This window comes from Hibiscus syriacus, unplaced genomic scaffold, assembly GCF_006381635.1.
Source record: "Hibiscus syriacus cultivar Baekdansim isolate YM2019G1 unplaced genomic scaffold, ASM638163v2 tig00006396_pilon, whole genome shotgun sequence".
Taxonomy (NCBI): Eukaryota; Viridiplantae; Streptophyta; class Magnoliopsida; order Malvales; family Malvaceae; genus Hibiscus; species Hibiscus syriacus.
In genome coordinates this window covers 15,113-87,201 of record NW_024062095.1, presented here as the reverse complement: position 1 = coordinate 87,201, position 72,089 = coordinate 15,113, and the positions used below count along the sequence as shown (strand labels likewise).

Sequence of the window (72,089 nt, the reverse complement as noted above, 5' to 3'; positions counted from 1 at the left end):
ATAAGTAATGGTACACGGATTTGTTCCAACAATGAGATTGGTTTCTTATGTTTGGTATCTTTAGTGTTCTTTGACTGTTCATGTTAATGTTTTCTTTTTTGTAGGTATGATTGGCTGACAAAAACGCCTCTTCGAGCAGGGTACTTTATATGGGCAATGACTGCTTATGGTTTAGGTATGAAAAATTGTTAAGTCTCAAACTTGAATAAAAATTCTTTTGGTTCCGATTCAAAGGTGAAGAAAATGATATTGAACCGATTTACTCTGCTCCAAAAAATGTAGTAGGAATATACATCTTTTAGCAGTTTGTTTCATTGCCCATCTTGCAACATAATGACCATTGACTCATTACTTTTATTTGTTTAAAATAATTGCACAGGTCTTCTGGTCACATATGTGGCCTTGAACATGATGGATGGACACGGCCAACCTGCTTTGCTATACATTGTTCCTTTCACACTCGGTAAGTAGCAATGATATTGAAAGTGGCACAGTTGCAGTAACATATATTGCCGTCCTCATAAACCCCCGGTGAAATGTTATCTTTCACTTTATTTCTCTTACCAATCATCTCTTGTTCGGATTCAGGTACCTTTATTACATTGGGGAAGAAGAGGGGTGATCTCAAAACTCTCTGGACACGAGGAGAACCGGAAAGGCCTTGTCCGCATGTCCAACTTCAGCCCTTAGAAGAAAAAGACTAATGGTCCTGAACAATAAGTACCTCAAATGTGTGCCAGTACCAGTTGATAAACTTTTTCACCCTTCTAGGTTGTAGAGAAGCATGTAATATTTGCAGTATAGTTATTACAACACGTTTAGAAATTAACCAGTAACAAACTAGTTTGAAGCTAGTTCACGGCTAATTTCATAGAAGCTTTACCTTGTATCGTGCTGACGTATCGGTTCCACGAACCTCTTTTCAACATGATCGTTATAATATCGAGTTTTTCTGCACTTACCTACACATCATCCTAATGCTGTGTTCTGCCATCCCAGAGATAATACCCCATTCATATATATAATAGAGAAAATAACCTCAGTGATCAAAAATATTTTATAATATACGATTTTAACCAATTTTTTTTAGATTTGTTAAAATGACCAACTAAATCGCAATGCGATCGATAATTCGCAACGCGTTCTCCGGTATCGTAAATCAGTTTTCAGATTCGCAACGCGATTCTAACTATTGCATTGCGATTTTCCAAATTCGCGTTGTGATTTTTCGACTATCGCAATGCGAATATGTAAATCGCAATGCTATTATGACTATCGCAACGCGATTTTGACTGTCGCAACATTGAATTTCAAATTCGCAACAGGTTGTAGTTTCGCAACACAAATGTTTTGGGTATATAACTACGCAGCAGAAGCAACTCATAACCTAAATTTCTAAATCGCAACTCATTCCATCTCCATCTATCACTCTCTCCGGCGACATCCGTTCTTATATCCAACGACATTCTTCCCCATCCGGCAACAGATTTTAGTTTCGCAGCTCGTTTGTTTAGTAAATTAATTTACAATAATGAAATCATCTAATGTTGATCATGTTTGGATAAATTTGTGTTTTGGAGGGTCATGGGAGAATGTTCATGGTGTTTTACAATATACGTATTTACCTATGAATCTTCAACTAAAACTGTCATTAAAAAAATTAACTTATGAAACTCTAATGTTACGTGTTGCAAATAAATTGAATTTAGAGCCCTTAAGTTGATTTAGGCTATCTTATCAGAGAAAATGTAAAGTTTATTTGTTAACCGACAATGAATATGTTGAACGATTCATTGCTTACATTAGTGTTTCGCAAGATGATGTTACATTGTATGTTGTTGAACCTAGAAGTAGTGAAGTTGGGTCAGTAGCGGGTAGTAATCAACTAAGTTTTTCAACCACAGTTTATGGTGCTCAAAATTTAATGGTTCCACCACAATTTCATCATCAAGCAAATTTTGTTTCACCACATTTCCAATACCAAACACAATCTCAAAACCCACAACCTTTCCCTAATCCAAATCCCAATCAACTTTCAGCACCAAATTCCGGTTTTCGTATTAACCAGTTAGACGATGATGAGCCAACAGAAAAAATTGTGAGTACTAGTCGGTATTCAAAATTTGATCTTGGTCAATACCCGGACTTTGATATTGGTCAATACTCGGATTTTGATGATGTTTCAGAAGAAGAAACAGACCCTGCATGTAATGATTTTGATATTGATTAATACCCGAATTTTGATGATGAAACAGCCGCTGCCTAGGAAGATGTTGTTGATGATAATGAGGAGGAAGTTACGACTGTGAATGAACATGTTGAACATCCATTATGTAATTCATATAACCCTGAAGAAGAAGAAGAAGAAAAAGAAATCCCCAAAGAAAAGTCCCCGAAGAAAATGCCACGAGAGTATAACTGGAATATGCCAGAATTACTTCAGATACCGGAAGAAGAGTTGGTAAAAATAGCAGTTGATTGTTACACAAAAATTATTCGTATCAAGTAAGATGATTGTTTTGATACAAAGGAAGACTTGAATATAGCTTTGTATACGAAATGTGTGGAAGATGCCTATCAACTAAAAGTTAACAAATCAAGCAAAGATCGTTTCGAAACAAGGTGTATGATTGAAAAAAACTATACTTGGCGTATGATTGCAAAGAGGATAAAAGATTGCGAAATATTTCAAGTTAGGACTTTTATTGATAAACATACATGTTCAAGAACCCAAGTTTTTCCTCACCATAGACAGGCAAACAAAAAGGTATTTGGTGGTTTTCTGGCTGAGTTAATGTTTTTGAATGGCAGGGTATATCGGGGACATAAAATTATGACTGACATGAATGCTCGGTTCAAGATTAGTATCTCATATTCTCAAGCTTGGAGAGCCAAATGTTATGCCTTAGAATTGTTGAGGGGGTCGCCAGAAGCATCGTTTGCCCAACTGCCGGCTTATTGTCACAATTTAAAGTTGAAAAATCCTAGGTCGGTAACTCATATCAAAACAAATAGAGATGGACGCTTTGAGTTGTTGTTTATCGCCATTGGTGCTGCGGTTAGTAAATCAATATAATTTTGTTGACTCATTTTTGTTAGTTACATGCATTTCACATTTAAATGATTATATTTCTTGTGTATATGATTTTGTAGATTCGTTCGTTTATTACTTGCATGCGCCCAGTTATTATAGTTGACGGAGCACATTTAAAAGGTCGATACCTTGGAGTAAACTTATTAGCAGTAGCTATGGATGCTAACAATGAGATACTGCCAATAGCTTACGGGGTTGGCAAATCTGAAACCTCTGATTCATGGACATGGTTTATAGGGCATCTTAGGAATTGCATAGGTCCTATTAGCAATCTGACAATCATATCCGATAGGGCAAACTCAATTGACAACGCTGTTAGAAGGTGTTTCCCAGATTTTTTCATGGACTTTGTGGTGTTCATTTATATAGAAATCTAAAATCAAGGTCTGCTGGTATAAAAAATCACAAATGGACATACTGGGAGGCTGTAAAAGCTTATCGGGAAGTGGATTTTAATAAGCATATAAATTGTTTAAGACATGTTTTGCCTCAGTGTGCTCAAACACTAGAAGATGTCGGGTTTGAAAGATGGTCAAGAGTACATCAACTTGGAGCAAGATATGGTTTCATGACGTCTAATAGTGCAGAATCAATCAACGCTCTAAGTCGTCATTCCCGGAAATTACCCATTACTATGTTAATGGAGTTTTTTCGAGCCTCTATTCAACAGTGGTACTACAAGAAAAGAAACCATGCATGTATTATTTCTTTAAATTCGCAACTTATCATATATTTTACTAAGTATTATTTATTTAAAATTATAAGAACATTGGAACTTCGTGTTACACCATGGACTGAAAAAAATATAACGAAACGTGTTGTGAAGTCAACGTCATGAAGAGTTGAACCATGTTCAAACACTTTGTTTGAAGTACTGGATAATAACTTAAATGGGCTTGTCGATCTAAATGCAAAGACGTGTAGTTGTATGAAATGACAAATATCTGGTAATCCATGTGGGCATGTTATAAAAGTTGCTCTTCATCTAAACCAAGATGATTCAAGCGCATACGATGTGGATTGCTACACTACAGAATTATATCGACAAACTTATGCCGAGATTATCTACCATATTCCACATCCTTCTGAGTGGGACATACCAGATGACTTACAAACAGTTTTGCCAACAGCCATGGATAAAAGGCTACCTGGCCGACCAAAAAGTCATGATCGTATATCGTCTAAGGGTGAAGAGAAGAAGAGATCAACATGTAGTCGGTGCAAGGAAAGTGGTCATACAAGGTTGACATGTGGATCACCAATGCCATCACAATCATCTTTTCCTCTACCAAAATATGGATCCTCATCAAAATCCAAAGCTCATATGGTGTCAAGAAAAAGGCAATCAAAATCGCAATCAAAATCAAAATCCCAATCACAACCGGTTTCACCTTTTGGGACTATTAACTTAGGTGATTTTTAAATGCAAACGTTGTATTATGTGTAAACTTTTAACATTTTCAGTTAGGCATGTATTAGTAACTTGAGTTTGAACATTGCTATGATCTGTTCAGTTGTTATCACTTATTACACATTCATTTGAATATCGCAACGCGAATTTGACTATTATGTGTATTTTATGTGTAAACTTTTAACATTTTCAGTTAGGCATGTATTAGTAACTTGAGTTTGAACATTGCTATGATATGTTCAGTTGTTATCACTTATTACACATTCATTTGAATATCACAACGCGAATTTGACTATCGCAACGCGAATTTGATTATCGCAACTCAAAAATCGCAACGCGAATTTGACTATCGCAACACGAATATGACTATCGCAACGCAAAAATCGCAACTCAAATTTGTCTATCGCAACGCGAATTTGACTATCGCAACGGCTATTTGACTATCGCAACGAGAAAATTGCAATACGAATTTGACTATCGCAACGCGAATTTGAGTATCGCAACGCGAATTTGATTATCGCAACGGGTATTTGACTATCACAACGAGAAAATCGTAAAGCGTATTAGACTATCGCAACGCGAATTGACTTTCGCGTTGCGATTTTGTCTTTCGCATTGCGATTTTGAGTTTAGCGTTGCGAAAGTGTACCTCCAACAGGTCTTTTGCCTTCAATATGATGCAGATTGAAATCAACAAATCAACTTTTACATTTCAATCAATTAAACAAGCACAAATAATAATTATTTACACATCAATATTAAACAAATCAACTTTTACAAATCAGTTTTTATAAATCAATTAAACAAGCAAAAAATGATAATAATTCTTATTTTCCTCATCAATTAAACAAATCAGACTTTTAAGAATCAATTAAACAATAAAAAAAAGTGTACCCCGTACAGTTGTTTATGCACCCATACATCAATTTCACGCAGCTCACTTCAGAATTAACCTGCAGAAACCAAACATTTTCTCAAATAACACTTTCTACACATCTAAAACCAACAAACAACAAATTATTATTGAATTCTAGGTACTTAACAACACTTGCATTTGACTTACAAATTGTTTATGGACACTTTCATAACGCGGATGCAGGTAGGCAACGTCTCGAATATATCGCTCTAACCATAAAATGCCGAAACCAAAAGCCTACTGCACCTCTATCTCTATCGGTGGAAGGTAGAAACTGTGTACTTCATGTCGTCAAACGCTCCAAGCACATGCATACGAGAGGACCACAATCCCCTCTGGCTTCCGGCGTTTGTTGTGGCGCAGTCTCGTCTCTGATAACTGTAACATTGAACTTCTTTGGCTTCTTGTTTCCAGAATAAGTCCAATAATTAATCGCATCCAAGAATTTAGCCAAATGAGAGCTCCATCCCTTAATAATATCTCTCAAATCAGACAATGATATGTAATTTATCATGATGTCATATACTATTGTCTTCAGGGATGGGAGCTGAAGCTCGACGAGAAGCAAATGAGTACGTTCCAAAACAGGGATAAACATATGCAATCAAAGTAATAATTCAAATTGCGCACTTATTTATGAACATCTTTAAAATATTTTAAAAAATAAATACTAACCTTATCGACCTCCCACCATGCAGGATAAAGTTTAGCTTGTCCATTAGCCAACACATATAATTCCTGTCGTTGATTCTTCAAGTGAACTACGTGAAAAGACGTCGGCATAATTGTATATCGCGTATTTTTTTATTTTTATTTTTCTTCAAAGCCCTTACTATTAGAAGACGTGACACTCATGCATCAATATGCTGTTTTACAAAAAAAAGACATATATTAGTGAATTACATAAATTTAAAAAAAAATTAATCAAAATGAAATATAAGAAGAAATATAAGACTTACCCCCCATCGAAATAGCCATTGTCTTCAACCCCTAATAACATACCCTACCAAGACCGTTCAATCAACAAATGCATATCATCGTTGAGTTTGTATATGTAAGCGTAACACCCTTGGCTCCGCTCATGTAGATAAAAATCAACTGCGGTCTTAGCCCAAAGGGTATTATCCAGAATTGTTTCCGGTAGTTGTTTCCTCTCCACTTCATCTGCCGAAATGGTACTGGACGGTAACTTATACGAAAACCAACAGTCATCCATCATGTCCGGCACGTGAGGGGGTTTCTCAATAATTCGATATATTATGCCGTGTGAATCGGGCTCTAGAATGTTGGGAGAGACCTCTTCAACGATGACAGTGGCCTCTTGAACGGTGGAATGGGACTCTTGAGGGATGATAGGGGCCTCTTGAACGATAGGGGAGGCCTCTTGAACGATGACAGATGAATCAGGCTTTTTCTTACGGATTCTTTGCGCTATTAGGATGAACGGAGACTTAATGGCACGTGCACGCCGTCTGATGCGTGAACTCCGTCTTGCAAGAAAAACCCGACGTAGAGCATCCACCTTAATGGGCCGCTAAAAATAAATTAATACATAAATAAGTAAATAAACATACATGATATTAAACAGTGAAAACAAAGACAAATATATTTCAAACTTGCACGGTATTCACCCAAGTCATTATTCTATCATTGTTCACAAAATGCATTAGATAACATTCCAAAAGTAATCACTTATTTAAACATTTAAAAGGACAACATATAGGTTAGTGCAGGTTCAATGACAACATAAAGAGTAGTAGTTTATTCTTGAAACTTAAATTTTCAACACTGTGAAGTTAGTATTTGTCTTTGTATTTTGGTTGAAGTAATACAATTCATTCAAGTTTCAATTTGCAGAAGAATAATAGAATCTGAAACTTAAAATCGCAACACGAATGACTATCGCAACGCGAAAATGACTATCGCAACGAGAGAATCGCAATGCGATTTTTATTTCGTATTGCGATTCTTTCGTTGCGATTGTCAAATTCTCGTTGCGATAGTCATTTTCGCGTTGCGAAAGTAAACTATTCTTCTTCTACAAATTGAAACTTGAATTGATTGCATTACTTTAACCAAAAGACAACCAAAAACAAATACTAACTTCACAGGGTTAAAGAATCAACAGTTTAGCAGTATTGACAGCAACCAAATGAATTTACTAAGCAATCTAAGTGAAATGGTTAATCTAAGTGAAATTACGAGTAAATTTATCATCAAGTTAAATATAAAAAATATTAAACTTACCTCGTTGCGTAGAGTATGAACCTCATTCTACAACGATGCTACCATCTCACGTAGAGCGGCTACCTCACCACGTAAAGTAGACACCTCAACACGCCATGCACCATTGTCATCGCGTAAAGTACCGACCTCCTCACGCAAGGCATTGACCTCATCACGTAACTCCCCTAACTCATCCCGTGGAGGTGGAGAACAGAGAGATAAACGTCGTGGCATCTTTGCCGGTCGCCTATCATGAGGTGATGGTGGAGAAGAGGCTCGATGATGTGACAGAATAGGTGATGGCTCTCGTTGTGGAGGTGTATAGTCGGGTCGATCAGGTGATGGCTCTGGGTGAGGTTATAGCTCTCGAAGTGGAGGCTGCTTATCATCCGTGCCATCAAAAAAACGCTTACTAGCTTGCCACCAATCAGTGGCAAGCTCAGCTTCTGTGGATGTCAGCCTCTGTAATGGAGTGTTGGACTCCTAACAATATAAAAGCTCAAACAAAGTTAAATGTGTACTAGTAATAACTTGTTTATAAACATATGGTAGTATTTGTGTTAACTTACATTATTTATTATCGTATACGGTAGTAAATCTTCCCATTGCTGCAAGGTCCGTTTCCTCTTCCAGGAAATAGCCCTAGGAATATCATTAGAAGTTTTTAATGCATATGTCTGTATGGCGGGAAAGGCCTCAAATATCCAAATCTACAAACAATATAATAACAAACATTAGTAATTGTTAAATAATAATTAATTATAATTTTAAAAACATTATATAAAAATTCTTACCTTAAAGGCCCAAATAAAGCCTGACAAAGTGTATTTGAAACCATCGCCACGCAACTTTTTCGATCATCAAAGGCAGACGACAACTTATTCCATGTAGCTTTCCATAGATACGAACCCCACGGAAACAGGTTCCATGCATTTAGGTCCTCTACCAATTTAATTAGATCATTAGGAATAGGTTGTCTGGCCTCTCTGCCTAAAAAAGTCGCCATGCAAAAGTATTAGAAGGCATACTCGGACAACATCGGCGTCATCCATCCGAGTAAAACCATCTTTCTTATTCAATAATCTCGTCAAGTATTCCACGTGTAAATTCGGCTTCTCCATTGACAGCTCAGGAAAAACCCGGGATAACCATGATAGGCGGGTAATATGTCTAGTGTACCGATCTACATCATCGTGTCCGAAGCGTAGACCGGTGATTAAGCAAAACTCCTCCCGCCCAAAACACGTATACGCCGGTGGAAAATCAAACCATATCTCTTCATCACGACGTTGTATAGTCTCTGGTAGATCGCTAGTCATGGTTTGAAGAAACAGATGGGTCAACATAGCATCTCCACCCGGATGTTGTACTTTCAGCCATGGCCCGAAGCAAGTATCCTCAAATATTTTTCTTTGTGCAGGTGAAAGCTTCGACGCAATTGTTTTGGCCAGGCTTAATTTATTTCTTAAGGTCAATTGAGCCGAATAAAAGTTCTAAAAAAACAATAAACATACAAAGTTAGATATACCAAAAACTACACTGTGAAGATATACCAAGAACAATAAACATAAAGAGTAGTAGTTTATTCTTCAAACTTAAATTTGCAACACTGTGAATTTAGTATTTGTCTTTGTTTTTTGTTGAAGTAATGCAATTCATTCAAGTTTCAATTTGCAGAAGAAGAATAGTTTCTGAAACTTAAAATCGCAACACGAAAATGACTATCGCAACGCGAATTTGACTATCGCAACGCGAAACTAAAATCGCATTGCGATTCTGTCGTTGCGATTTTCATTTCGCGTTGCGATTCTCGGTTTCAAATACTAAAATTGAAACTTGAATGGATTGCATTACTTCAACCAAAAGACAAAACAAAGACAAATACTAAATTCACAGAGTTTAAAGACTAAACAGTTTAGCAGTATTGGCAGCAATCGAATGAATTTAATAAACAATCTAAATGAAATGGTTAATCTATTATTGAAATTAACAGTAAACTTATCATCAATTTCAATATGAAAAACCTAATAATAATGCAAAAATTTCAAAATAAAAATAATTTAAAAAACTAACACTCGGTGGTTGATTTGGTTGATTTTCCATTTCTGACTGTGAATGATTGTGAGGGTGGCTCTGAGAGATGGAGATAGACGGATTTCGCCGGAGACGGGGACTGATTTCGTCGGAGATGGGGACGGATGTTACCTTAGAGAATGAGAGATGGAGATGGGACCGAGTTGTGATTTAGGGTTTTAAGTTATGAGTTACGATTACGGGATATACTGTGGACGGTTTAATGTTCCGATATATTAATATTCGTGTTCGGATTTTGAAAAAAAATACGCGTTGCAATAATAATGGTGCTTTGAAAATTGCATTGCGATAGTCAGCATCGCGTTGCGACAGTCAGAATCGCGTTGCGATAGTCAGAATCTCGTTGCGACAGTCAGAATCGCGTTGCGATTTACATATTCGCATTGCGATAGTCGGAAAATCGCAACGCGAATTTGGAAAATCGAAATGCGATAGTCAGAATCGCGTTGCGAATCTGGAAACTGATTTGCGATACCGGAGATCGCGTTGCGAATTATCGATCACATTGCGATTTAGTTGGTTATTTTAACAAATCTAAAAAAGATTAGTTAAAATTATATATTATAAGGTATTTTTGGACACTGAAATTATTTTCTCTATATAATATTTATGTGCACATGTATACCGTTTAAACAGGCACCCACATGAAAATTCCTAGAGCAAGGGTGGTTTCCCAGTAATCAATTGTGGCTTACGTCAGTCATATTACTTGAATTCTCGAGAGAAGTGAGCGCATGGCAGACTCCGAAGCCACTAAGTTCGCAGCCAAAGTTGGTGTTGAGGAGTATATTCTCTGGTTTTAACTTGCCATGGCCCATGAACTAACCTTAGCCTAAGTGTACTCTTTTAAAGTGAGATTAAAATTTGAGAAAAAGAAAACAATTACTTCTACTGTGATTTGATTGCAAGTTTCGGGCAACAACTCGACCAATTGGTACAAATTCTTAGCCAAGTCCAATCGCTATGTGAAATATTTATTTTTAGAGTAAATTATACACATTACTATATGTAGATTTCAATTTGATCATTAATCTGTTAATTTTATAAATTAAATAATTTAATTATTTAAATGGTGTCAATAAAATTATCTGCTCTGGACATTTTATAGAGTAACTCATGTGGTAATTAACAATATTTGTATAATTATACATTTATGTCTCATTACTTACACATTCTATTAATTTGATAATAATTTTAAATTAATTTAATCTTTAATTAGATTACGACACATATCATCGATGACATGCCTTGAATATCACTTTACAACATGATAAGTAGAATTGGGTTACATCATGACAACGAATTTAGGCCTGTAAACGAACCGAACGCACACGAACGGAGGTATGTTCATGTTCGTTCATTTAATAAATAAACGAGCACGAAGATAAACGAACAATTTTTTTTGTTCATGTTCGTTCATTTAAATGATAAGCGAACATAAGCGAACGTAAACGAACACAAACGAATGAACATAATAAATGAACATAAAAGAACAACACAAACACAAAAAACAAACTTATTCGAACACAACAAATGAATGTAAAAAAAGTAAACAACAAGAATAACAACTTAAAATTCTTTAATATAACCTACAACTTTAGAGTTAATTTGTTCGAATACGACAAAAACATACATAAATCATAAATAAACTATATGAACATAATAAAGTCTTAAAGTTAATTTGTTCAACAAAACAATATTCTTAAAATCCAAACAACTTCAATAATCTTCGTAACATATTCAACTTGCCCTCTGTTCGAACATAAATGAATGAACATAAATGGACGAACATAAACGAACGAACATAAACGAACGTATAATCGAACGTTCACGAACGTAAATGAACGAACAAGCCATTTGTTCGTGTTCGTTCATTTAATTAAACGAACGCAAAAATCTTGTTCATGTTTGTTCATTTAATAAATAAAAGAACATAAACGAACTTCCCGCCACACGGTTCATGAACTGTTTGCTAAACGTTCAGTTCATTTACATGCCTAAACGAACTATTTAAATCAATCTCATTAATCGTATTGTATTTAATTTGTTAATCTTCATGTAACATCTTAGAATGAGATACATTCAAAATATTTGAAACATTATACTAGGAAAAAAAAGGAGAAATCTACTTTACTCTCATAGTCTCATTGTCCTTAATCTTTTATTCTCTTTTATTTTCGTATTCTCTTGATTTATTATTACAATAATCATATTCAACGATTATTTATCTTATACTAAAAAGGAGAAATCTATTTTTATATATTAATAATATTTAATTCCACGGCTACATTATTTAATTTCACCAAAATCAATTTTATTGCCCTTCCAAATACAATGGTGGTAAAATATGTAAACGCTGTTATAATATTATTTTAATATATTTTTTAGGTTATTTAGATATTTTTTCTGTCTATATATTTATTATATCACAAACATATTTTTTTAAGAGATGTACTCACGAAATAATATATCCATTTACAAATTCAATTGGAGTCTTATACTTTTTAGATGATTACAATCACATAATTAGATTTTTAAGAGTCCCATGTGATTAAGTAAAAATTAAACCTAAGATATAATAATTAGTTCTATTTAACTTGTTGATCGACGAGTAGTTATAATGATCATGCATAGCATCGTTAGCTAAGGACATTATAAATACTCTTTAATCACTATTGAGAAAGAACTCTCTATCCATGGCGGAACTCGATATTATTTGTTGGGGGTCATTTTAAAAAATGTATACATTAGTTAAAATTTTTTACAACCTTCAACTGAAACGAAATTAAAAGTTGTCCTCAACTCAAAAAAACAATAACCAATAGAAAAAAGGACAAAAATTTTGTATCTTAAAATCAAAAATAATAAAAGAGAATATATTTTCATTCATTTAAAAATAAAACAAAAATAAAAAATGAATGTTAACTCTTTTTAATAAATGATAACTAAAATTTAAAGTAGTATACATATTTATTTATAACTACATTTAATAACTTATTATATACACTTTTTAAGGACAAACTTAAGAATTTAATATACATTAATATATATAAAAAATATGTTGATCTAAAAGGATGAGACATCAGATCTCTTAAAAAGGTCAGGGTTCAAATTTTGGCATTTACGAATAGATCAAATTGAGTTGAGAGGATTGCTTTCACCTCTGAAGTACTTGATCCGAATTAATCGATAGATACCAATGATTACTCTCTATATACACACTAAAAAGATAACAAAAATTAAACTTTAGGTATGATTTTAAAAAAATGAAAAATTTAAATACTGAGATATATATATCAAAACTGATAATTTAAGTACTAAATGTGTAATTTACCCAAAAAAAACCAGGGGATCATAGTTTCGCCTCTGTCTCTATCTTACACAGCTTTTTAGATATACACTATTTTTCTTTTCTACTATATATTTTTCTTCATTCTCTTAAAGAGAATCACTGATTACTTGTAGTCCATGCATGGACTACAACTCTCTATTAAATTAATAGGAGTGAACAGTCAATATTCGACACAATCTATTTATTTTCATTAATAAAATTAAATAATATTAAACACTTGATATATTTTATCATACATTTTTATATATTATATTAATAATGATACAAATTTAATTAAACTTAATAATATATGTAAATATAATTATAATTGATTATATGAAAAAGAAAAGAAAAAGGAAACATTTGTCTATCGTTAATTCTACTATTATGTGGTGCATTTGGTTCATGCTATTTAAACCCAAAGTTTGAAAATATGCCAATGCCACGACCAGTTAAAATTCACTTACTCAACACTTTAAAACAATTAATTTACTATTATAGCCCCCCCTTCTATCTCCTCATCATCCCGGGGAAGGTAGATACGAATAACAAACGATTCGAGGACAAAATGGGATATCGAACACAAAAACAATTAAAAAAATATTGTTTTTTCTTCTTTCTAAAATTTAAATTTGAGTAGATCGCATAGCCCCCCGATTTCTCACTCTTTTTAATTGTTTGATAGCAAAGAAAGAAAACAGAAGGCCAATTGCCAAAAGCTAAAATAAAAATTCGTAATCACATCGACCATCGAAAGCTAAAAATAAATAAGAAGAAGAAATAGTCAAAGCCCCCCACACCCTTCCCTCCTTCGAATTCCTCTCTCTATTCCCTCTTTTTATTGTTTCCCTTTCCTTTCTCTCTCTAGATTTCACCACCTTTTCTGCTTTGAAACCCCTATTTTTTTAACCAGAGGTAGGCTTCATTTCTTTGCGTGCAATATAAATCTTCCTTGTACGCTTCTTGTTCCTCGTTTAATCTTTTGTCTCATTTACATTATTTTACGAATTTGCCATGAAAACCCTAGTTTCAACAATCTGCGAAAAGATAGATAGGGCCAATCTTTTTTCAGCTCGCATAAACCCTAGTTCTCGTATCGTGCTATTCGAGTTTGTGTTTCCCGTAGTCTTAGACTGAACATTTGGCTTCTAATTTTAGATTTTTAGCAAGTAAAGAACGTTTCTTGCGTTTAGTTCAATGTTGGGGGTCTGCTTGATGCAGTAGATTTGGTTCACTGCTGAATCAAAACTGGAAGATTTTAGTTATTTTTTGTATGATTTGATGGTAAACTGGATTGAGTCACCTGGGGAAGGAAGCATTTTGAATGTTAACACGTATTGGTTGTTCCTCTTGGTTTATTTAATAGATCAAAGCCTTTTGGTTGCTTAATGCTGTTGTTTTGCTATGCGGCTTTCGAGTTTGCCTTACTGGTCAGCATTTCAAGCTGCTGGAGTTGATTTATTTTACCTTAAGTTTAAAATTTAAATGATTATTGGAACATGCTAAGAGTTTTCAAGCTTTGATTGGAATTATGTTTGTGTGACTTAAAGATAATTCTTATATTGTCTAAACTAATGGTGTGAAATATGGTTGTGAATTTATTGGATCTGTTCTTCGTAGAACAAAGCTATCAAGTTTAAACATATGATGTTTAGGTTTTTGCGGCTAAATTGTTTTATTCACGTGAGTAAGATCTAGAAATTACTATTTCCTTAGTTATCAATTGTCATGGTCTGTGGTTCAACTTATGTACTACTTGTTAATTGGTCACTGAGTTACACTGTTAGGTCATTTTTTTAAGCATTCAACGGAAGAAATGTTCACAACTATATCACTCAGAATCTCTGAAATTTGAATTATACATCCCATTTTATTTCTTTTTTCCTTTTTGAGGGTCGGTGCTCTGGTGTTTTTTTATTTTTATAATTTCCCGATGTTGCTTCTTACCATTGGCACTCTGACTTAAGTTTGACCGAGGGTGTTATTTTTTTTTAAATTATTCATGCTTAGTTTCAAAAAACTGCTTTAGTGATTAAAATTGTGATTTCTTTCATCGATAGGTGCTTTGCTTTTCTTTGTCTCTCTCTATAAACACAAATGAAATTTCCTTCTAGATGTGATGCTCTTTCAATTTCATGGCAGGTCAGAGTGATGTGTGCGTCTCGTGTTTGAGGTGGCACACTCATTGAATCTAGTCTTTCTCAATTTTATTTTCAATGCCACTTTACTTACGCCTTCTATGGTGGTTCTGATTTCCATTTCCTTTTTTCTCTTGTTTACACGCTGCCATTTTACTTTGACATTTTTTTATTAGGATTTGATGCTGGAAGGAGTATGCCGCTGATAGTTGGGAGAAATGAAAAGATATCATGCTGCCGGCTGCACTAGTGCAGTTAATAACAGTATAGGAGGAGCTACAGCTAGGGATACTTCCCGGGCTGACTCATCTTCACTACCATCCAACATCTCATTGAATTCTAGGTATAAAAGTACCTTGTTGTTTTATGTTCTGTTCACAAATACTTGTTTTCTTGAATTGAATTCATTTTCTGATTCCAAAATTCGTGTCTGATTATATTTTTGGGATTTTTTCTTTGTATGAATTTAAGTACACATTTTTCCTCCCCATTTTCCTTATTTTATGTTTTAGTTTTGTAGGCGGCATTCTCAGTTAGCTCCCTACAAGTTGAAGTGTGACAAGGAATCTCTGAATTCCAGGTGATTTATGCAATGGAACTGAATTGTTGTGTTAATTGTATTTATGCAGATTGATTTTGTAATTCCTCAGAATAAGGTTATATGTTGCTTATAATTGCTTTGTAAATGTGTATTGCAAAACCGATACAGTTGATTGTCCCACTGATATGGTTCTTAAGTCATCTTTCTAGGTTTTATGTTACTTTTTATTGCTTTATATTATGGGTTGGAATCTGACTAAGTTTATGGTCCCATTGGTTTGATTCTTACACTATGCTTGGGTAAATAATTATAAAGGGAAAAAATAAAAGTTAAGGAAAGAAAGGAAGGTTAAGTAAAGGAGATGATACTTGTGTATTTTGTATGAATAGTTAAAGTTAATAAGGAAAATGAAAGGAACTCTCACAACCTTTGTTTGGTTAAACAACAGAATGGAAAGAAAATTGTTCATCATAATGGCTTTTTTCAATTATATTTTTTTTATAAAATCAATTATGTAGGAGATTAAAAAGATAGAAAAAGTATATAATATCTTAAAAGAATTTACTTTACTTTCCACATCTTTTCCCCCTAATTGGGATTAATAAAAATGAAGGGTTTCAAGGGGAAGTAAGGGATATTCAACTCCTTTCACTTTCCCCTGCTTAATAAAAAAAATTATCCAAACAAGAGAAAACTGCTTACTTTCATTTACTTTGTTTTAGCCCAATTCAAAGATAGGGTTAAAGTTCTCTTCTTAAGTTATTGGACATCTTGCGTACTACTAATTTGTATCTGTTTTCAGACTCGCCCCCCCTTTTTTTTTTTTTTGATAGGAATAGGAGGACTCCTTAGGAACCTCCCTCATAGTTTACATTTGATGTAAACTAATTGAGGGAGGAAAAGAGCACCTCAATATATTGATAAACCAGAATTACATAAGATACACAATACATGGATATAAGGAGACTATTGATGGACTGGAGGTATAGTTTTATGATTGATTAGCATTCACTACCTTTTATTTTTTTGCTGCAACAACTGTGTGGATTTTGTTATGCATGCAAGTGTTGTAAACTATGTTTACTTTACCAATCCATATGAATTGCGGTCACATATCTTTATATATGTACACTTTGAACTTAGTGCCGTGGTAAATGGGGTAAAGTGGCTAATTTTGGTTGCTTCGAAAATAATGGTTGGGTTTGGATCATTCAGTCTAGGAGGAATTTATGCGACTAGGAATTGAATCATTGGGTTGCTTTAATGTCTTTACTTGATAATATAGTTTTGTCCGATTCAGTGGTTGACTTTCTTGCATGGTCAGGGAAGGGTGATGGTTTGTTCTCGGCTAAGTCTTGTAGGCTGACTCTATCATGTAGATCTGGAGGTAATTTCGATTGGAACAAGTGGGTGTGGTCAGGTTTGGCTCCTCCTAGAGTCGAAACCTTTCTTTGGCAGATCTCTCATAAAAAACTGGCAGTTAGAGTGGAGTTGAAGAAAAGTTTGTTCCCTTGGAAGATGTTCTTTGCCCTTTATGTCATAAGCATGAAGAATCCATTCAACACCTTTTCATTAAATGCTCTGTTGCAGGGGAGCTGTGGAATAGATTCCCAAGGTTATGGGATATCTCTTCAGTTCTGCCTCAAGACCCCTCTTCCCTGCTTAGTTCTTGGTCTTACCTAAGGGCTTATTCTTCAATTTGGAAGTTTATCCCGGGAGTTGTTTTGTGGTCATTATGGAAGGCTAGGAATTCGGTGGTGTTTGAAAATTGGAAACTCGACAGTTCTTCTCTATTCTTCATTTCCATATTTAGGCTGGCTAAATGGTTTTTAGCTAAGTTCCCTCATGTTCTTATTCAGTTGGATTTACTTGTTGGTGATCCCTCACTTGCAGACAGGATTCCTAAACAATCGTTTAAGATAAAGAAGGTCCACTGTTGGCTTCCTCCTCCAGCTGATTTTTTTAAATTCAATGTGGATGGGGCGGTAAGAAGTGATGGGCTGCAGGGTGGAATCGGAGGAATTTTGAAAGATTCTAATTGCACTACTTTAGCCACTTTCTCTAACGGTGTTGGTCCAAGTCCTCCTCCTTTGGCTGAGTTGAAAGCAATTAAAAAAGGCATTGATTTTTTTCTTTCATCTTACTGGGCATTGAAGGGAAGACTGATCATAGAGATTGATTGCAAATCTGCAGTTAACTGGATTTTGGTGCCGTTTTCTTCCCCTACGTTTTTCAGTTCTTTGGTTGGGGAAATTGGGGCATTAGTTTCTGCTAGAGAGATTATTGTTAGACTGATTCCTAGGAGCTGTAATTGGGAGGCAAATAAATTAGCTAAGGAGGGGATTGGATGAATGTTTTAAGTTTTATTCATGTACTGTTTGGGTTTATTATTTTTGGTTGTTTAAAGTGTAAGGTGTACTCATATGTAATTATTGAATTATATATAAACTGAGGTACTCTTTTCCTCCTTCAGCTAGTTGCCTCTTCACAAGAGCCAACTAAGAGGGAGGTTTTTAATGAGGCATCCTACTTCTATAAAAAAAACTTAGTGCTGTGGTAACCATACTTACTGTTTTTGAGCCAGAGTAAAATGATTGTAATTGGGTCTCTGTAAACATGAAAAGCTTGGATAATGTTTTTTTTCTTTATTTGATATTCTTAATTGAAGTTCAAGTGTATATTCCATATTAATCTCTTTTACTTGATAGGAATTGGGTGAAACCATTTTTTTCTAGTGTGCAAAATTTTCTTATGGTTTGGGAGCTAATATCTCCTTGCACAGGATTCTCATTTTGTTGTTGCAGTCTTTGTCAAACATTACTTTCTTCTTCCTGATGATGGTGTTTGATTATTTTTAACATCCGTGCTTATCTGAGATTGAAATCCGATAGTATCTGTGTGAAGGCTGTTTTGACTTCATGCTTTAATAACAACTTAGCAATCTCTTAAAGCTGTATGAACTACGAATTTCAAATCTGAAAAGTTTTAAGATAATTCCAAGAAGTTAACTATTTCTTGTCAGCTTCTTTTATTACCATCCTATTTGTTGTTTAACATGGTACTGCTATCTTTTCAGGATTCGAAAGAGATTTCATTGACTCAGGTTCAGGTTCTGAAATGCAGAGATGTAAGTCACTTTATTGGGGATGCTGTGGTCATCAAGAAGACCTTTCTACGCATGCATAATTAATTTATCGACTCAGAAAGATTCTCCTATGTAATGTAATTGTCAGTTCTTTAACTTTTTAATACCCTCCTCTTATCTCCAGGCAATCAGAAAGTGTCTAAGGGCTATCAATGAATCACATGCTCAAAAGAGGAAGGTGATACATGTGTTCTTTTCAGATTTATCAACCTGTCTGCTTCTTTTTACTTGTTTCTTGTTTACGTACTTGTTTGTTTATTTTGTCCCCACCCCCTCTCTTTTGCATCCTTTCTAAAGACCTATATTTTGGTCTTACCAGGCTGGCCAGGTTTATGGTGTTCCTCTTTCTGGTTTACTGTTGAGTAAACCAGTGGTTTTCCCTGAACAAAGGCCATGCAATGAAGATTTCAAGAAAAAATGGATTGAGGTAAGTTCATGGTCCCCAAGTTGGTTGTACATAACTCTCTCGTTTTAATTTTTTTTTACTTCATTGAACTTGGTGAAAGTCTAACGCTTACTTTATGTATGAACTCAATGATTTGTTATGTTATGTTTTGTCAGGGCTTATCACTGCAACACAAACCTTTGTGTTCTTTGGCTGATCAAGTTCCTCAAGGGTATAAGAAGAGAAAACTAATAGAGGTTCTTATCAGGAATAATGTTCCATTGTTGAGAGCAACTTGGTTTATCAAAGTAACATATCTTAATCAGGTACAATAGTCTTAATTTATTCGTACCATCCTGTCATGCATTCTGTAATAGCCAACTGTTACTCATGATATTGGTAGGCAGCAGGTTAACGATCATCTTTTGCAGGTTCTTCCTGGTGCTGCAATTTCTTCTGGAGCACCTGATAAATCTCAATTATTGCGCACGGAGCTCTGGACAAAAGATGTTATGGATTACTTGCAGTATCTTTTGGACGATTTTTTTTTCACGAAATAATTCTCATTCTGCTCAACATGGTAGAGATCGATTGCCGCAAATGGTTTATACTGGGTCTTTGCACCATAGGAGTGATCTGGCACCAGCAATTACTAAAGGTGGTGAACCGACCCTTCACTTTAAGTGGTTGTATGTAGTGCGACTCTTGCAGTGGCATAATGCAGAAGGATTGGTTCATCCTTCACTTATCATTGATTGGGTTCTGAATCAACTGCAGGTATTGTATTTGTTGTATTCAATCCTCATTGCTTATAATTTTTCCACTGTGCTGGGAGGTTTGTTCATATGGAAAATAATTTATGAGCTTATGAGCATTTTCTGGTTTCTGATTATTTATTGGTGCTTTTCCAGGAAAAGGAATTGCTCGAGATTCTGCAGTTGCTATTGCCTATCATTTATGGAGTTCTGGAAACCATCATTTTATTTTTATGTCAGACATATGTTCGCAATCTTGTGGGTGTAGCTATTCGCTTCATCCGCGAGCCTTCTCCAGGTGGATCTGATTTGGTTGATAACTCCCGGAGAGCCTACACAATAACTGCATTGGTTGAGATGCTTTGCTATTTAATACAGGCTGCACCGGATACATTTGTTGCTTTGGATTGCTTTCCCTTACCAACTTGTCTGCTGTCACATTCATCGAGTGATGGTTTTTTATCCAAGTCCTCAGACGATGCTGAGAAAATAAAAAAATATTCGGCAGATGTATATGTTGTCAGAGGTAAAGGGCTTGACTCTCAATACAAATCCTTGTCATTTAATCATGTTGTTTCCACCATCCGGAAACGTGCCGATAATCTTGCTAAAGGCGCAAGTCCAGGATATCCTAGCCAAAGTGTAGCAAAAGCTGTGCAGACCCTGGATGAAGCCTTTTTGCAAGGAGATCTGATAGATGCTTATAAACAGACCTTCAATGATCTTTATGATGGAGCTGTTGGCGAAGGTTGGGTAGCAGCAGTCAGTCCATGCTTAAGATCATCTCTAAAATGGCTTCAGACTGTGAATTTGTCATTGATTTGCTCAGTTTTTTTCCTTTGTGAGTGGGCAACTTGTGATTACAGAGATTTCCGGACTTCTCCACCCTGTGACATGAAGTTCACTGGTAGGAAAGATTTTTCACAAAAATTTCTTGCAATTCAACTTTGAAGCTGAAGATGAAAGAGCTGCAGAAACAGCACAAGAAGGGAAGGGCATTAAGAAAGAATACCAGTCAGCAGAATAGCTATTCCATCAAGGGTTTGTTGGGAAATACACATGAAGCTAAAAGCAATGGAAAAGATGTGAATGGTAGAAGAAGTAACTCTTCTGATATATTTAACAGTCCAGGTCCTCTGCATGATATTATTGTGTGCTGGATTGATCAGCATGATGGACATAAAGGAGAAGGTAGCAAGCGTCTTCAGCTTTTTGTGTTGGAACTCATACGCTCTGGAATTTTTTATCCTCAGGCATATGCAAGGCAGCTGATAGTTCGTGGAATGATTGATACAAATGGACCTATGGCTGACCTGAACAGAAGGAAGAGACACCAACTAATCTTGAAGCAGCTACCAGGGCAGTTTATGGTTGATGCTTTGGAAGAAGCAAGAATTGCTGAGGGCTCAGAACTGCTTGAGGCTGTAAATATTTACACAAATGAGTGCCGTCTTGTTCTTCATGAACTACTTTTTGATTCGTATAACAGTACAAGCAATTCTCATGTACCAGCTAAAAAGCAAAACTACCATTCAACCTCAGGAAGTGATGTTGCTTCCCAAGTTTCATGTGATCAGAGGAAAACTGTTCAGGCCTCAAAAACTTCCAGGAGAGAAGTGAACCTTGAAGAACTGAAGGCTTCCATCTCAGTTTTGCTGCAATTTCCCAGTTCATCTTTTACTTCTGCAGATAGTGGAGTGGATGAGTCTCAAGGGAGTATCAAAAGATCTATCGAGTCAACATACAACAAGATGGATTTATTTGAAGGTGCTCCTGGGTGTGAAGGCTGTAAAAGGGTAAAAAGACATAAACTTAGCGAGGATAAGAGTTCATGTCTTCTAGTATCTTCACCAATTCCATCAGATGATGAAGATACTTGGTGGGTGAGAAAGGGGCCCAACATCTTGGAGTCTTCCAAAGTTGACCCTCTGCTTAAGTCAACAAAGCAAGTGTCTCGTGTTAGGCAAAAACCTGTCCGTAAAACTCAATCTCTTTCTCAGTTAGCTGCTGCTAGAATTGAAGATAGCCAGGGAGCATCGACAAGTCACGTATGTGATAACAAAATAACCTGTCCACATCATAGAACTGAGGTGGAAAATTTGAATCCAGATGATGGGGCCGGAACAACCCATCATGGAAATATTATTTCAGTTGCAAAGGGTTTAAAGAAGCTTCACTTTGTAGAGAAGAGGATTGTCACTTCTTGGTTGCTATCTGTAGTTAGGCAGCTTGTTGAAGAGTCTGAGAAATCTGTCGCCAAGGTTGGCCAGTATGGCCGGCCGTTTGTTGCAGATGATGAGAACAGTTCTTTAAGGTGGAAGCTTGGTGAGGATGAGCTATCGTCCATATTGTATCTACTGGATGTTTCTTGTGAGAGAAGTGACAATCTTCTTCTCTAAAAAGTGTAGTGAGAGAAGTTCCCGCTTCTCTCTAGGGCCCAGGTGTTTTTAAATTTAAAAGTGTTGTCTCATTCGTCTGTTGCCCGCTGGCCGCTGCCGCCGCCCGCCGTCTGCCGCCGCCGTCAGCCGTCCGCCGCCACACTCTGACCACCGTTTGACGCCGCTTTTTCCTAGGATGGTCGTCTGCTCACGGTGAATACAGATCCGGACTTGCATTTGCGAAATACGCTGTCTTTAGTCGCAGATCTACACTCGTCCTCTGTAGATTTTCGAACCCTCCAGCCGTCCGAGTTCGCCTCCGCCACTCAACCCAGCGCAGTGCCTAAACGTGACCTAATCCCGTCTTCTCTTGTGTCGAGCAGTGGTGTACAGCTGAGTATTCACCATGGAACCCCAACCCACGTCTCAACCCAGCCAACTTCGAGGGTTTGACTCAGCTGGTGCGGTGGCTGCTTCCTCCGTGAGGCCTCCTATTGTTCCTCCTTCATCGACTAGGAGTTCTCATCTCCCGCTTGAACCAGACTGCCGTGTTGCAGCTGGTGATTTCCCCCTGGAGTCTGCCAAGGAATTAGAAGCAAAAGTGAAGGCTCTTAAAGCATTAGTGGCAGAGTTGAATAAGCGGGTTAATGATTTAAAAATGAAGGAAAATGCAGTTCCACGAGGCAGTCTTCTCAAGAAATCTGGATCCGCTGGTGCAGCCTCTTCATCTTACTCCGGTAAGGACAATCGTAAAATTGAGAATGAAAAGGAGAGGACAAGGTTACGGAAACCGCAAAGAAGAGTTTTTACCAGACGCTTGTTGGCCGGATTGAGACAGTTTGGTAACTTCTCTATTCCACCGAATGCTGCTAAGAACGATGTTTTGGCAGCCTTGGCACGTGAGGCGGGTTGGATAGTTGAGTCCGACGGCACCACTTACAGACACTCTCCTTCAACCCAAAATCAACAAAATTCGGGATCATTTTCGGCGAGGTCGGGTGAAAGTCCACTATCATCCAGTCCTTTGAAGAAATGCTCACAAGAAGCGAAACATAGCAACGGAAAGCTGTCTTTTGTTCACGCAACACCAACGCTTCCAGTCGCTAATGTTGATCATGGTGGTGCCAAGGAGATCTATTCGAAAGGGTATTCCGATGCAAAATTTTCCGAAGTGGTGGGAAGAAGAAGAAATGGGTTTTATAATCGATCGAAAGAAGGCCAACCAGATTTTCGTACTGGGTCCAGAAAGGATTGTTACACGATTTTTATCGAAAACCTTCCAGAGAAGATCCATTGGAAGAAACTTGGATCCATATTTGGCTCACATGGTCAAGTTATTGATGCCTTCATTCCCAAAAAAAGAAACTCGAATGGGGTTCGTTTTGGGTTTATTCGCTTTGCTACAATTGAAGAAGCAAGGACATCGATTTCTAAGATGAATGGTTATCATATTTACGGCAACAAAATTAGAGTCTCTTTGGCTAAACATAAACCCCGACAGTCTTACTGGCGAAAGTCCTCGAAAGTTGTTCATAGTAAGTCGGGGCTGGAAGTTTTTCCGACGATTAAACACTGTGAAGTTGAGGGTGTTGTGGACGCAGATAAACTTCATGTGTTGTCTAACTGTCTTGTGGGGTGGTGCAAGAACTTTATCAAGATTGGTAATCTTGCTAACCAAATACAAGCCAAAGGACTAGCGGGTTTCACGCTTATGAGAGCTGCTGGAAACGTAGTTCTAATGGTTTTTGAAGATTCTAATTCGTTGAGATGCGTGAAGGATGAAAAGTTAGAAACTCTTGCAGAATGGTTTTCCAGAGTGGAAACTTGGTCTGAGAGCCTTGTGGTGGAGAGCCGGCGCGTTTGGCTAGTTTGCGAAGGTATTCCTTTTCACGCTTGGAATTGGGATACTTTCAAAAACATAGCTACTAAGTGGGGCAAGTTAATAGCAATCGATAACAGTTGTGAGTTCCCTTCGTCTTTTGATCGGGCTAAAATCCAAATACTCACAAATGCTCAAGTGAGAATTAATGAGTTGTTGGAGTTGAAGGTCGGGGATCATTTATTCAAAATCTTGGTGCATGAAGTTGATCCTTCCTTCAAACCTAATTCTTGGGTTCCTGAAGATTGCGATATTTCTTTAGAACTTGATCCTCCAATTGGGTTGTGATTGTTCGCCTGCTGTATTCAGAGGCGTTTTTAAGTTTTTGGTTGTAATTGTTGGTTTTTTTGTTATGTTATCTTACATCTTGAGGTGATTTAGGGGCTTTTTGGTTGACGATGTAAGATTTCTAGGTGATATGGGTTGTATTGGTGTTTATTCCCGCATGTGGGTTTGGTGTTACCTCATGTACTTAATAATTTATTTAATAAAATATGAGGCACTCTTTTCTCCCTTCCTTGTTCTTCAACATACTTCTAAGTATGTGGAAGAATACGAAGGGAGTTTTTAATGAGACCTCCAACTTCTATCAAAAAAAAAAAAGTTTCAGCTGTCAAGTTTCTCCTTTGGTTGCTGCCTAAAACTATTAGTAATCCCAGTCCTACCGTTCATGGTGGGAGGAACATTCTAGCAGTGCTCGGGAATGTGGAAAACCACACTTGTGAAGTGGGAGAGGCATATCTTTTATCATCTCTCCGAAGGTGAAATCATTCTCTTATTTTGATTAAAATTTTCATGCAAATCATACCTGGCTATCAAATTTGCGCTTCTCTGGGTTGTTTATTTGTTGGTGTCCATCAGGTTGCAGTATGGTTTGATGTGCTTACTGTTTCTTGATCTTTAACAGTAATTTTAGCCTCCTTTCCCTCTTTTCTCCCCATTTTTTAAAAGCAAAACTATTCTGAGTTTGTCTGTGAATGTGTATTAGAATCCATGAAACAGTTTAATGATGCATTTTTGGGTGTCTGGTTGGAACTGAATACTTATTTCTCTTCCCTGAAAGTAACTCAATATTGGACTATTGAGCCACTGCACTCATCATGGCTAAACATTGTCATTACTGTCTATGTTTCATGACCTGCATATTTTTGTCTTACATGCTTAATTAGGAATTTTGTTCAGGTATGAGAACATACTTATTGCCGCAGATCTTGTGCCTGAAGCTCTGTCTGCTACAATGCGTCATGCTTCAGCTTTTATGGCCACTAATAGAAGAATTACAGGTTCCGGAACCCTAGTTTTTTTCGTTATTTGTTGAAGAGGTATGGCAACATTGCCAGTGTAATTGAATGGGAGAAGAATTTCAAGGGAACTTGCGATAAAAGACTTTTGTCTGAACTTGAATCTGGACGAACAGAGGGAGAATTTGGATTTCCACTTGGAGTTTCGTCAGGGACTGAAGATCCTGATGATTATTGCTGTCAGAGGATAACTGTTGGGCGGTTATCTAGAGTGGGTATAAGCATGAAAGATATGGTTCAGCGTCATATTGATGATGTCTTGCGCTATATCTTAGGAAAAGAGAGAAAACATTTTGCAGCCAATGCACCGAGAAGCCCTGCCACTGAAAAAGGAGATGATGATTATCAAGTAGCTCAACAGATCATAATGGGACTAATGGACTGTTTTAGGCAGACTGGTGGTGCTTTCCAAGAAGGGGACCCAGGTTTGGTGTCATCTGCTGTTTCTGCCATTGTTAGCAATGTTGGGCCCACACTAGCAAATATACCTGATTTTACTGGCGGTAGCAATTATTCAAATTATCAGCAATTATTCAAATTATCAGCCACCTATGAATTCCTTGAATTTTGCTAAGCGCATAGTGCACATTCATTTAATATGTCTATGCCTGCTGAAGGAAGCACTTGGAGAGCGCAAAAGCCAAGCATTTGAGATAGCTCTTGCAACAGAAGCTTCTTCTGCTTTAGCAGGAGCATTTGCTCCTGCAAAGTCTTCTCGTGGTCAGTTTCAGTTAGCTCCTGATTCTCATGATTCTAATCCAAGCATATCTAGTGACAATTCCCCAGGTTCTGCCAAAGCAACTTTTGGGAGAACTACCAAAATGGCAGCTGCTATTTCTGCCCTTGTCATTGGAGCTATTATTCATGGAGTTATTAGCTTGGAGAGAACGGTAACTGTCTTAAGATTAAAGGAAGGTTTGGATGTTGTTCAATTTCTTAGGAGCACAAAAACCAGTTCTAATGGTAATGCTCGACATGTTGGGGCTTTTAAGGTGGACAACTCAGTTGAAGTATATGTGCACTGGTTTCGGCTATTTGTTGGGAACTGCAGAACTGTTTGTGATGGACTAGTTTTGGAACTCTTGGGTGAACAGTATGTTTTAGCTCTTTCAAGGATGCAGAGATTGCTCCCGATTAATTTGGTGTTTCCACCAGCTTATGCAATATTTGCATTTGTGATATGGAAGCGATTCAATTTGAATAGTAACGTTGCAAGTCGTGAAGATATACATCAATTGTATCAGTCTTTAACAATGGCCATTGGAGATGCCATAAAACACATACCTTTTCGATATTGTAGCTGGAGATACTACTGATGCTGAGTTTGCAGCCTTGCTAGAGTTGAATGGTTTGGACATGCATTTGAAATCCAAGGCCTTTGTCCCCCTTCGTGCAAGGCTCTTTCTAAATGCAATAATTGATTGTAAAATGCCTTCTGCATTTGCACAGGATGATGGGAATAGGGTTTCTGGACATTGTGAATCTAAAGCTCTGTGCGCAGAGACTGGATCTAAGCTTTTGGATAAACTTGTTCGTGCATTGGACACTCTGCAGCCTGCTAAATTTCATTGGCAGTGGGTTGAGTTAAGGCTTCTTTTAAATGAACAAGCGCTTATTGATAAGATGGAGAGCCATGACATGTCCTTGGTGAATGCTATTCGCTCTTCCTCACCTAATTCTGAAAGAGCCTCACCTTCTGAGAGTGAAAAAGTTTTCATTGAGATTATCCTTACTAGATTGTTGGTCAGACCTGATCCTGCTCCCCTTTTCTCAGAGGTGATTAATCTTTTTGGGAGATCATTGGAGGATTCAATGTTGATGCAGGCTAAATGGTTCCTAGGAGGCCCAGATGTTCTTTTGGGGCGGAAAACTGTCAGGCAATGACTCAGTAATATTGCTGAAACTAAAAACCTTTCTACAAAGAAACAGTTTTGGAAGCCTCACCTCTCTTGAGGAAGGTGAAGTCATTGAGGAGGGTATGGAGACAAAGAGGTGCCTAAAAGGGTCCACTCAAGTGGATGTTGAAGGTTCCAGTATCAGCCAGCAGCATGTAACGGAGAAGGCTTTTATTGAGTTGGTTCTTTCCTGCATAAACCAAAGCTCTGCTGACTCATATAATATATTTGCAAGTGATTTGATAAAGCAGTTTAACACAATTGAGCAACAGATAAACTCTGTTACTCGTGGTGTAAGCAAGCAGACTGGTGCTGCTGCTTCTGGAATCGAAGGCTCTAGTAATAAAATTAATAATCGCAAAGGTACAAGAGATGGTAGTCCTGGGTTGGCTAGACGAGCACTGGCACCTGTGGAGTCTGCACCTCCTTCTCCTGCAGCTTTGCAAGCTTCTCTGTCGTTGAGGTTGCAGTTTATTGTGAGACTGCTGCCTATAATATGTGCAGAAGGGTAAATAATATGAATTATTTCCCCTTTTGTTTCATTTTATTCCACTTTAAATAAACATGATCAGTTTCTATGCCTACTGCTTTGTGAGACTTTTTTTTGGTTTTCCAAGCATATTTTCTTGTTGCTATGTATTGTTTTCATGGGGTTCTGCCAGCTTGTTTGTTAATGTCTTGTGGTGGTTATCTAGTAGTCCGTGCATCTTTCTGCTGGAATGGAATAGATACTGGCTTGCTTATTTTCTTTACAAAATCCCCATGGTTACTTGTGTTAATCTTACCTCAACCTAGGCTTAAGCCTTGCTGATTTCATTTATTCTGTTGAAAGCGATCTCAGTAGTTAGCTTTAACTGTGTTATCTATCCATAATACCTACTCATTTTTAAATTACTTCATCATTGCATGCCTTAGCTTTTCAGGGTAAGAACTTTTTATTTCAGTGACTTGTCACTCTTTGAATGCTGAAATTGTTTTTTAATCTCTAATTCATAAAATTCTTAAACTGAAAAATCTATTAAAAGAGATCCTTTTGCATTGTTTATACTATTTTTGGGAATTCATTGACTTGGCCATCTTCTGGTAGCAATTTTTTTCATCCTTATTGATATTAATGGTTGTTGAGTAGTCCAGGTGCAACATTGTCATGAAATCTTTATTGTCTTATTACAAGTATTTGATAAACTAGTTACCAAGTTTTGTTCTATTTTCCAGGGAACCATCAGCACGAAACATGAGGTATATGCTTGCCTCTGTAATACTTCGACTGCGTGGATATGAGGATGGGGAACTGATGCCATCTGTTGTATCCTCAGAAATGCCTGGAGATGGTCTTTTTGACAGCTTATTGTTAGTTCTGCATGGGTTGTTAAGCAGTTGCAGACCAAGTTGGCTAAAGTTGAAGGATGCCAAGGATTTTTCTGGGTTTGACCGCGACTCAGTGGAGGGTTTGCAGGTCTGATCTTTTATCATTTTGCTGATTGAATCTATTGCTGCTCGCTTTGTTAAAAAATAATTATTATTATTTGGGCTTTTGAGAGTTCTGGAGGTAAAGAAAGTAATGTGCAGATATGTGGTTATGAGGTGTTTGTTAATGAGACGTGCATCCTCATAGACTTAAATTTACCGAATGTCTGTTGGTTTATTTTCAGTTGGTTTTGCCTCTCAAAAGTGTTACCATCTTTTCCTATGGATGCAGAACGAATTAGATTCTATGCAATTGCCTGAGATGATTAGATGGCGAATTCAAACGGCAATGCCAATATTATTTCCTTCTCTTCGCAGTACGATCTCCTGCCACTCACCTTTTGTTCCTATTGGTGCTCTTAGTTCGCTTCAACCCAGCATCTCTATTCCTGGATCTTCCACTGGAACTACGAATGCGCCTCAGAGACAGTTTGCATTGGCACGAAATGCAAATAACATGCCAGGAAAATCCAAGTCAATGCCATTACCGCAGGAGAATGATATGGAAATTGACCCATGGACATTTTTGGAAGATGGAGCAGGATCAGGTCCATCAAGTAGCACTGCGGCCATTGGCAGCAGTGACCATGCTAATCTTCGAGCCTTAAGTTGGCTAAAGGGTGCTGTAAGAGTAAGACGGATAGACCTGTCATATTGGCGCTGTGGATGATGACGGCTGATATTAGGTTATTTTAAAGTCGGCCTTTTAAGATTCGCAAGGCCCCTCACAAAAGGTAAATATAATGTGTTATTTGTTGTGCACATTGGTCTTTGCCTGTCCCATGTTTGATAGTGGAGGGGGGATTTTGTTTTTTCACATGTTGGAGTGGGTATGCTGGAATCCTTGTGAAAGAATGTCATGATGTGCTGATGTAAGCCATGTATTTCGGCATTGCAGATTTACCGTCATTGAATTCCCCATCTCGTCTGGGCCGTGTACCCAGAGGTGCGGTTCAGAGGCTTTGTTGTATATATAGAGATAATTGTTTCAGTTATACCAATTGATCAGGTATAATATCTCAAGTATTACATGTAGTTATTCCTTTGTTTATCAATCTTTTAATGCCTTGAAGTTAACCTCTCTCTCTTACACACACATGCGCACACTATCTTAGACACGGATGCAAAAACATCACCATCCCATCTACATGAATGCTTATGTTGTTGTCATGCATAACTTACTGCATTCTTAAATACGTTTGTACATGTACGTACGTGCTCTACTGTATAAATATCCATGATGGTTGGGGTTTTGTAGATGAACAGATACATATCATGGCGGGCAGATGAAATGGTTTATAGGCATATTTTTCTCCATTTCAAATTTTGATATTAGTTAGAGAGCTCGTTATGCTTTCGGGTTTCTTATTTCTCAACCCGGATAAGATCAAATTGAATGATTAGATTGAAGCTTTCAAAACGGGTTAAATTAATAAATGACTCCTTGTATTATACCTGAATTGTGGATCTAGTTTTTAAAATTTTGTGATTTATCTTGATTCATACAATCGGTATGGAATATGTGAAATTAAATTTTGCTATTAGTCTTTATATTATATGCGGAAGTTGTATATTTAGTTTTTGGCTTTATTTGTTTATTATTAGAGTTAGAGATTGAAATTTCAGAAGTTTGAGAAGTACAAGTGTTAAAATCTGTCAAATTAAATTAAAGTTTGGAAAAGTGCAGAAGTAGATGATTTTAATTGTTCTACCTACAAAGAACACATCTCCAATCCAAGCTACAATGTTGAAAGCTACACTTTCCAACACTTTTGAATAACTCTTATGGGTTGCTTGCCCCACATCCTTCAACACACAAATTTCATTACAGAAAGTTGCAAAAAGCTACAATGTTGAAAGCTACAAATTCCATTACAAAAAATTTATTAGGTTATTCATCATATTTGAAAGGAAGCTGGAATAACTTCTGTTCACCTATGACTTGATCGTGCCGAATCTTGCATGAGTCCAAGGACGTATTTCTGCTTAAAGGCAAACAGCAAGCTCTCTGCTCCTTCAGCCATTGCATGGTTTGTCACTTCCATCAACATCAGACATCATCTCTTTTACCATGCACCCATGATGATTTTGAATGCTTTATGCATGCTTTACGTCTCTGTGTATACGTCGAAGCTCCCACACAGTGCAAGTTTGATCGCCTTGTGTTTTGATACAATATTCAGACAATCAAGTATATGATCCGGGCTGGATTTTTGTTGCGTGCATGAACCGGTAAATTGGGTCTACGATACTATGTCTTCCTGTCTGTACAAGTTTCCTCACACAAAATTTGGCTCCAAGTTTCCTGTCTTCTTCATTTACCACTGCATTTGTTTGGTTACCAAGTAACCCAACAACAATAAGTCAGCTTACTGACCCCAGAAATCCCACGGTTGATTATTACTTTTTCATCTGGTTTCTCATCATCACTTAGTTGCAACTCTTTGTAGTGCTTGTTTGATCGCCCTGATGGTGCAGTGGCCGCTCCTCGAAACTGTCGAAAAAGAAAAAATGACAGGTTATCTTAGGAGTAGAACAACAAAGAACCATGTACTCTGTTAAAACGAGCCTAATCGAACAAACCTTAGATTTCAGGGTTAATGTAACGAGATTGTCGAGAGTGCTTGATTGAACCATGTGTGCATCCAGTAGGTTGTTTATAGCTTCCATGAAATCCAACAAGAAGAGTTCCCTTGAAGGACAGTTTATTTCAATTACAACTTCCAGTTCTTTTATTCTTACTTTCACTTGGGGTGAAAGGCCATCTTTTGGAGTACCCCTATTTAATTCCGAACCGGTTTCATGGAGGCTTTCATCGATGTCACAAGCCTTCCTCTTGTTTACCCGAAACTTCTTTCTCCTGTTTTCATAGTTATCTGATGTCTGCTCCACCACATCCAGGGAATTCCTTCTAGGACTTGGTTTAAATTCCATTGAATTCTTGCAAGATTCCAACTCTTCTATCCTTGCTTCTAGATCTTTCAAGTACTTAATTGTATCCTTGAGAATTGATTCTTTGTCGATCTGTGAAAACAAGCAAGATGTTTTCAAAAACTAGTCGGATCAAACAAAGAAAATGTGTATGTATGTGCATGTTCATGTCAGAGTGGATTTCTAGATAACATATAGTGTGGATGAAAGTCGACTAACCTCACTGATGGAAGGAACTATTGACCCGAGGAACCGAAATTTCGCCACCTCCCTTCTTCTCTCCGGTAAAACACATCTGTCGAAACGATTTTTTCTTAAAAGGTGAAAATGTGAGATTTTAAAAAAACCACATTAATTTTTGAATTATTCTCTTTCAAATGATTAATTTAAAAACAAAGGTGATTTGAAAACCTCTCGTTTCGAAAAAAAAATTCAGATTTCCTTTATGATCGAAAAAATATAGTTCAAAGAGTCGCCACCAATCTTTGATTAGGGTGTGATTAGGCACCCAAAAATGTTTGTTATTTTAAATAAAAATTAATTTTTATTAAAACAACAAATTGAGGTCTGCGTTACCAAAATCCGAGTTCGGGAGTCGGTTACGTGTGGGGAAGGATTAGCACCCCCACAACGCCCTAAATCGGTACCTAATCGATTAATTAACGTTTTTGCAATGAACTTTACAAATTCGAAATTAATTTGAATTTTGATCCCATAAAACAAAAATGTAAAATTAAAAACATTCAAGAACACTCAAATGAATTAAATTACAATTACCAAGCCATTTTAGAAAGATAAAGAATGTTCGATTATTTACAAATATCGAGACCAGATCTTAAAGATATAACAACCTTTTCTCAATATATTTAAATAAACGAACATTTCTTTTTCTCTCATTCCCAAATTTTAGGTGATGAATCAATTTTTTTGGTTTCACTTTCGGGATACACTTTTAATTTAAAATCATTAAAAGCGGACCTCAAATCAGTTATGACTGCCCACTTAAAATAATTTTAAATTAAAAGGATATTACCCTTAATCCAATTATGTAATATGTCGAGTTATGCAAATGAAGCTATCATACAATTTATAAAAAGTATGTCATACCAAAAATTAATTATGCAAAATTTAAAAATAACATAAAACATGACATGCGGAAAAAAAAAATTTATATACATACGTTTTAATATTTATGACCAAAATTAAAAAAGCATGAAATACAAAGATCAAATTAATTAAGAAAAACAACATATTGGACTTAAAGACTAAAACGCCAATTAACCAAAATTACATGCTAAATGCGAAGACAAACAAAAAAGAAAAAAAAATAACATAAACTGATGACTAAAAAAGAGACACTTACAAATATGAAAATCAAATTAAAAACATGGAAATCCCAATTTAGTGATTAAAATTAAATGAACGAAACAATGGATAACTAAATTAAAAAAAAACAGAAAAGATTATATTCAATCACTAAGATATAACATGAAAAGAATTACGAGCCAAATGTATAAGTAAATGGAAAATAAATATACTAGTGTCCAGGACTAAATTCAAATGTTCATGAAATAAAAAGACAGAATTAAAACATAAAAGATTCGAATTCAGGACCAAAATGCATGACCTTGAAAGTGGATCGGCTCACTTTGTGGATAACCCACACATGAAATGGGTACTCTAAACACCTAAACGACGTCGCTTTATCCCTGTTAATTAAAACCTAAGATTTAACCTACAAATTAAGCCTTCTTTCTGTTAAGCTCAACCCCTACAACGCCGCAATGCTCCCTCCCTGCGCAGTTCTCACCTCTAACTCACAAACCCACACAGCCATCTCTCGACCACTCATCTCCTTGAACCACCGTGATAGTCACCGACGATGAAGCACCCGAACCGACCTAATGAGCCTAGACCTCTCTAGCCCTCAACCAAAACGAACGACCAACACCACCTATGGACTCCGACGAGGACCAGAACCGGCGAGATAAGCTAAGTTGAACCTTTCTTTTAACTTTTCTTCTGATTTTGCTTCTAGTCTAAACAAAATTTCAAAACGTATGAAACTAACATGACTCGGTGTTAAACCCATCTCAGACCATGAACTCGAGAGCTTCGGACCCTAAACATCAAAGAAAAATGAACCAAACGGGACAGAAACCCAACCTTGACGCAGCAAAACCGACCTTGACAATCAATCAAAACAGGACCAGAGGTAAATCTTACCGTCTATTTCTATTTTCCTTATCCTTATTTTGTTTCTTTTTTTTTGTTTAGAAATAAAAACACTCATACAAATTACTAGAAATTGAAATAAAGAGAGAATATACCAAAAGAATGGCTCTTTGCTTGTTATTGCTTTCCTGAAAAACGACGATTCCTCCCCTCTGTTACAATGCTTGGCCTTGTAATAAAGAAATATTGTTTTCCCTGTTTTCCTTTTTTTGTTCTATCGTGTAGTAAAAAGATGGTCTACCCTCCCCTCCTAATGCTCTCTAACTCTATTTGTCTGTGTAATTTCTCTGCCCTGTTTTCTTTTTTTGATCCCTTTCTTTTTTTTGATCCCTCCCCTTTTTTCTGTGTGTAATCCTTTGATTTATTCCTCTGGTGGTTAATTCCCAAAAACTGAACCCTTTACAGTTTTTCCTTACCCCAGTATCGTGCTCCTTAACTACCAATAATGGCTCTCACTTTTTGTTAACTGCCTTCTCACGTTTATTTCTGGTTTTAACTCCCCAGAACTGCTTTCATTTGAAAATGGTAAAGGCCCCAGACAAATTAAACATCTACAGCTGCCCCTCTTTGCTCATTGTTGTATAACAAGAATAGGGCAAAGATCAAAAGATGATCGAATTTGTCTGGTCATGAGAACATTACGTCAGGATAAATGAGACTTGAAACATCTTCAAATGACGAGCCTGCTCCCTATTCCTTCAGGAAGTATAAGACTCGAACAATCTTCATAAAATGTGTCTGCTCTCTATTCATTCAGAGAGTATAAGACTTGAATAATCTTCAATAAAACGGGTCCGCTCTCTATTCCTTCAGAGAGTATAGAACTCGAAAAATCTTCAATAAACAGGTCCGCTCCCTATTCTTTCAGAGAGTATAGGACTCAATCTTTAACAAACGTGTTCGCTCCCTATCCGTTCAGGGAGTATAGAACTCGATCTTCAACGAACTTGTCCGCTCTCTATTCATTCAGAGAGTATAGGACTCAATCTTCAACAAACTTGTCCGCTCCCTATTCATTCAGAGAGTATAGGACTCAATCTTCAACAAACTTGTCCGCTCCCTATTCATTCAGAGAGTATAGGACTCAATCTTCAACAAACTTGTCCGCTCCCTATTCATTCAGAGAGTATAGGACTCAATCTTCAACAAAATTGTCCGTTCCCTATTCATTCAGAGAGTATAGGACTCAATCTTCAACAAAATTGTCCGCTCCCTATTCATTCAGAGAGTATAGGACTCAATCTTCAACAAAATTGTTTGCTTCACTACTCTTTCGTGAAGGCTTATAGATGATTTGCTTCAAAAGGTCAAACCAGTTATCTTCATCTCAATGCTTTCATATCTTCAATCTTCAACTATCCCTGGGAAACCTGTAGATATTTAAGCCATCATGCGATTATGAATGCCATGATCCTACTCATGCCTAAAATGTATGCAATTATGCAATTCAATGCGTTTTCTTTTTTGAAGGAACTCTATCTCCTTTTAATCTTGATGGAACTCGGCTTCATCTTGGGCACAGAACGTTTGACCAGTTCACCCCGGCTAACAATCTCAATTCCATATTTCTCAGCTTAATAGGACCTTGACTCCTTTTTTTCTTGAAACCCGCCAGTATCCATGACCAACTTCTTGATTAATGGTAACCTCATTGGGTCATCTTTTAATGGCTGAGATTTTCTTTGAATTTGAGGATTTTAATCTCCCATAGCCACACAAGCTTACATGTTTAAACCATTGTCAACTTCAGAATACCTGCATTTTCCAAAACCTTTTGCACAATAATACAAAATGATCTCATGTACTTCAAGTTAAGCCATATGTTTTAACCTTTCAAAATAAGATGTTTGCAAAAGGGAAATTATCAAGAAAAGACATCTCTTTATTTATATAAATACAGAAAATTTTAGGCAACTAAATGGCAAACTTTTAACTGGAAACAGTAAAAGAACAAAAGAGTAGGCGTCTTCAAATATCAATAATGCAAATGCTTTTGAACTGGCACGCCGTTAGAATGTCTCGAGTGTAGCTTCTGTCAAAAGGATCTCCAAAATTGTGATACTTATGAGTATGAAGCTACTTCTAAACTCCCAAATCTCTATCATTGGATGCCCTAAACCAGTATTGAATCTCATGTGCATTCAATATCTCTCCTGGTTATTTCAACCGAGACTCATTAATCTTTAGTCTCATCCCTGATCACCAACTCTTATTGTTACTATCCATATCAGGAGCTCTTTCCACTTCCAAAATTGATTCAGAACCTCCACCATGCGCGAATTCTGAATTTCAAATTCAACTCAAGTCGCCCTTTGCGGGTTTTCAACTTGAGACCTCATTTGGTTCCAAGACGCCCTTTTTGGGTTTTCATCTTGAACCCTCCTTTTATTTCTCTTTTTCTTCCATTTTCCATTTTTTCTCTTTTTTTTTTCTTTTCGTTTTTTCCATCATTTTTTTTCATTTTTTCTTCTTTTCTCTTTTATTTCTTCTTCAAGCAAAATATCTCTTAACAGCGTCGGAATTCACTGGATATGGCAATTCTGATCCGTCCATTTCAGTTAGGACTAGAGCTCCCCCTGAAAAGGCCTTCTTGACAACATAAGGTCCTTTCCAATTGGGCATCCATTTTCCTCTGAAATCCTTCTGAATAGGCAAAATCCTTTTAAGCACCAAATCTCCCTCATGGAATTCTCGAAGGCGAACTTTCTTACCATGTGCCCGTATCATACGTTTTTGGTACATCTGACCATGACAAATAGCTTTCAATCTCTTTTCTTCAATCAAATTCAATTGGTCATACCTAGCTTGAACCCATTCTGCCTCATCAAGCTTTACCTCTGACAAAATCCGAAGTGAGGGAATTTCCACCTCAATAGGTAAGACAGCCTCCATCCCATAAACCAAAGAAAACGGAGTTGCCCCAGTTGAAGTCCGTACTGAAGTTCGATAAGCAAACAGAGCAAATGGCAACTTCTCATGCCAGTCCTTATAGGTCTCAGTCATTTTCTCTATGAGCCTTTTGATGTTCTTATTGGCCGCCTCTACTGCCCCATTCATCTTTGGGCGGTAAGTGGTGGAATTATGATGCTTTATTTTGAACTGTTTACAGACCGAGTCCATCATCTTATTATTTAAATTCAACGCATTATCGGAGATAATCCTCTCTGGTAAACCATATCTACAAATGATCTCCTTCTTCAAAAATTTGCATATTGTAGACTGGGTAACATGTGCATAAGAAGCCGTTTCTACCCACTTGGTGAAATAATCTATGGCTACCAGAATGAAGCGATGACCATTTGAAGCTTTAGGCGAAATTTGTCCAATAACATCCATGCCCCACATTGAGAATGGCCACGGAGCTGTCATTACGTGCAACGGATGAGGAGGAGTATGTATCCTATCTCCATAAATCTGACACTTGTGACATTTTCGGGCATAATTGATACAATCTGTTTCCATAGTTGACCAATAATACCCAAATCTCATAATCTGCCTAGCCATAACATGCCCATTAGCATGGGTACCACATATTCCCTCATGCACTTCTTCAAGAATCAATTTGGCTTCTTTCGCGTCCACACATCTTAACAAGACCTGATCCAGACTTTTCTTGTATAGAGTCTCACCATCAAGCACATACCCTGATGCCATTCTTCTAATGGTTCTCTTATCATTCTCAGTGGCCTGTTCTGGATAACTCTGATACCTTATATATTGCGAGATATCATAATACCAGGGGTTTCCATCTTCTTCCTCTTCAATATTAAAACAATGGGCTGGATACTCATAAGCCTTCATTTCAATGGGCATCATAATTGAATGCTCGTTCATCTTAAAAGCTGCTGCCAGTGTGGCTAAGGCATCTACCATTTGATTCTCTTCTCTGGGGAGGTAATTGAAAGTTACTTCTTCAAATTCTTCAACAAGTTCCATAACCAACTTACGGTATTCTACAAGCTTGGGATCTTTTGTTTCCCATTCTCCTCTGAGCTGGTATATTACCAAAGCTGAATCACCATACACTTTGAGCATCTTTACTTTGCGTTCAACAGCAGCTCTAAGACCCAGAACACAAGCTTCATACTCGGCCATATTGTTTGTACAATCAAAATTAAGCCGACTGGTAAATGGATAATGCTCTCCCTCTGGTGAGACCAAAATTGCCCCGATTCCATGTCCCAAGGCATTTGAAGCACCATCGAAGTTCAACTTCCAATATTTGTTAGTGGATGCCACTGCTTCTTCTACCGAAATAGCCATTAAATCTTCATCTGGGAAATCAAAACTCAACGACTCATATTCTTCCGAAGCCCTGCTTGCAATGAATTCCGCTATAGCACTTCCTTTAATTGCCGTCTGGTTTACATACTAGATGTCAAACTCGGACAATAAGATCTGCCAACGAGCTAATCTTCCAGATAATGCAGGCACACCCATTAGATATTTCAAGGGATCAAGCTTGGATATAAGCCAAGTAATATGATACAACATATATTGCCTAAGCCTTCGGGTAGCCCATACTAAAGCGCAACACAACTTTTCAATGGGTGAGTATCTTGTCTCACATTCAGTGAACTTCTTGCTGAGATAATAGATAGCCCTTTCTTTCTTCTCAGTCTGGTCACGTTGCCCCAGCACACACCCCATTGAATTTTCATAAACCGACAAATACAGAATCAAGGGTTTGCCTGAGATGGGTGGCGCTAAAATTGGAGTGCTCGACAAATATCTCTTCACTGTTTCAAAAGCTCTTTGACAGTCTTCATTCCATTCTCCTGAGTTATTCTTACGAAGAAGGCGGAATATGGGATCACACTTTTCAGTCAGCTGTGAAATAAACCGAGCTATATAATTCAATCTCCCCAAAAATCCTCTGACTTCTTTTTGTGTTCGTGGGGCTGGCAAGTCTTGAATAGCCTTTACTTTATCTGGGTCTATTTCAATTCCTTTTTGGCTTACTATGAATCCCAATAACTTCCCAGATATCACCCCAAAAGTACATTTATTTGGATTGAGTTTTAACTGACATCTTCTTAGTCTTTTAAAAAGCTTTCTCAAATTCCCAATATGTTCTTCCTCTGTCTTAGCTTTGACAATCATATCATCGACATAAACTTCTATCTCTTTATGCATCATGTCGTGAAATAACGTCACCATGGCCCTTTGATATGTTGCTCCTGCATTCTTCAGTCCAAACGGCATTACTTTATAACAAAACGTTCCCCACATGGTAACGAACGTTGTTTTTTCCATATCTTCAGGGTTCATCTTAATTTGATTATAGCCAGAGAAACCATCCATAAAAGAGAACAAAGAATTTCCAGCAGTATTATCCACTAGCGTATCTATATGTGGCAAAGGAAAATTATCCTTTGGACTGGCTCGGTTGAGATCTCTGTAGTCAACGCACATTCGAACTTTCCCATCCTTCTTCGGTACTGGGACAATATTCGCCACCCATTCAGGATATTTAGCCACTTTAAGAAACCCATCATCAAATTGTTTCTTCACTCCCTCTTTAATCTTAAGCAGCATCTCATGTCTCATTCTTCTCAGTTTTTGCTGTACCGGTTTACATTCAGGCTTTATTGGCAGTTTGTGAACAACCAACTCTGTATCTAAACCCGGCATATCTTCGTATGACCAAGCAAACACATTCTTGTATTCTTGAAGCAATTCTATCAAATCTTGTCGACCTCCAACTGACAGAGTGGTACCGATCTTTACTTCTCTCTTATCCTCATCCGTCCCCAAATTCAAAATCTCAGTAGGCTCTTTATGAGGCAGAATCTACTTATCTTCATTCTCCACCATTTTCAGCAATTCAGAAGGTAGTTCATATCTCTCATCATCATCACAATCTTCGATTTCCCCTTGACATATAGGCTTCTCGAAATCAATCTCCGGGTCAGAATCATTGGCATTCATATTATTGATATCTGAGCTCCTGAAAAAATAATGAAAGAGAAGATATATATACATATATACATATGGGAGGATCTTTTCCCATATAAATAAATAGAAAGAAATAAATACATACATATATACAACAAAGAATGAATGAATGATATGAATGGGAAAATGTTTGCCATTTGGAACTAACAGAATGCATCTTTTATTGAAAGCAAGAAAAAACAAACAGCTTAACCCTTTACATAAAATCACCTATTGCCCCAGGGTATGAACAACAGGGAGAAAGTTCCAGTGCATTACTCTGTAACAGATTTGTAAACTACAGGCAGTTCTTCCGCGGTCCAATTGTTCACACGAAGCCCGGTGGTGCAGGATAAATGCCCATAGCTCTCATTTCCTCGGATTCATCATCAGTTATAACATTAATGCCTAAATCTCCCAAGGCATTCTCAACCATCGTCTCAGTATTCCTTGAATCCCCTTGAAACATATGCCCCCCAAACATGAAAATGCTACTCAACGGCGGGAAGGTCATGGGTTCCCAGCTAAGGTCTTCACCAGCCAATCTGGCTTTTCTGATTTCTTGGCCCTTCTTAATTCCCCTCATCTTATCTCTCGAAGTTGGCTGATATCCCAAACCAAATCGATCTTTTTTAGTAATAGGGCATATGGGATTCACCGGTTCTTGCAACTGTAGACCTAGCCCCTTTCCAACTTTCGCTCCTCTTCCAATAGTCAATTTAAGCCCCATCTTGGTACAGTTTGACAATCGAGGCTTTGGTACCTTCCTGCCCTCGGCCACAAACGTAGCATTGACAAACTCCAACGATCTAAAAGAACACTCGACCGCTTGCTCATCCACTTCAATGTACGGAGCAGTAGTAGAAACAGAAGCAATAATGTCCTCTTCAGCATGAATACATACCAACCTTCCATCAATCACAAATTTCAGTCTCTGGTGTAATGTGGACGGAACTGCACCGGCCTGATGAATCCAAGGCCTTCCCAACAAACAATTGTATGTAGGCATAATGTCCATTACGAGAAATTCCACTTCATAAGTTGCTGGACCAATATTCAGAGGAACATCAATTTTGCCCAACACTTCTCTTTTAGTCCCATCGAAAGCTCGAACCACACTTTGACAGGTTCTCATAAGTGTACTATCTAATGGAAGCTTCTTTAGAGTCACTAAGGGCATCACATTCAAAGCTGAACCATTATCAACCAAGACCCGGGACAACACATGCCCTTTACATTTAACTGTGATGTGCAAAGCCTTCTGACTACCAATCATCCCAGAAGGGATCTCATCCTCAGAAAAAGATAAAAAATTATCAGCTTGTATATTAGAAACTAACCGATCCAACTTTTCAATGGGCAACTCTTTCGGAACAAAAGTCTGGTTCAAAACCTTTAACAGAGCATTCCTGTGGGCCTCTGAACTCAAAAGTAATGATAAAACAGAAATGCGGGCAGGCAACTTGTGTAACTGTTCCACAACACTGTACTCACTGTGCTTCAGAAACTTTAAAAATTCTACCGCTTCACTCTCGGTTACTGGTTCATTGATAACAGGCTTATCCTCTTCTATCTGCACATCAACTTTTTTCCCCTTATCAACTACAACCTTCTTCTCAGACTCTTTAGGTGGATTAAGAGAATAACACCTACCACTTCTAGTAAAGCGTCCCACCTCATCTACTTCCTCATTCTCTTTTGTTACATCTCCCATCTGGCAATCATATCTCCAAGGCACTTGTTTATTATCCCGATATGGGAATGGAGATGGAGGTGTAATAACTACTTTCGGGGCTACCTTCTCAACAAATCGATTTTTGGGTGTAATAATTAGAGGACAACTGGCATTGTATACCCCTTTAGACGATCCTTCGGAAGCGCAAACTTCCACTTCCTCTTCTTCAGCAATCTCTCTAAAGAACTCAATTTCTTTACTGTCCATCATGTCTTGTACCAAAGATAGGAAGTCAGGACATTGCTGAATATTGTGTCCCTCACTGTTATGATACAGACATACTTCTCCACTGTTAACCTGTTCACCCATCAAACTGGGCTTCAACAATCCTACTTTGACCATCTGGCACCACACCCAACTCATGGGTGATACCACCTCACTAACATTTTTTGCAATTCTCTTTCCTTTCTCTTCAGTAATCGCGTTAACTCCTGCCCCTGCATGACTTGGCAACGGATTCTGAGCTATATTTGGCTGCTCACTGTCACCAAAGTTGATGACATTCCTCGTTCTCAAAGCTTGGACAACCTTCTTAAAAGCAGTACAATTCTCAATGGAATGCCCAGGGTTCCCTGCATGGTACTCACACTGAGCACTAGCATCATACCATTTTGGAAAAGGAGGTTGCATTGGTGTCACGTGATACGGCGAAACCACATGCCGATCATACAAAATCTGAAATAATTCCTTATAAGTCATCGGGATGGGGTCAAATTGAGGCCTCTCTCTCCTCTGGTCCCTTACCCCTTGTCTATTGTCATTTTGTGTTGACGACCCTGCTCCTTGAGGACGGGAAACAGTGATGTTATTAGAATCGTACTGCCTCACATTACTGACTTCGTTTTCTTTTTCCTCGTTGGTGGCCTCTTACTAGACTCTCCTCCCTCGAGCTTCCCACTCTTAACATCCATTTCAATCATTTCTCCTGCCGTAACTACATCAGCAAAACTTCGATAAGGATTACCGATAAGATGCGAGAAAAAAGGAGCCTTTAAGGTGTTGACAAAAAGCATATTTGTTTCCTCCTCTTCCAATGGCGGGTGGACTTGCACTGCTACATCTCTCCATCTTTGAGCATATTGTCTAAAACTCTCGTTAGACATCTTTTCCATTCCTTGCAACATCATCCTATTGGGCCTAACATCTTTCACATGTTTGTATTGCTCAAGAAAGGACTTAGCCAAGTCTTTCCACGATTTAATATTAGCTCTACTCAGCTGGTTATACCATCGGATTGCCGAGCCAGTTAAGCTTTCCTGAAAGCAGTGTATCAACAATTGATCGTCCCCTATGTATCCGGTCATCTTCCTACAAAACATTGTGATATGTGCAGAGGGGCACCTGGTACCATCAAACTTTTCAAAGTCAGGAACTTTAAACTTTGGAGGCAAGACCAGATCAGGAACTAGACTTAACTCCTTTGCGTCAAATCCATAGACACTGGTATCTTCCTTCATGGCTCTGACCTCTCTTTCTAACTGCTTCCATTTCTCTTCCAACAGATTGTTTTGATCCTTCTTGGCTTCTTCATCAAGGTCTGGAACTTGATGATATTGATGTTCTCCCTGATATGAACTAGATCCAGGCTGTACGTTTACAGAAGCACCGACTGGATTAATGTGCACCTTCCCGACATGAACATGGGTCACTTGAACATTCTGAGATTGTTCTGGGGTTAACCCTGGATGATGAAGTGGGTCTTCAGTTACACCTTCTGGTATAGGGCTTTTCCCATGTTATGGATTTCTTCCTTCCAACATACTCGCAAACTTGGCAAACATCTCCTTTTGGGCATTCATCATATCTTCTTGCATTTTCTTGATATTATCTTGTAACTCCGACTGAGCCTTCTCAATTTGGGCAAGTTTGTCTTCCATAACTTTCTTCCTGGTTTTGTAGATATACTTGGGATTTTCCAGTATTACTCTGTCACAGAGTCATTTTGTTATCGCTGATATTTATTAATGAATATGAAACATATGATTATGAATGAATAAATTGCGATGCAAAAATTAAATGCATTAAAAAAATGCATATGCAAAATGCAGGGTGTTGATCTTGGAACGACTCCTTAGAACAACTCTTTATATTAGAACGACGTTCAAGTACAAAGTTGAAACATATCACAAATAAATCTGCACCATCTCTCCTATTTCTTGTACGTGTGCTAGCAACTCCACGATCTTCTGGTTTTCTTCAGCCTCGGGATCCAGTTCTTCAGTCACATCAGCAGCTTCCTCAGATAGAATGACCAAATACTGAGCTATTCCCCGCGCGTGGTTTAGGTAACAAGCAATAAAATCCTCTATTTGCTTAACTCTTGCCTGAGCTCGCTCCCACCGAAAACGCCACTGTATATCCCCCTCATAGGGAACTATCGATAGCTCACTTGCTTGCCTCTGAAAATCTTGAACCATGGCTTCAAGCTCGTTCACTTGTTTTTTCAGACTTTCAACCTCCCCCTGGCTCGAGCTACCTTCCTTGTTTCGGTATCGTCGTAATGCAGTCTCTAAACTTGAAATTTTCCCCTTCAACTTCTCATTCTGGGCTTGATTCTCTTGTAACCGCTGCTCTAAAGAATCATTTTCCTTCGATAAAATCTTAACTTGGTGCCTGCTTTGCTTGAGCTCTTCTTGACTCTCTCCGGCTACTCTTTTGAGGCTCGCCACCTCTTGCCTCAATTCAACAGACTTACTCGAGCTAGAGCCTGTCTGAGCTTTTACCATTCGCTGATAAGTTGACCGAAGATCGTCAAAATCCAGTCGAAGTTGCTTCTCTACTTTTTCAATTCGATCTGCTCTACTCTTCTGAATGTCAATCTCCAATCCCTTTTGATACACTTCATCTTCTAGCTTCTGTAAAGTCATTCTCCATTGTCTCCGTTCTGCTTCGAAATCGCGCTTGGCTAACTCTAATGGAGATGGCACCACTCTCAACTGTTCCTCCACCGGCTGAATATTTTCTGGATTCACCATCGGAATATTGTCATTTACTCGACTGCTTCTCCACTGCTCGTACTCTTGAGATAACTCGAGATCATAAGTGAACAGATTCACACGACGAGTTTGCTTCCAAGCCTCAGCAACCCCTTTAACTTTAACCTTATACTGATCTCATTTGAAGGCAAAATCCGATCCTACCAAGTCCCACGTGGCTGGGATGAACTGCCTCGATCCATACTGTCTAGAAACTAGTAGCGGAGCATACCCAACAGAACCCCATATACCTGGTAAAGGAACCCAATCTCGCTCTCCACATCGGTAAAGTATATCCGAAGGGGTATTCCACGAAGCTCGCCACAAAATATCTCCATCTCTGATATCCTTGAAGATGACCATCCATTTTTCTTCAGTAAAACCCCCAGGCCACTCTTTAGCAAGAAAATCCTTCAAAGGTGAGAAACCGTCTAGAAATACTCGTCCTGGTGCTCTTTCAACATGTTTAAAATGATTCAGAATCCACACTAGCAGCAAAGGCGCACATCCTATAAAGCGTCCTTCTCCCTCGCGCCTACAAGAACTCAAAGACCGAAACGTCTCAGCTAGAATAGCTGAAACATGATCCACGTGCTTGTCTAATCTTTCAAACAGGTCAACAACTGATACGTCTACATATCCTAGCACTTTTGGAAAAATAACAAGCCCATAAATCCCTAAAGCAAACAAGTCAAGCTTCTTTCTTTTATCAGGATGATGAGCAATTACTTCTTTCAGAGCAGCCCAAGAGATGCACTCACTGTCTCCCTTCTTCTTAATGTTTCTGATTACCCAATCTTCACTCATTCCGGTCATCAATAGTAATTTCTTCTTAAATGAAGGAGTGACTGGCAACTTGGTATATATTCTATCTATTTGGGACCTCGGACAACGGACCAATGCTTGATACTCCTCTATTGTTGGTGTCAGATCCACCCTACCAAATGTGAAACAGCTATAAGCCGGATTCCAGAACTGCGCCAATGCTCTAAACAGATTTCAGTCAATAGGAACATCCAGAAGATAGGGAATATCACCGTACAACTGATAAAACATCTCTTTATCGACTGCTTCCCATCTTCCCCATATCTCTCTTAGCTCACTCAGATCATTCTGACGTACGTTGGTGTGAGTGTAACCAAATAACTCCGACACGTATCCAGGCATTACGCTATCTCCATTGGTCAATTGGGACTGTTCCGACCACCTCAGAACATCTGCATTGTCCTCAACCTCTTTCTGAACCGTTCGTTCCATATTACTGGCCTTCTATATGGACATCGACCCCAAATCAACACCATGTAATGGACAATGCAATGCAACACAGAAAAGAAACAAGGCAAAAACAACAAAAGATCGGTTAGTAAACATAAAACAATTAAATCGGGATAATAATTTATTCAAGAATCCTACCCACATGCTGGCTACCCAATCATGCTTTATCAGATCCTACCCAACATGATATCTACCCCCATGCTTTGTTATCCATAAAAAGAAATCCTAACCGCATAATATCTAATTCGCATGCTTATTCAAAAATAAACCTAACCGCATGATATCTAGTTCGCATGCATTTATTCGAAAAAACGAAAATAAATGACTCAAAAAAGCTTTTCCTTGTGTACCCTCCTCACGGGATTCTTAAGGTTCGGGTTTGGTTCAACCTAAGTTCAGGCTCTATGTTCACTATATGCCGGGTTAGGTTCTAAAGTAATAGGTTCTCGAATTGTCCTTGCCGGTGCCCCATTGGGCTGCCGAACCCTCAATCCTGGCCCATCACAGGCTTTAGGGGATCGAGTTCAATTTCGAGGGAACACACCTCCTTATGTCCATGCGGAGGTGATTACCATCACGAGGACCATAAGGCGTGAGCTCCATGAGCGATCCACTATCCCATGCGGAGGTGAAAACCACACGAGGGCATAGTCTCTCACTCCTACTTAAATAGGACGGAGCGGGGTTTTAGCTCATGTTATGACAATGCAGCTGTGCAGTGTGTGAGGAAAAGCGGAAAAAAAAACAACCAATAAAAACACTCAAAATTTCCTAAATTCACATAATTAATCTGAAATCATTAACAAACAGATCAGTACAACTATTTAATTGTCAATCAAATTAAATTAAAGAAATCAAAATACAAACAAAACTTATTAAAAACCAAACAAGGGATCAAAAATCAAATTAAAACGAATTTGTAATTTTCAATTGCAAAGACAATTAATTAATCGACTATCGGCTTGACTCTCTTAAAAAAAGGTCCCCAGCGGAGTCGCCAAGCTGTCGAAACGATTTTTTCTTAAAAGGTGAAAATGTGAGATTTTAAAAAAACCACATTAATTTTTGAATTATTCTCTTTTAAATGATGAATTTAAAAACAAAGGTGATTTGAAAACCTCTCGTTTCAAAAAAAAAATTCAGATTTCCTTTATGATCGAAAAAATATAGTTCAAAGAGTCGCCACCAATCTTTGATTAGGGTGTGATTGGGCACCCAAAAATGTTTGTTATTTTAAATAAAAATTAATTTTTATTAAAACAACAAATTGAGGTCTGCGTTACCAAAATCCGAGTTCGGGAGTCGGTTACGTGTGGGGAAGGATTAGCACCCCCACAACGCCCTAAATCGGTACCTAATCGATTAATTAACGTTTTTGCAATGAACTTTACAAATTCGAAATTAATTTGAATTTTGATCCCATAAAACAAAAATGTAAAATTAAAAACATTCAAGAACACTCAAATGAATTAAATTACAATTACCAAGCCATTTTAGAAAGATAAAGAATGTTCGATTATTTACAAATATCGAGACCAGATCTTAAAGATATAACAACCTTTTCTCAATATATTTAAATAAACGAACATTTCTTTTTCTCTCATTCCCAAATTTTAGGTGATGAATCAATTTTTTTGGTTTCACTTTCGGGATACACTTTTAATTTAAAATCATTAAAAGCGGACCTCAAATCAGTTATGACTGCCCACTTAAATAATTTAAATTAAAAGGATATTACCCTTAATCCAATTATGTAATATGTCGAGTTATGCAAATGAAGCTATCATACAATTTATAAAAAGTATGTCATACCAAAAATTAATTATGCAAAATTTAAAAATAACATAAAACATGACATGCGGAAAAAAAAATTTATATACATACGTTTTAATATTTATGACCAAAATTAAATAAGCATGAAATACAAAGATCAAATTAATTAAGAAAAACAACATATTGGACTTAAAGACTAAAACGCCAATTAACCAAAATTACATGCTAAATGCGAAGACAAACAAAAAAGAAAAAAAAAATAACATAAACTGATGACTAAAAAAGAGACACTTACAAATATGAAAATCAAATTAAAAACATGGAAATCCCAATTTAGTGATTAAAATTAAATGAACGAAACAATGGATAACTAAATTAAAAAAAAACAGAAAAGGTTATATTCAATCACTAAGATATAACATGAAAAGAATTACGAGCCAAATGTATAAGTAAATGGAAAATAAATATACTAGTGTCCAGGACTAAATTCAAATGTTCATGAAATAAAAAGACAGAATTAAAACATAAAAGATTCGAATTCAGGACCAAAATGCATGACCTTGAAAGTGGAACGGCTCACTTTGTGGATAACCCACACATGAAATGGGTACTCTAAACACCTAAACGACGTCGCTTTATCCCTGTTAATTAAAACCTAAGATTTAACCTACAAATTAAGCCTTCTTTCTGTTAAGCTCAACCCCTACAACGCTGCAATGCTCCCTCCCTACGCAGTTCTCACCTCTAACTCACAAACCCACACAGCCATCTCTCGACCACTCATCTCCTTGAACCAACGTGATAGTCACCGACGATGAAGCACCCGAACCGACCTAATGAGCCTAGACCTCTCTAGCCCTCAACCAAAACGAACGACCAACACCACCTATGGACTCCGACGAGGACCAAAACCGGCGAGATAAGCTAAGTTGAACCTTTCTTTTAACTTTTCTTCTGATTTTGCTTCTAGTCTAAACAAAATTTCAAAACGTATGAAACTAACATGACTCGGTGTTAAACCCATCTCAGACCATGAACTCGAGAGCTTCGGACCCTAAACATCAAAGAAAAATGAACCAAACGGGACAGAAACCCAACCTTGACGCAGCAAAACCGACCTTGACAATCAATCAAAACAGGACCAGAGGTAAATCTTACCGTCTATTTCTATTTTCCTTATCCTTATTTTGTTTCTTTTTTTTTGTTTAGAAATAAAAACACTCATACAAATTACTAGAAATTGAAATAAAGAGAGAATATACCAAAAGAATGGCTCTTTGCTTGTTATTGCTTTCCTGAAAAACGACGATTCCTCCCCTCTGTTACAATGCTTGGCCTTGTAATAAAGAAATATTGTTTTCCCTGTTTTCCTTTTTTTGTTCTATCGTGTAGTAAAAAGATGGTCTACCCTCCCCTCCTAATGCTCTCTAACTCTATTTGTCTGTGTAATTTCTCTGCCCTGTTTTCTTTTTTTGATCCCTTTCTTTTTTTTGATCCCTCCCCTTTTTTCTGTGTGTAATCCTTTGATTTATTCCTCTGGTGGTTAATTCCCAAAAACTGAACCCTTTACAGTTTTTCCTTACCCCAGTATCGTGCTCCTTAACTACCAATAATGGCTCTCACTTTTTGTTAACTGCCTTCTCACGTTTATTTCTGGTTTTAACTCCCCAGAACTGCTTTCATTTGAAAATGGTAAAGGCCCCAGACAAATTAAACATCTACAACATCCTATGGCATGAGCATCGTTTTCTTGTTTCCCAAGACAATCTTTTCTTGCACTTCCTTTCAGAGACCTAAATGAATTGCCTTCATGCAATAGAGGCACTGCAAATAGAATCTTTTTAAATATGTTTTGTTGCACCCTTGGTCTATGAAAATTTGCCATCCCTTCTTTCTTCCAACTGATAAAACTAGATTTATAGCCACAGGTATGAAAACTGGAGCTTTCGATCGATCAGTTCGAACTTCTTAGAATTGCAGAAACAGTTCTTTTGTAGTGCAAGTCACTGTCAACTTTGAGATCCAAAGAGCTTAGGAGAATGGTTTAGGCTCACTTGCTTGGGAGAAGAGATTGCAGTTTTTTCCCAAATACTAAAGTCATCATCCATGAAATGCCAACTTTGAACTTGAGAAGCAACACCCTTCTCATCTTCCAACATGGAGGAGTCATCCATCTGGTGATTTTGTTCGACACCATTTGAACACGCGTAAGGCGAACTGATATCGAAATCACCATTGATACTTTCATGAAATTCGTTGAATTTCTCGAATTTGATTTCCTTAGTAGGTGAATAGAGGTTCTCCAAGTCCAACAAATCAACTCTCTCACGGTTGACCTTGGCACATATAGGATCTTTACCTGCATTATGATGGGGAGAGGAAGATTTTTCGGAACAAACCAGCTTCGAGAAGTCCAGCAAGGAAGCTTTAATATGCTGAAGCAGATTCGAATCCTCCAGCACCTCGAGAATTAAGGATCTATGGCTACATTTATCTTTACATAATGAACTCAAATCTCTCAACCGGGATCTAAGAAAGAACTTACTAGTTCAGTCATGCCAAGCTCAATAACACCTCCAAGGTAGGGAAAACATACCACAGTCTGCAAAGCGGAAAATAAGAGTCAACGAATCCACATAGGACAATCAGACGGCTAATCTTACGATAATCTTACCTGAATAGATGCACTCTAAGGGAAATGATGGGCATCAAGTAATGTAAAAAGCAAGTTCACAGGTAAATTATGTCAGCCAATTGTCAATCTTATAATGCAGTTCATATATTGCGTCAGTTTAGGTAAAAAAAATACCACCTTATCAAGCAAGGAACGGCAGAATATTTTACTATATGCATACTGAGCATTGCATAACCACATGGTTTCACCAATTGCAAGTGCTTTTCCCGGAACACTATGTAACAATGTAAAACAAGAACTGATAATAAACTGAACCATGAACAACATACATTAGAGATTTCATTAGTGCTATTACCCTTGTTCAAAATCGAATACGAACTACATGCAAACTAAGTAATATCACTTGGTGTCAGACAAATCCTCATGTGACAATGCGGCTGAAGGACTTTTAGTTTGATCAGTTTCACCTTCCAACAGAGATTCATAGAGCTCCCTCAGTTGTTCACTCCTATGTAGACCTATTTTGTCTGCTTTAAGCTCCAATGCTTGTATTGTCTTCCTTGTCTTGATGTCTCCATTGTAAAAACCATCTCCCCACTGAAGGTTCCTGGTGGATTATCAATCAAAGTTCAAAGAGAAACTTACAAAAATATGGTTAAATTCGATGAATTCTAATGCGAAAAATACCCTTGCTGTGTAGCTGATGAAGACCAGAAGATTGCATAGCTCCATTGGATACTCCTTAAGGTCACTGCAAGTTGTTTCAAGTCTTCTTTGTGGTTCTATGGATTTGCCATGACATTCTTCCAGCAGGATCTTGTGCATACAAATAGTGAGACTTATCTCCTTTAGATCTGTCATAGTCCATCCTAACGCTCTTTTGTGTTGTGACAAAACAATTAACAAACAAAATTCTTGGTTAGGAGTAAGAGCAGAAGAAATAATAACATGTAAAGTTTCATTACTACCCAGGTAAGCATATTTAAAATGTTGTGGCAAGTTCTTTAACTCTAGGGTAGGTACATGTTGTAATGAGGGTTTAGGAGGAACACACTCATCAAAATCAAGAGGTTCAAAGCGTGTACACGGGCTAGCTATGAGAAAGCTAGCCTGTTGCACCTCCAAAGAAAAATCATTGGGCTCCTCGGCACTTTCCTCTTTAGTAAGACTCTCATAATTTTCCTGCTGAATGAAATTGTCATGACAAAACTGATCAGCTTCTCCTGCTATCAATGAATTCACTTCCAAAATGCTTTGACATTATTCAGACTCATCCATGTACTTGAGAGTACGAAAAACATTAACGGTGACACATTGGTTGGCCACTCTCATGGTGAGCTCGCCCTTCTCACAGTCGATAAGAATACTCTCAGTAGCTAGGAAGGGTCTCCCTAGTATTATGGGTGTCGTGGCATCTGCCTCGCAATCAAGTATAATAAAGTCTACTGGGAACAAAAATTTATCCACCCGCACAATGATATCTTCAACTCGCCCCTCAGGACGAACATGGGAGCGGTTGGTTAGTTGTAAAATAAAGGAGGTGAGTCTTGCATTTCCCATTCCAAGCTTCAGGAATATTGACTTTGACATTAAGTTCACACTTGAGTCAAGGTCACATAGTGTCTTCCCAACATAATTTTCTCTTATAGAGCATGGAATGATAAAGCTTCCTGGATCGTTTTGCTTTGGAGACAGCTTGGTCAAGGCATAGTAGTATGCTTTTGTCGTGGCAATGGTCTCGTACTTCTCAAGTTTTCTCTTCTTGGTAATGATCTCTTTAAGAAATTTGGCATATGTAGGCATTTATTCTATAGCTTCAAGAAAAGGAACATTAATGTAGAGCTGGTCGAGAATGTCGACAAACTTCTTGAATTGAATATCATCATTATGCTTCTTCAGCTTTGTGGGAAGGGTAGTGAAGGTTTGACTTCTTTTAATGAAGGGATGAGAACAACATTTGTCGTGAACTTTTTGTTTGCTCCCTCAGTATATTTACTGGATGAACCTTCATCCTTATCCTCAACCACTTGTGTAGATGCTCGTTTTTATCCGGGGCTAGATCGGAGCAGACCCGAAGCTGAGCAATTGAAGGCCCAACTCAAGCCCATGTGAATACTCCCTGGAAAACTAAAAACAGTTATCGGGAGTTAACAAAAAAGAGGATTTCAGTTTTCTTAATCTATCAGGAAGAAACTGTAAAGGAGGTGGAGGGTCGGTTTTTGAAGATTTAACAGAGGAACAGAGGAAAAAAAAGGGGACCATCTTGTAATCAGAAAAAAAAAATTTACTTCTTCATATTACATCCATTTTTCAGCAAATACTAAAGGCACATTTCAGAAGCATTGAATCATCATTCGAAACCATTTACGTTTTTGGTTGTAAATGAAATAGCAATTAAAAGAGAGAGGTGAGTGATTTATTACCTGAGAGTTAGCGGAACTTTCTATAGTAGTAAAGAGATCCCATCACCATAAAATCAGATCGGGAAAGGGGACTTGGCCCTCAATTTTTCGAGAAGCAATAAGCAAAGAAGAAGGATTTGGAGCACATAGAGAGGGAGACTTACGAGTGTTTGTATAGCATAGGGCTTTGAATAGTAAGTGTATATTTGCATGTGGATAACTCTGTGATTGAACTAATCATTGCTCTCGGCTCTGAGCAGACGAATCTCACCTACGAATAGAAATAACAAAGCATAAAAAGATGAGAACGGATCTAAAAACCATATCATAGTACTGTAACTTCATTGCTTCATAGTCATACCTCGGTTTCTCGGGGCTGATTAGTAAGATCGCATAGGGTTCCATTCGTATATTGATGATCATGATACCTGCAAGAGACATGACAACGTTTGGGATAGCTGGTTCAAGCGGGTTTATTGCTGAAAGAGTCACACTTGTTTTTAGTTTAGTGCATTCTAGTCCTTAATTCGTATTTCCTACACCTTTTAATTTTACCTTTATATTTTATGCGCATTATAACGTAGTCCATAAATCAGTGTTTGTATGTTTATAATTTGATCTCTTTATTTTACGCATATTTAATTTCAGTCCTAGATTTTTTGTTATTTATTTTTCGTTGGTTTTAGACATTTGAACTCTATTTTTTTATGTTACTTTTAAGTCCTTAAATATTTAGGATTAGTATTTTAGGAAAATTGCATAAAGACCACTTAGTTTGGGTTATTTAGGTATAGATACCTTTTTTATGCGTGTTGTTTTATTTAAGTCCATGGTTTAATTTTTGATTTGTATGTTTAATTTTATGTGTATTTAAATTTGGTCATTTTTTATATGTACATATATATTTTAATTTATAGTTTAGCATATCATGATTTTACTTTTTTATATTTAGGTCACATGTATATTATATGTAAGTATGCATGGTTAATTTTTAAAAATTAAATGTATGTAAATTTTTTTGTATGTCACATTGTATGCTATTTTTTTAATTTAGTTTAATTAATTTTTGGCATGACATCCTTTTTGAACAATTTGTATGATACCTTCATGTGCATAACTCGACCTATTACATAATCAGACTAAGGGTAATACCCTTTTAATTTAAAATTGTCTTGAGTGGCCTGTCTTAACTGATTAGAGGGTCGTTTTGACGATTTTAAATTAAAAGCGTGTCCCGAAAGTGAAAAAAAATTGATTCGTCACCTAAAATTTTGGGAACGAAAGAAAAGGAAGTGTTCATTTATTTAAATTTATCGAGAAAAGGTTGTTATAGCTTTTAAGATCTGGTCTCGATATTTGTAAATAATCGAACACTCTTTATCTTTCTAAAACAACTCGGTAATGTTAATTGTGCTTTTGAATGTTTTTAAATTTACATATTTGTTTTATGGGATCAAAAATCAAATTAAGTTCGAATTTGTAAAGTTCAAAGCAAAGACATTAATTAATCGACTAAGTACCGTTTTAGGGCGTTGTGGGGGTGTTAATCCTTCCCCGCACGTAACCGACTCCCGAACTTGGATTTTGGTAACACAAACCTTAATTTGTTGTTTTAATTAAAATTAATTTTTTTCTTATTTATTTTATTTAAAATAACAAAATATTTTTGGGTGCCTAATCACACCCTAATCAAAGATTGGTGTCGACTCTTTTGAATAATATGTTTTTAACAAAAAGAGAATTTCAAATTTTTCGAAACGAGAGATTTTTAAATCGCATTTGTTTTTTTTAAATTAAAAATCAATTGAAAAAGGTAAATTAAAAATTAATGTGGTTTTTCAAAATCTCACTTTTTTTAACCTTTTAAAAAAATCGTTTCGACAGCTTGGCGACTCTGCTTGGGATTATTGGACTTTTTTTAGAGAGTCAGACCGATAGTCAATTAATTAATTGTCTTTGCAATTGAAAACTATAAATTCGTTTTAATTTGATTTTTTGATCACTTGTTTGGTTTTTAATAAGTTTTGTTTGTATTTTGATTTTTTCAATTTAATTCGATTAACTAATAAATAGTTGTACTGATTTGTTTGCTAATGGTTTCAGACTGATTGTGTGAATTTAGGAAAGTTGAGTGTTTTTATTGTTTGTTTTTTCGCTTTTCCTCACACACTGCACAACTGCATTATCATGACATGAGATAAAATCCCGCTCCGTCCTAATTAAGTAAGGGTGAGAGACTATGCCCTCGTGTGGTTTTCACATCTGTATGGGATAGTTGATCGCTCCTGGAGCTCACGCCTTATGGTCTTCATGATGGTAATCACCTCCGCATGGACATAAGGAGGTGTGTTCCCTCGAAATTGAACTCGATCCCCTAAAGCCTGTGATGGGCCAGGATTGAGGGTTCGGTAGCCCAAGGGGGCACCGACAAGGACAATTCGAGAACCTATTACTTTATAACCTAACCCGACATATAGTGAACGTAGAGCCTGAACTTAGGTTGAACCAAACCCGAACCTTAAGAATCCCGTGAGGAGGGTACACAAGGAAAAGCTTTTTTGAGTAATTTATTTTCATTTTTCGAACAAGCATGCAAACTAGATATCATGCGGTTAGGTTTATTTTTTGAATAAATGCTTGCGAACTAGATATCATGCGGTTATGATTACTTTTTGTAAATAACAAAGCATGGGGGCAGATATCATGTTAGGTAGGATTTGATAAAGCATGATTGGGTAGCCAATATGTGGGTAGGATTCTTTAACAAATTATTATCCCGACTTAATTACTTTATGTTTACTAACCGATCTTTTGTTATCTTTGCTTTAATCCTTTTCTGTTTTGCATTGCAATATCCATTACATGGTGTTGATTTGGGATCGATGTCCATATAGAAGGCCAATAATATGGAACGAATGGTTCAGAAAGAGATTGAGGATAATACAGATGTTTTGAGGTGGTTGGAACAATCCCAACTGACCTACGGGGACAGTGTGATGCCTGGATATGTGTCAGAGTTATTTGGTTATACTCACATCAATGTACGTCAGAATGATCTGAGTGAACTAAAAGAGGTATGAGTAAGATGGGAAACAGCCGACAAAGAGATGTTTTATCAGTTGTATGGCTATATTCCTTATCTTTTGGATGTTCCTATTGATTGAAATTTATTTAGAGCATTGGCGCAGTTCTGGAATCCGGCTTATAGTTGTTTCACATTTGGTAGAGTGGATCTGACACCAACAATAGAAGAGTATCAAGCTTTGGTCCGTTGTCCGAGGTCCCAGATAGATAGAATATATAACAAGCTGCCAGTAACTCTTTCGTTTAAGAAGAAATTGCTATTGATGACCGGAATGAGTGAAGATTGGGTAGTCAGAAACATTAAGAAGAAGGGAGACAATGAGTGCATCTCTTGGGCTGCTCTGAAAGAAGTAATTGCTCATCACCCTGATAAGATAAAGAAGCTTGACTTGTTTGCTTTAGGGATTTATGAGCTCGTTATTTTTCCAAAGGTGCTATGATATGTAGACGTATCAGTCGTTGACCTGTTTGAAAGATTAGACAAGCACGTGGATCCTGTTCCAGCCATTCTAGCTGAGACATTCCGGTCTTTGAGTTCTTGTAGGCGCGAGGGAGAAATACGCTTTATAGGGTGTACGTCTTTGCTGCTAGTGTGGATTCTGAGTCATTTCAAACATGTAGAAAGGGCACCAGGACGAGTGTTTCTAGAGGGATTTTTGCCTTTGAAGGATTTTCTTTCTAAAGAATGGCCTAGGGCTTCACCGAAGAAAAATGAATGGTCATCTTCAAGGATATCAGAGATGGTGATATTTTATGGCGAGCTTCATGGAATGTCTCTTCGGATATACTTTACCAATGTGGAGAGCGAGATTAGGTTCCTTTACCAGGTATATGGAGTTCTGTTGGGTATGCACCGCTACTAGTTTCCAGACAGTATGGGTCAAGGCAGTTCATTCCAGCCACATGGGACTTGGTAGGGTCGGATTTTGCATTCAAAGGAGATCAATATAAGGGTAAAGGTAAAGGGGTTGCTGAGGCCTGGAAGCAAACTCGTCGTGTGAATCTGTTCACTTATGATCTCGAGTTATCTCAAGAGTACGAGCAGTGAAGAAGCGGTCGAGTAAATGACAACATCCCGATAGTGAATCCTGAAAATATTCAGCCGGTGGAGGAATATTTAAGAGTGGTGCCATCTCTATTAGAGTTAGCTAAGCGCGATTTCGAAGCAGAACAGAGACAATGGAGAATGACTTTACAGAAGCTAGAAGATGAAGTGTATCAAAAGGGATTGGAGATTGACATTCAGAAGAGTATAGCATATCGAATTGAAAAAGTAGAGAAGCAACTTCGGCTAGACTTAGATGATCTTCGGTCAACTTATCAGCGAATGGTAAAAGCTCAGGTAGGTTCTAGCTCGAGTAAGTCTGTCAAATTGAGGCAAGAGGTGGCGAGCCTCAAAAGAGTAGCCGGAGAGAGTCAAGAAGAGCTCAAGCGAAGCAGACACCAAGTTAAGATTTTATCGAAGGAAAATAATTCTTTAGAGCAGCAGTTACAAGAGAGTCAAGCTCAGAATGAGAAATTAAAGGGGAAAATTTCAAGTTTAGAGACTGTATTACGACAATATCGAAATAGGGAATGTAGCTCAAGCCATGGGGAAGTTGAGAGTCTAAAAAAACAAGTGAATGAGCTTGAAGCCATGGTTCAAGATTTTTAGAGGCAAGCAAGTGAGCTATCGATAGTTCCTTATGAGGGGGATATACAGTGGCGTTTTCGATGGGAGCGAGCTCAGGCGAGAGTTAAGCAAAGAGAGGACCTTATTGCTTGTTACCTAGGACACGCGCGGAGAATAGCTCAATATTTGGTCATTCTATCTGAGGAAGCTGCTGATGTGACTGAAGAAATGGATCCTGAGGCTGAAGAAAACCAGAAGATCGTGGAGTTGCTAGCACATGTACAACAAATAGGAGAGATGGTGCAGATTTATTTGTGATATGTTTCAACTTTGTAATTGAACGTCGTTCTAATATAAAGAGTTATTCTAAGGAGTCGTTTCAGGATCAACACCCTGCATTTCGCATATGTATTTTTTAATACATTTAAATTTTTTGCATCGCATTTTATTCATTCATAATCATATATTTCATATTCATTAATAAATATCAGCGATAACAAAATGACTCTGTGACAGAGTAATACTGGAAAATCCCAAGCATACCTATAGAACCAGGAAGAAAGTTATGGAGGACAAACTTGCCCAAATTGAGAAGGCTCAGTTGGAGTTACAAGATAATATTAAGAAAATGCAAGAAGATATGATGAATGCACAAAAGGAGATGTTTGCCAAGTTTGCGAGTATGTTGGAAGGAAGAAATCCAGAACATGGGAAAGGCCCTATGCCGGGAGCTGTAACTGAGGACCCACTTATCCTCCAGGGTTAACCCCAGAATAATCTCAGAACATTCAAGTGACCCCTGTTCATGTTGGGAAGGTACACATTAATCCAGTCGGTGCTTCTGTTAACGTACAGCCTGGATCTAGTTCATATCAGGAAGAACATCAATATCATCCTGTTTTGGACCTTGATGAAGAAGCCAAGAGGACCAAAATAATCCGCTGAAAGAGAAATGGAAACAGCTAGAAAGAGAAGTCAGAGCCATGAAGGAAGATACTAGTGTCTATAGATTCGACGCAAAGGAATTAAGTCTAGTTCCTGATTTGGTTTTGCCTCCAAAGTTCAAGATTCCTGACTTTGAGAAGTTTGATGGTACCAGGTGTCCCTCTGCGCATATCACGATGTTTTGTAAGAAGATGACCGGATACATAGGGGATGATCAATTGTTGATACATTGTTTTCAGGAAAGCTTAACTGGTTCGACAATCCAGTGGTATAACCAGCTGAGTAGAGATAATATCAAATCATGGAAAGAATTGGCTAAGTTATTTCTTGAGCAATACAAACATGTAAAAGATGTTAGGCCCAACAGAATGATGTTGCAAGAAATAGAAAAGAAGTCTAACGAGAGTTTTAGACAATATGCTCAAAGATGGAGAGATGTAGCGGTGCAAGTTCATCCACCATTGGAAGAGGAGGAAACAAATATGTTTTTTGTCAATACCTTAAGGGCTCTTTTTTTCTCGCATCTTATCGGTAATCCTTATCAAAGTTTTGCTGATGTAGTTACAGTGGGAGAAATGATTGAAATAGCGGTTAAGAGTGGAAAGCTCGAAGGAGGAGAGTCTAGTAAGAGGCCACGAATGAGGAAAAAACAAAATGAAGTCAGTAATGTGAGGCAGTACGATTCTAATAACATCACTGTTTCCCGTCCTCAAGGAGCAGGGTCATCAACACAAAATGACAATAGACAAGGGGCAAGGGACCAGAGGAGAGAGAGGCCTCAATTTGACCCCATCCCGATGACTTATAAGGAATTGTTTTAGATTTTGTATGATCGACATGTGGTTTTGCCGTATAACGTGACAACAATGCAACCTCCTTTTCCCCAATGGTATGATGCTAGTGTTCAGTGTGAGTACCATGCGAGGAATCTCGGGCATTCCATTGAGAATTGTACTGTGTTTAAGAAGGTTATCCAAGCTTTGAGAACGAGTAATGTCATCAACTTTGGTGATAGTGAGCAGCCGAATATAGCTCAGAATCCGTTGCCAAGCCATGCAGGGGCAGGAGTTAACGCGATTACTGAAGAGAAAAGAAAGAGAATTGTAAAGAAGGTTAGTGATGTGGTATCACCCATGAGTTGGGTGTGGTGCCAGATGGTTATAGTAGGATTGTTAAAACCCTGTTTGATGGATGAACAATTTAATAGTGGAGAGGTATGTCAGTATCATAACAGTGAAGGACACAATATTCAGTAATGTCCTGACTTCCTATCTTTGGTACAAGACATGATGGACAATAAAGAAATTGAGTTCTTTAAAGAGATTGTTGAAGAAGAGGAAGCGAAAGTTTGCATTTCAGAAGGATCGTCTAAAGGGGTATACAATGCCAGTTGTCCCCTAATTATTACTCCCAAGAATTGAATTGCAGAAAAGGTAGCTCCGAAAGTGGTTATTACACCTCCATCTCCATTCCCATATCGGGAAAATAAACAAGTGCCTTGGAGATATGATTTTCAGATGGGAGATGTAACAAAAGAGAATGAGGAAGTAGATGAGGTGAGACACTTTACCAGAAGTGGTAGGTGTTATTCTCTTAATCCACCTAAAGAGTCTGAGAAGAAGGTTGCGGTTGATAAGGGGGAAAAGGTTGATGTTCAGATAAAAGAATATGAGCATGCTATCAATGAACTTGTAACTGAGAGTGAAGCAATATAATTTTTGAAGTTTTTAAAGCACAGTGAGTACAGTGTCGTTGAACAGTTACACAAGTCGCCTGCCCGTATTTTTGTTTTATCATTACTTTTGAGTTCAGAGGCCCATATAAATGCTCTGTTAAAGGTTTTGAACCAGACTTTTATTCCGAAAGAGTTACCCATTGAAAAGTTGGACCGGTTAGTTTCCAATATACAAGCTGATAATTTTTTATCTTTTTCTGAGGATGAGATCCCTTCTGGAATGATTGGTAGTCAGAAGGCTTTGCATATCACAGAAAGTGTAAAGGGCATGTGTTGTCCCGGGTTTTGGTTGATAATGGTTTGACTTTAAATGTTATACCCTTAGTGACTTTGAAGAAGCTTCCATTAGATGGTACACTTATGAGAATCTGTCAAAGTGTGGTTCGAGCTTTCTATGAGACTAAAAGAGAAGTGTTGGGCAAGATTGATGTTCCTCTAACTATTGGTCCAACAACTTATGAAGTGGAATTTCTCGTAATGGACATTATGCCTACGTACAATTGTTTGTTGGGAAGGCCTTGGATTCATCAGGCCGGTGCAGTTCCATCCACGTTGCACCAGAGACTGAAATTTGTGATTGATGGAAGATTGGTATGTATTCACGCTGAAGAGGACATTATTGCTTCTGTTTCTACTACTGCTCCGTATATTGAAGTTGATGAGCAAGCAGTCGAGTGTTCTTTCATATCGTTGGAGTTTGTTAATCCTATGTTTGTGGCTGAAGGCAGGAAGATACAAAAGCCTAGATTGTCAAATTGTACCAAAATGGGACTCAAGCTGACTCTTGGAAGAGGAGTGAAAGTTGGAAAGGGGTTAGGAAGTCAGTTACAAGGACTGGTGAATCCAATATGTCCTGTTACTAAAAGAGATCGATTTGGTTTGGGGTATCAGCCAACTCTGAGGGATAAGCTGAGGGGAATTAAGAAGGGTCAGGAAATGAGAAAGGCCAGATTGGCCGGTGAAGACCTTAGCTGGGAACCCATGACCTTCCCGCCGTTGAGCAATATTTTCATATCTGGGGGACATATGTTTCAAGGGAATTCAATGAGTAATGAGATAATGGTTGAGAATGCCTTGGGAGATTTAGGCATTAATGTTATAACTGATGATGAATTTGAGGAAATGAGAGCTATGTGTATTTATCCTGCACCGCCGGGATTCATGTTGAACAATTGGACCGCGGAAGAACTGTCTGTAGTTTACAAATCTATTACAGAGTAATGCACTGGAACTTTCTCCCTGTTGTTCGTACCCTGGGGCAATAGGTGATTTTATGTAAAGGGTTAAGATGTTTGTTTTTTTTTCTTGTTTTCAATAAAAGATGCATTATGTTAGTTCCAAATGACAAACATTCTCCCATTCATTTCATTCATTCATTCTTTGTTGTATAATGTATGTATTTATTTCTTTCTATTTATTTATATGGGAAAAGATCCTCCCATATGTATATATATTTTATCTTTCATTATTTTTTCAGGAGCTCTGATATCAATAATATGAATGCTAATGACCCTGGCCCGGATATTGATTTCGTGAAGCCTATATATCAAGGGGAAATCGAGGATTGTGATGATGATGAAGGATGTGAACTACCTTTTGAATTGCTGAAAATGGTGGAGAATGAAGATAATCAAATTCTGCCTCATAAAGAGCCTACCGAGATTTTGAATTTGGGAACAGATGAGGATAAGAGAGAAGTAAAGATTGGAATCACTCTGTCAGTTGGAGGTCGATATGATCTGATAGAATTGCTTCAAGAATACAAAGATGTGTTTGCTTGGTCATACGAAGATATGTCGGGTTTAGATAAAGAGTTGGTTGTTCACAAACTACCAATAAAGCCAGAGTGTAAGCCGGTACAACAAAAACTGAGAAGAATGAGACCTGAGATGCTGCTCAAGATTAAAGAGGAAGTGAAGAAACAATTTGATGCTGAGTTTCTTAAAGTGGCTAAATATCCTGAATGGGTGGCGAATATCATCCCAGTACCGAAGAAGGATGGGAAGGTTCGAATGTGTGTCGACTACAGAGATCTCAACCGAGCTAGTCCAAAAGATAATTTTCCTTTGCCACATATAGACACTCTATTGGATAATACTGCTGGAAATTCTTTGTTCTCTTTTATGGATGGTTTATCTGGCTATAATTAAATTAAGATGAACCCTGAAGATATGGAAAAAATGACGTTCGTTACCATGTGGGGAACGTTTTGTTATAAAGTAATGCCGTTTGGATTAAAGATCGCAGGGGCAACATATCAAAGGGCCATGGTGACGTTATTTCACGACATGATGCATAAAGAAGTAGAAGTTTATGTCGATGATATGATTGTCAAAGCTAAGACAGAGGAAGAACATATTGGGAATTTGAGAAAGCTCTTTAAAAGACTAAGAAGATGTCAGTTAAAACTCAACCCAAATAAATGTACTTTTGGGGTGACATCTGGGAAGATGTTGGGATTCATAGTAATCCAAAAAAGAATTAAAATAGACCCAGATAAAGTAAAATCTATTCAAGACTTGCCAACCCCACGAACACAAAAAAAGTCAAAAGAATTTTGGGGAGATTGAATTATATAGCTCGGTTTATTTCACAGCTGACGGAAAAGTGTGATCCCATATTCCGCCTTCTTCGCAAGAATAACTCAGTGGAATGGAGTGAGGATTTTCAAAGAGCTTTTGAATCAGTGAAAATATATTTGTCGAGTACTCCAATCTTGGCACCACCATCTCAGGAAAACCATTGATTCTGTATTTGTTGGTGTATAAAAATTCAATGGGGTGTGTGCTGGGGCAACATGACCAAACTGAGAAGAAAGAAAGGGCTATCTATTATCTCAGCAAGAAGTTCACTGAATGTGAGACTAGATAATCACCCATTGAAAAGTTGTGATGCACTTTAGTATGGGCTACTCGAAGGCTTAGGCAATATATGTTATATCATACTACTTGGCTTATATCCAAGCTTGATCCCTTGAAATATCTAATGGGTGTTCATGTATTATCTGGAAGATTAGCTCGTTGGCAGATCCTATTGTCTGAATTTGACATCCAGTATGTAACCAGACATCAATTAAAGGAAGTGCTATAGCGGAATTCATTGCAAGTAGGGCTTCAAAAGAATATGAGTCGTTGAGCTTTAATTTCCCAGATGATGATTTAATGTCTATTTCGGTAGAAGAAGCAGTGGCATCCACTAGTAAATATTGGAAGTTGAACTTCGATGGTGCTTCAAATGCCATGGGACATGGAATCGGGGCAATTTTGGTCTCACCAGAGGGAGAACATTATCCTTTCACCAGTCGGCTTAATTTTGATTGTACAAACAATATGGCCGAGTATGAAGCTTGTGTTCTGGGTCTTAGAGCTGCTATTGAACGCAAAGTAAAAATGCTCAAGGTGTATAGGGATTCAGCTTTGGTAATTTACCAGCTCAGAGGAGAATGGGAGACAAAAGATCCCAAGCTTGTAGAATATCGTATGTTGGTTATGGAACTTGTTAAAGAATTTGAAGAAGTAACTTTTAATTACCTCCCCAGAGAAGAGAATCAAATGACAGATGCCTTGGCCACACTGGCAGCATCATTTAAGATGAATGAGCATTCAAATATGCCACCCATTGAAATGAAAGCTTATGAGTATCCAGCCCATTGTTTTAATATTGAAGAGGAAGAAGATGGAAACCCCTGGTATTATGATATCTTGCAATATATAAGGTATCAGAGTTATCAAGAACAGACCACTGAGAATGATAAGAGAACCATTAGAAGAATGGCATCAGAGTATGTGCTTGATGGTGAGACTCTATACAAGAAAAGTCTTGATCAGGTCTTGTTAAGGTGTGTGGACATGAAAGAAGCCAAATTGATTCTTGAAGAAGTGCATGAGGGAATATGTGGTACCCATGCTAATGGGCATGCTATGGCTAGGCCGATTATGAGATTTGGGTATTATTGGTCAACTATGGAGACAGACTGTATCAATTATGCCCGAAAATGTCACAAATGTCAGATTTATGGAGATAAGATATATACTCGTCCTCATCCGTTGCATGTAATGACGGCTCCGTGGTCATTCTCAATGTGGGGCATGGATGTTATTGGACAAATTTTACCAAAAGCTTCAAATGGTCATCGCTTCATCCTGGTAGCCATAGATTACTTCACCAAGTGGGTAGAAGCAGCTTCTTATGCAAATGTTACCCAGTCTACAATATGCAAATTCTTAAAGAAAGAGATCATTTGTAGATATGGTTTACCAGAGAGGATTATCTCTGATAATGCATTGAATTTAAATAATAAGATGATGGACTCGGTCTGTAAACAGTTCAAAATAAAGCATCACAATTCCACCACTTATCACCCAAAGATGAATGGAGCAGTAGAGGCGGCTAATAAGAACATCAAAAGTCACATAGAGAAGATGACTGAGACCTATAAGGATTGGCATGAGAAGTTTCCCTTTTATCTGTTTGCTTATCGAACTTCAGTACGGACTTCAACTGGGGCAACTCCATTTTCTTTGGTTTATGGGATAGAAGCTGTCTTACCTATTGAGGTGGAAATTCCCTCACTTCAGATTTTATCAGAGGTGAAGCTCAATGAGGCAGAATGGGTACAGGCTAGGTATGACCAGTTGAATTTGATTGAAGAAAAGAGATTGAAAGCTATTTGTCATGGTCAGATGTACCAAAAACGTATGATACGAGCACATGGTAAGAAAGTTCGTCTTCGGGAATTCTTTGAGGGAGATTTAGTGCTTAAAAGGATTTTGCCTGTTCAGAAGAATTTTCGAGGAAAATGGATGCCCAACTGGGAAGGACCTTATGTTGTCAATAAAGCCTTTTCTGGGGGAGCTCTAGTCTTAACTGAAATGGATGGATCGAAATTACCATATCTAGTGAATTCTGACGCTGTTAAGAGGTATTTCGCCTGAAAAAGAAATGAAAAAAATGAATAAAAAATAAAAAATAAAAAATGAAAAATGAAAAATGAAAAATAAAAAATGAAAAATGAAAAATGAAAAATGAAAAATGAAAAATGAAAAATGAAAAATGAAAAATGAAAAAAATGAAAAAGAAAAATAAAAAGGAAAAAAGATGAAAAAAAGAAAGAGAAAATAAAAGGGGGTTCAAGATGAAAACCAAGAAAGGGCGTCTTGAAACCAAAGGAGGTCTCAAGTTGAAAACCTGCAAAAGGCGACTTGGGTTTTGTTTAAATTCAGAATTCGTGCATGGTGGATGTTCTGAATTGATTTTAGAAGTGGAAAGAGCTCATGATATGGATAGTAATAATGACAGTTGGCGATTAGGGTTGAGACTAAAGATTAATGAGTCTCGATTGAAACAATCAGGAGAGAAATTAAATGCACATGAGATTCAATACTGGTTTAGGGCATCCAATGATGGAGATTTGGGAGTTTAGAAGTAGCTTCACACTCTTAGGCATCATCATAATTTTGGAGATCCTTTCGACATAAGCTACACTCGAGTCATTCTAACGGCGTGCCAGTTCAAAAATATTTACATTATTGATATTTGAAGACACATACTCTTTTGTTCTTTTACTGCTTCCAGTTAAAAGTTTGTCATGTAGTTACCTAAAAATTCTCTGTATTTATATAAATAAAGAGATGTCTTTTCTTGTTAATTTCCCTTTTTCCAGCATCCTATTTTGAAAGGCTTAAACATATAGCTTAACCTGAAGTACATGTGATCATTTTGTATTATTGTGCAAAAGGTTTTGGGAAATGCAGGTATTCTGAAGCTGGTGATGGTTTTAACATGTAAGCTTGTGTGGTTACGGGAAAATGAAATCCTGAAATTCATAGAAAATCTCAGCCATGAGAAGAAGACCCAAAGAGATTGTCATTGATCAAGAGGTTGGCCATAGGTATCAGTGGGTTTTCAGAAAAGAAAGAAGTCAAGGTCCTGTTAAATTGAATGATATGGTATTGAGATTGTCAACTGGGGTGAACTGGTCAAATGTTCTATACCCAAGATGAAACCGAGTTCCATCGAGATCAAAAGGAGATAGAGTTCCTTCAAAGATGAAAACGCATTGAATTGCATAATTTCATACATTTTAGGCATGAGTAGGATCATGGCATTCATAATCGCATGATGGCTTAAATATCTACAGGTTTCCCAGGGATAGTTGAAGATTGAAGATATAAAAGCATCAAGATGAGGATAACTAATTTTGAAATTGTAACATCCTAAGTAACGGGTTAGTGACTAAATTGTAAAAATTCAGAATTTGGTGATTAAAGTAGAATAATTATATAGTTTAAAAATAATTGTTATTGAATATGAAATGAATTTAAGGACAAAATGGTCATTTGCAAGGAAAAATAATAATTAAAAATTTTATGGGGTTATATTATAACCCACGTGGGGCTTGAGTAGGAAACAAATGTTTCCAGATTTCTCTCATCTATTCTTCCTTCTTTCTTATTTTCTTCACTCTTCTCTTCTTCCAAACGTTAAGACCCAAGTTTAAGGTAAGAATCTGAACCTTGGTAGTTTCTTTGATTTTTAGCTTGGAAATTGAAGTTTGGATGTTATATAAGCTAAAGGAAAGCTTATATGGCATTAAGACAACAAGATAAGTGTTTTAGAGATAGATTTGGAAAAGGAGTTTTTAGATGAAATTTTGATATGGATGAGTTTTTGAAGTTTGAACAAGATTTTTGACTTGTCAATAAGTTAATTAAGAAGTATGAAGTGATAGAATTAAAATTAGAACAAGTTGGAATTTGAGTAAGATTCTTAATTTCTATATGGATGATTAGTTTTTTAGTTTTAGAGGTATTGAATGGATAATAATTAGTTTAAGTGTATGAAAGGGAGTGAAATATGAATGTTTGAGCTGAAATGAGATGATTTTCGAGCTCAAAATAGGATTTCTGGGCTAGGGGAATCGGTACCCATTCAAGGGGAATCGATACCCCCTCAACGTATATGAATTTCCAGAATGCTAGAGGGGAATCGATACCCCCAGGGGGAACCGATTCCCCCATATAAAAAAAAAGAGAAAGACTAAACTATTAATTCCTTAAATTGGTAGGCTATTAAAGATTAATTTCAAGACATAGACATCTGATAATCATCTTGAAAATTATGATTATGTAGATACTGAGCCTACACGAGTTCGGGAACAATCTACAAGTAGGATCGATCGAGGAAAAGACAAAGAAATATAGGTGAGTGCATATGCATAGCATAATTATAGAAATATACTCAATTCTAGACTTGTGATAAGTCTAGATTTTATATCTTGGTACATGATCATATTCTGTATTATGAGACATGACATGAATTCATATAAAATGCATTATATGACATGAATATGCAGGAAAAATTATGAGTTATGTGCAAAGGTAAGAATTTACATGTCTACGCGATATAGACTACGTGAAATGTAAAAGCCCATGTTATGTAGATGAGAACTATAGGTATAGTTGGCATGCCAAGGGTAGAGGGTCTACGAGGTCCTTCGGGACAATATTCTACGCGGTCCTTCGGGACAATATTCTACGCGGTCATTCGGGATATATATATATTCTTTGGAACATGTGTGAAGTCTGGTGAGACACATATGTGATCTCTAGCATATGTATATGATTCTTAAGGAATTCTATGTGGTCCTTATGGACATTATTATATGGCACTACGGTGCAATTCTACGCGGCACTTCGGTGCATTTATACGAGCTGTGGTGACAGCATAGTGCACAACCTCACATTACTCAGATACCTTAGGTTCTCAATATGATATCATGGGCCAATAAACTTATTAATACAAATTCATGAATGTTAAAGTAATATGCTTATAGGTATGGATATTGATGATGTAGACTACATTGATTAAGTACATGCTTCTCTCTCATTTCATATGATTATGACATTTTCATTACATTGCCTTGTCATTATTATTACATTGCCTCACTAAGTCGATGACTTAGCGTGTGAGTGTTTCACACGTAGGATCCAAGAAAGTAGACGAGACAGGTGAAGCAGCTTGACAGCATTACTCCTGCAACCACCAGATCAGAAGCAACTTAATCAGTAGGTCATTTTGTTATGTAAATGGCAGTTGGCATGTAATTAAAGGGTTAAGTTGTGTATGCTCTGAATATTTTGGTAAACTTATATTACAATATGTATATTATCGTATTTTATTAATATAAGTTCAAATATTTTGCTATTATTGGTTAAGAGTTGTGTTTTAAAAGTCAATGTAATATCTCTGACTCATATCCGGGTCGGGTACGGGTTGGGGGTGTTACAGAAATCTTGAAAAGAATATGTTTAAATGACAATTGAGCCAAAGTATATTCACATATCCAATGGCTTCCAGACAAGTTTTCACGATGGAGATGGATTTTCAGAAATTTTCTCAAATTCTAAATTTTTTAGTATAATATTTTTCAAACATACATTCATGATGGATAATGTTTGATTTTCAGGTTTGACCTTCGAAACAAGTCAATCTTAAGCCTTCACGGAAGAGTAGTGAAACAAATCATCTATAAGCCTTCACAGAAGAATAGTGAAGCAAACCCGTTTTATGAAGATTGTTCGAGTTCTATACTCTCTGAAAGAATAGAGAGCGGACCCGTTTTATGAAGATTGTTCGAGTTCTATACTCTCTGAAGAAATAGAGAGCGGACCCGTTTTATGAAGATTGTTTGAGTTCTATGCTCTCTTAAGGAATAGAGAGCGAACCCGTTTGTTGATGATTGTTCGAGTTCTATACTCTCTGAAGGAATAGAGAGCGGACCCGTTTGCTTAAGATTGTTCGAGTTCTATACTCTTTGAAGGAATAGAGAGCGGACCCGTTTGTTGAAGATTGTTCAAGTTCTATACTCTCTGAAGGAATAGAGAGTGGACCCGTTTTATGAAGATTGTTCGAGTTCTATACTCCCTGAATGAATAGGGAGAAAACTCGTTTGCTGAATATTGTTCGAGTCTTATAATCCCTTAAGGAATAGGGAACAGACCCGTTATTCGAAGATTTTTTTTCAAGTTTTATTTATCCCGAAGTAACAATGAAGTGCTTTAATCTTTTGAAGTTCTCAAGACCGGACAAACTCGATCATCTTTTGATCTTTGATCTATTCTCGTTGCACGATAATGAGCAAAGAGGGGCAGCTGTAGATGCTCGTTTTTATCCGGGGCTAGATCGGAGCAGACCCGAAGCTGAGCAATTGAAGGCCCAACTCAAGCCCACGTGAATACTCCCTGGAAAACTAAAAGCAGTTATCGGGAGTTAACAAAAAAGAGGATTTCAATTTTCTTAATCTATCAGGAAGAAACTGTAAAGGAGGTGGGGGTTGGTTTTTGAAGATTTAACAGAGGAACAGAGGAAAAAAAGGGGACCATCTTGTAATCAGAAAAAAAAATTCCTTCTTCATATTACATCCATTTTTCAGCAAATACTAAAGGCAAATTTCAGAAGCATTGAATCATCATTCGGAAACCATTTACGTTTTTGGTTGTAAATGAAATAGCAATTAAAAGAGAGAGGTGAGTGATTTATTACCTGAGAGTTAGCGGAACTTTCTATAGTAGTAAAGAGATCCCATCACCATAAAATCAGATCGGGAAAAGGGACTTGGCCCTCATTTTTTCGAGAAGCAATACGCAAAGAAGAAGGATTTGGAGCACACAGAGAGGGAGACTTACGGGTGTTTGCATAGCATAGGGCTTTGAATAGTAAGTGTATATTTGCATGTGGATAACTCTGTGATTGAACTAATCATTGCTCTCGGCTCTGAGCAGACGAATCTCACCTACGAATAGAAATAACAAAGCATAAAAAGATGAGAACGGATCTAAAAACCATATCATAGTACTGTAACTTCATTGCTTCATAGTCATACCTCGGTTTCTCGGGGTTGATTAGTAAGATCGCATAGGGTTCCATTCGTATATTGATGAGCATGATACCTGTAAGAGACATGGAAGCGTTTTGGATAGCTGGTTCACGCGGGTTTATTGCTGAAAGAGTCACACTTGTTTTTGGTTTACTGCATTCTAGTCCTTAATTCGTATTTCCTGCACCTTTTAATTTTACCTTTATATTTTATACGCATTATAACGTAGTCCATAAATCAGTGTTTGTATGTTTATAATTTGATCTCTTTATTTTACGCATATTTAATTTCAGTCCTAGATTTTTTGTTATTTAATTTTCGTTGGTTTTAGACATTTGAACTCTATTTTTTATATTACTTTTTAGTCCTTAAATATTTAGGATTAGTATTTTAGGAAAATTGCATAGAGACCACTTAGTTTGGGTTATTTAGGTATAGATACCTTATTTATGCGTGTTGTTTTATTTAAGTCCATGGTTTAATTTTCGATTTGTATGTTTAATTTTACATGTATTTAAATTTGGTCATTTTTTATATGTACATATATATTTTAATTTATAGTTTAGCATATCATGTTTTTACTTTTTTATATTTAGGTCACATACGTATATTATATGTAAATATGCATAGTTTATTTTTAAAAATTAAATGTATGTAATTTTTTTTGTATGTCACATTGTATGCTATTTTTTTAATTTAGTTTAATTAATTTTTGGCATGACATCCTTTTTGAACAATTTGTATGATACCCTCATGTGCATAACTCGACCTATTACATAATCGGACTAAGGGTAATACCCTTTTAATTTAAAATTATCTTGAGTGGCCTGTCTTAACTGATTAGAGGGCCATTTTGACGATTTTAAATTAAAAGTGTGTCCCAAAAGTGAAACAAAAAAAATTGATTCGTCACCTAAAATTTGGGAACGAAAGAAAAGGAAGTGTTTGTTTATTTAAATTTATCGAGAAAAGGTTATTATAGCTTTTATGATCTGGTCTCGATATTTGTAAATAATTGAACACTCTTTATCTTTCTAAAACGACTTGGTAATATTAATTTAATTTATTTGAGTGCTTTTGAATGTTTTAAAATTTACATCTTTGTTTTATGGGATCAAAAATCAAATTAGGGTTCGAATTTGTAAAGTTCAATGCAAAGACATTAATTAATCGACTAGGTACTGTTTTAGGGCGTTGTGGGGGTGCTAATCCTTCCTCGCACGTAACCGACTCCCGAACTTGGATTTTGGTAACGCAGACCTTAATTTGTTGTTTTAATTAAAATTAATTTTTTTTCTTATTTATTTTATTTAAAATAACAAAATATTTTTGGGTGCCCAATCACACCCTAATCAAAGATTGATGACGACTCTTTGAATAATATGTTTTTAACGAAAAGAGAATTTCAAATTTTTCGAAACGAGAGGTTTTTAAATCGCATTTGTTTTTTTAAATTAAAAATCAATTGAAAAATGTAAATTAAAAATTAATGTGGTTTTTCAAAATATCACTTTTTTTCACCTTTTAAAAAAAATCGTTTCGACAACTTGTGTTTCTACTAACACTTTGTGATCAGCTGGCACAGTCACATGAGGTAAATCATCATTCTTTCTTCCCCCAAACTTGTCTTGTACATTGATTTGGGTGCCACTCCGTAGAGTGAGTGCAATACATTGCTCATTGCCATGAGCTTTAGTGACTTCAGTGTCACTCGACAGACGACTTGGTTGACGTTCTTGTAATGCTGCGACAATTTGACCAACCTGACCCTACAAAGCCCTTAGAGATGAGTTGTGGCTTTGAAGCAAAGCTATTTGATTGTGTAATAAGGCTCCTTGATTTTTTATGGAGGTAGCATGGTCTTCGTGGTTGCTATAAAATATTGGATTGTGGCCTCCAAAGAACTTGTGTTGGATGAAGATGATACTCCCTTGTTAGAATTATATCATGGCATATTCGTTTGAAAACCTTGGGAGTCATTA

At 37.2% G+C, this 72,089-nt stretch overlaps 1 protein-coding gene, 1 long non-coding RNA gene and 2 pseudogenes across 2 annotated transcripts in view; 3 read left to right on the top strand and 1 right to left on the bottom strand.

Moving 5' to 3' along the window:
* LOC120200664 (signal peptide peptidase-like 4) overlaps window positions 1–967 on the top strand; it is a 4,536-nt gene extending 3,569 nt beyond the window's left edge. The window contains exons 8-10 of the mRNA XM_039201437.1: window positions 105–175; window positions 380–463; window positions 589–967. Coding sequence (XP_039057368.1) covers window positions 105–175; window positions 380–463; window positions 589–704 — 271 coding nt within the window. The 3' untranslated portion in view covers window positions 705–967. The remainder of the gene's footprint in view (window positions 1–104; window positions 176–379; window positions 464–588) is intronic.
* Window positions 968–13,907: 12,940 nt separating this feature from the next.
* Window positions 13,908–29,636, top strand: LOC120200666 (annotated as a pseudogene).
* Window positions 29,637–29,648: 12 nt separating this feature from the next.
* Window positions 29,649–30,031, top strand: LOC120200663. Its single transcript, XR_005523591.1, has 2 exons — window positions 29,649–29,690; window positions 29,855–30,031. It is a non-coding gene; the product is annotated as an uncharacterized LOC120200663 (long non-coding RNA).
* A 1,351-nt stretch (window positions 30,032–31,382) lies between these two features.
* Window positions 31,383–52,255, bottom strand: LOC120200665 (annotated as a pseudogene).
* Between the last annotated feature and the right edge of the window lie 19,834 nt (window positions 52,256–72,089).